Here is a 72,089-nt window from a genome sequence, read left to right as displayed (position 1 = left end):
ACAAAATGTAATGAAACTGGGGAAAAACACAGGTTGGTATCCCTTATCGACCACAATACAGTGCAATTGCGGAATGGATGAGCGGGACCTCAAAGACAATGTTAGGAAAATGAAACTGTTAGAATCCTTGTTTGCGCTGGATTTATCATCAACCGAGTTTGGTGGCATTGGAAAGGATAAATGCAAGCAACAGTTAATTGAATCTATCAAGTCGGCTCCTTATGTCGCCGCCCATAAAATGTGACGGAAGAAACAGCAGAAACAATCTTATTTCAAGGTGCAAACAAAACCGCGGGAGTTGGAAATCGGACAGAAGGTTATAATGTCTTTCCATCAGCCGAGCCACTTTACGGCTTCGCGATTTGTAGTGATATGTGATATCGCTGACAGAGCCGGTACATCAGTATATCGAATTCGGACTGTTCCAAACAAATTGGGTTGGTATCATATTAACCAATTCAAATCACTTTGAGATAGTCAATGTCCTCTAGTAGCTCGGTTCCAGAAACCATATTGGCAATGGGATGCTCTGGACCGAGATGAGATCATACTCTTAGATTCACGTTTCAGGCAATCGGCGGTAATGTGGATGAAGTGCAGTTGTCCACTCAGTGAGTTGGGCAACCACTTCCGGTTTGTACACTGAGTAGAAGGAGAGGTCACATTTTGCACTCGCCCGAATCAAAGCAGAGAAAATGGAAGACAGAATCAGATGGGACAATGAGATTATTACGTGGTCTTCTGCAACTGAAGTGGGAGTTAATGGATCTGGTGTAAATGCATTTTAATAAGGCTTTGTTTAGCCATGGTAGGACCATTCATAACGTCAGAAGGTTTGGTATCCAGGGAAAGTTGGCTGTTGTATTCAGAAATGACGCCCACAGAAGCAGAGGATAGTTGTGGATGGAGCGTTTTCACCCCGGATGTCGGTGACCAGTGGAGTCCTGCAGAGATCTGTTCTGAGAGCCCCGGAATTTTGTGTTTTTATGAACGATTTTCATGAAGAGGTGGAAGAGTGATTTATTGTATTTGCAATGATGTGGAGTTAGGTGGAATTATGGATAGCATAGAAGGTTGCGCTAGATTACAACAGGACAGTGACAGGATGCAGAGCAGCGCTGAGAAGTTACAGATGGAGTTCAACCCGGAACGTTACGAAGTGATTCACTTTGGAAGGGTGAATTTGAAGTCAGAGGTGATACTTTCTAGGATCAACCGAGGGCCGCACATTAGTACGAGTTCCAGAATCGGTTAATCTCCTTTTTCCCTGCTCTTTTCAAATTTTGTGTCATTTCCACCAATTTCAAAGGACTGTTCCTCAGACAGCTGGATTTTTGCAAAGCACCTCTAAAGCTTGACAGCAGACTAGCGAGTGAATCTTCGGTGGAGCAGAGTCAGAAACCAAAGAGTTGCCAGCTCCAATCATGGCTCAGGGGCTCCGGAAAGAGATGGGATCTGGAGGTTACGAGCAGGAGGAGGAAGAGGAACCAGACCAGCAGGATGTGGCTGTGAATGAAAGATGAGCAACATTTGGAAACTGGTTAATTGAAAAACAAAATGGTTAATTTCTACAAAACATTGCAGGTTATCAGCAGATCAGGCAGCAAATGTGGAGAGGAATAAATGGGCAGCATTTAATCCGAGCCCCTTCAGCCCCTACTCCTCTGCTTAGTTGCTGCCTGAACTGCAGAGCTCCTTCAGCATTGTGTGTGTGTGTGCGTCTCTGGTTTCCAGCGACTGCAGAATCTCTTTTGTTTCAGATCTGCATTTGTAAGAGGATTGTATGTTGGCATTAGATACACAAAATGCCTGTTGATTTTGAGTGTATCGTTTATGGGAGCCGCTTTCTGCGTTAAGAAATCTGCTGAGTTTTCTACACACAAAACAAACTGAAATATGGACATGGAACCGGTGCTTGTATATATTTTGAATGGCACCATGATTACCCATAAAATTTCGCTGTCGTTTGCAGCACCGATCAAATGCGCAGGCGCAGGGTTGCTGCCGTCTCCGATAACTACGCATGCGCGCAGTATACAAAATGTCGGGAGGATCGGAAAGGTAAGGGGTTTTTCGACTCTAATTGAGTGACAATTGCTGTGATAACCGGAGACTGTGGCCCTCAAACTCCGCACAGGCCAGGTCTTTTTCCTCTCTCTCAGCCCCACGATCCGTACACGGACCCCGGGGAGCTTCCGGCTGATCAGGGAACGGGAGCAGATAGATCACACAGACAGAGCTGAGCTCCAGCTATCTGAATGCAAGGATTAGGAATTCGGAAAAAGAGAACAAAATCTTTCTATCAGCTGTTGAGAAAATCATCTTTGTTCTGCCTCCAACCGCAGCAAGAGAAAACCTGCAGCTGCTGGAAATCCGGAGGAATTTCACACAAAATGCCGGAGGAACTCAGCATTAGTACTCTTTTCCATAGATGCTGCCCGGCCTGCTGAGTTCCTCCAGCATTTTGTGTGTGTTGCTTGTTCTACCTGCCCTTGTTCTGGACTTTTCTAGACGTGAGGATATGTTTTGACCTATTCTCTCTGGGTACATAATGATATCAAACAACTTTTTCCTGGGCAACAAGTAGCTTTCACATCACAAATGTGCCAGATTCCAATGAGTCAAACTACTGCCCTTCCCGGCATATTGATTGGCATTGCCATCACCGAGTTCATCACCGTCACTCACCTGAGGGAGGGTTCAGGGGAAATATTTATGTACAATACAGAAACTGGTGTTACCTGTGTGCATTGTGGTGATTCAAAATTTGCTGGAGAATTTGCAAGTGGGAAGAAGGGGAGTGATATTTGGAAGTCCGACTTTCTAAAGCACCATTTAGGAAGAAAATCACATACAGTATCATGCAAAAGTCTGGGCACCCCGGTCAAAATTTCTGTCCCTGTGAACAGCTAAGCGAGTAAAACAATGACCTGATTTCCAAAAGGCATAAAGTTAAAGATGACACATTCTTTAAGATTTTAAGCAAGATTAATCTTCTGTATCCATCATTAAAAAGGAAAATGTCTTGAAGCAAAAGATTGGGCACCCTGCATGGTCAGTACTTAGTAGCAAACCCTTTGGCAAGTATCACAGCTTCTAAATGCTTTCTGTAGCCAGCTAAGGGTCTTTCAATTCTTGTTTGGGGATTTTTGCCTATTCTTCCTTGCAAAAGGCTTCTAGTTCTGTGAGATTCCTGGGCCCTCTTGCACTCACTGCACTTTTGAGGTCCGTCCACAGATTTTCAATGATGTTTAGCTCGGGGGACTGTGAGGTCCATGGCAAAACGTTCATCTTGCACTTCCTGAGGTAGTCCATTGTGGATTTTGAGGTGCATTTATGATCATTATCCTGTTGTAGAAGCCATCCTCTTTTCATCTTCAGCATTTTTACAGATGATGTGATGTTTGCTTCCAGAATTTGCTGGTATTGAATGGAATTCATTTTTCCCTCTACTAGTAGAATGTTCCCTGTGCCACTGGCTGCAATGCAAGCCCAAATCATGATCAATTCACCCCCATGCTTAACAGTTGGAGAGGTGTTCCTTTCATGAAATTCTGCACCATTTTTTTCTCCTAACATACCTTTGCTCATTGCGGCCAAAAAGTTCTTCTTTAACTTCATCAGTCCAGAGGACTTGTTTCCAAAATGCATAAGGCTTGTTTAGATGTTCCTTTGCAAACATCTGATGCTGAATTTCATGGCAAGGGCACAGGAAAGGTTTTCTTCTGATGTTTCTTCCATGAAAATCATATTTGTGTAGGTGTACCTGCACAGTAGAACAGTGACCACCCCTTTAGAGTCTGCTAAATATTCCTGAAGGTCTTTTGCAGTCAAACAGGGGTTTTGATTTCCCTTTCTAGCAATCCTACGAGCAGTTCTCTCAGAAGAATTTCTTGGTCTTCCTGACCTCAACTTGACCTCACCGGTGCTGTTAACTGCCATTTCTTAATTACATTACGAGTGAAGGAAAGGGCTACCTGAAAATGCTTTGCTGTCTTCTCATAGCCATCTCCTGCTTTGTGGGTATCATGTATTTTAATTTTCAGAGTGCTAGGCAGGGGCTTAGAGGAGCCCATGGCTGCAGATTATTGGGGCGAGGTTTGGGGAGTCAGGGTATTTATAAAGCTTTAAAATTTGCAACACCTGGCTTTTCGTAATGAAGTCTGTGAACAAGCCATAGCCCTAACCGGTTAATTAAGGTCTGACACCTTGGTAAAAGGTACCTGAGAGCTGAAATCTCTTGGGGTTCCCAAACTTTTGCATGGTGTTCCTTTCCTTTTTTTTTCCCACTCTGAAATTGTAAAAACAAAAATAATACACTAATCTTGCTTAAAATGTTGAAAATAATGTTTCATCTTTAACTTCATGACTTTTGGAGATCAGTTCATCTTCTCAGGACTTTATTCCTTGGAATGTTGAAGATTGAGGGGAGATTTGATTGTGAAAGAGGGGCATAGATGGTGTAACTTCATTTTTCATACTTTTTTATTGATTTCCAAATAAAGAATATACAAATCGGAAGAGGAGTTTAACAAGTAGATATATAAAAGACATATAAACAGCAATAGTAAAAACAAAAAGTATATAATATCAAAATCAAATAAGTAAAATATTACGCTGTTATATATACAATGGCTAAAAAAAATTACAACTCCTCATAATAATCATTAAAAAAATTGGAAATTTTATTGATAAGGAAAAAAAACCCACTAACTAAACTAAAACCAAAAAAAAACAAAAAAAAAGAAAGAGAGAAAAGGGATAGAAAAAGAAAGTTTGGGCTGTCCAATTATGGATAAAATTAGAAAATACAGAGAGAGAAAAAAAAACACATCCTTCCAGTCATCACCGAAACTTCTTGGATAAGGTTTTTCCCTAAAGAGAATTTTTAAAAAATTAAATTATATCATGTGAAAATATTGAATAAAAGTTCACCAGACTTGTTCAAAATTAAAGGACGTATCAAATGTCCGGCTTCTAATTTTCTCCAAGCTTAGACATGACATAATCGTGGAGAAACAATAGGAAACAGTAGGTGGTTAGATTATTTCCAATGCAGCAAAATAGCTCTCCTAGCCAGTAGAGGTGAAAAAGCTATCACATGTTGGGCGGAAGCAGACACTTTGCTTGCTTCCTCTGGAATAATCCCAAAAATTGCTGTCAGTGGGTTAGGTTGAACATCCATATCTATAACTTTAGATAATATTCCAAACACATCCCTCCAAAAATTATTTAAACTTGCACATGACCAAAACATATGAGTTAAAGTAGCCATTTCTGTGTTACATCTGTCACAGATAGGGCTTATATTCGGAAAAATATGCGACAATTTATCTTTGGATTATATGGGGCCTGTGTACTATCTTAAACTGAATTAAGATATGGTGAGCACAGACAGATGAATTATTGACTAAATAATAAATTTTATTCCATTGATCATCTGAAAGTGAATGTTGAAGTTCTATTTCCCAGATATGTTGAAACCTATCATTAGGTGACATGCGAGCATTAATTAACTGTTTATAAATGATAGCTATTAATCGTTTTTGAAAAGGTTTAAACTGAAAAATAACATAAGCCAAATTTGAAGAGCAGGCCAAGGGGTAATTCAGTAAAAAATCATGTAAGAAATTCCTAACCTGTAAATACCTGAAAAATGTGTATTAGAGATATCATATTTATCCATTAACTGTGGGAAAGACATTAAACAATCTTGTAAAAACAAATCTAAGAAAGTATTTATTCCCTTAATTTTCCATGTTAATAAAGCCTTATCCAAAGTTGATGGTTTAAAAAAGAAATTAGGATAAATATTACTAGAAAATAAAAAATAATTAATTCAAAAAATCTACAAAATTGAAACCAAATTTTAAAAGTATGTTTAACAATAGTGTTAAGAGCTTGTCTACCTATTCTGGAGAATGGAAACGGAAGAGGAGCCATTTTTATAGCATTTATTTGACCGATCAATGACATCAACATAGGTGACCATTTAGAAAGCGCCTTTTGAGTATATTCAACTAAAGGGAAGGTGTAAATTCAAGCTGGCTTTTACCACTGATTGATGTGGGACTACAACCAGTGGCCGTGCATTAAGGGTGAAAGGTGAAATGTTAAGGGGAACATGAGGGGTAACTTCTTCACACAGATGGTCATCTGGGTTTGGAATGAGCAGCCATCATGAGTGGTGCATGTGGGCTCCATTTAAACATTTAAGAGGTTCGTGTAGGTACCTGGATTGTAGGGGTGTGGGAGTGGCAGTTTAAATAATTCAGCACAAACTAGATGGCCCAAAGGGCCTGTTTCTGTGTTGTAATTTTCTAGACAAAACTGAAATGCAGGAATTTTTTTATATGGCATTAAAATTGTGGCACGTTAAGTTAATAATACATAAGAGAAAATTACAGTTGCACGTCAAGAAAGACTATTTGTGTGATATTGTTTCAGTTACTGTGGGGCTAGGCACCCATACTGCTCAGCAGGAGCAGGGAATAATACCAATGGAGAGTCAAACTGAGCCAGATTGGAGACGGCAGAAATGCCCCATTCTTATAGAGACAGGAAGAGCATCTTATAGAGCATTCTTATAGAGACAGGAAGAACATCTTATAGAGCATTCTTATAGAGACAGGAAGAACATCTTATAGAGCATTCTTATAGAGACAGGAAGAACATCTTATGGAGCATTCTTATAGAGACAGGAATTGATGGTCATTCCGGATACCAGCTCGCTGCCCAGTCAGGAGAGTGTGATACCAGATCAATCCTTGGCAACTCATGTAATCTCATCTGAAATGTTGTCCTAAATCCATTGATGGATTTTGTAAATCTTTTTACAGGTTGAAAATGGGAAGGAATTTGTCTCCAGGAAACTCAAACACCGCACAACAGTTTTGTTATCTCTGTCTAGATATTTAAGAAGTGGAGCAAGGGATTCAATCAGCCATCCTTCCTGCTCAGACTGTGGAGAGGGATTCACTTGGTCATTTGACCAAATTGCAAGCCTGTCATTTTACACAGGAGAAAGGCCGTTCACCAGCTCAGACAGTGGGAATGGATTCACTCAGTCATTTCAACTGAAGGTACATCAGCAAGTTCACACTGGGCAAGGCCATTCATCTGTTCTGTGTGTGAGAAAGGATTCTGCCGGGCATCCCACCTGTGGACAAACCAGTCAGATCACACTGGGCAGAGGCTGGTCATCTGCTGAATTTCGGGGAGGGGATTCTCTCGGTTATCTGATCTAATGGCTCACCAGCGACTTCACACCAGGGGGCGGCCGTTCACCTGTTCAGAATGTGGAAAGGGATTCACTCAGTCATCCCACCTACTGAGCCATCAGCGAGTTCACACTGGGGAGAAGCCGTTCACTTGCTCAGTCTGTGGGAAGGGATTCACTGAGTCATCCAACCTACTGAGTCATCAGCGAGTTCACACTGGGGAGAGGCCATTCACCTGCTCAGTCTGTGATAGGAGATTCACTGTGTCATCCCACCTATTGGTACATCAGCGAGTTCACACCGGGGAGAAGCCGTTCACCTGCTCAGTCTGTGAGAAGAGATTCACTTGGTCATCCCAACTACTGGCACACCAGTTTGTTCACACTGGAGAGAAGCCGTTCACCTGCTCAGAATGTGGGAAGGGATTCACACTGTCATCCCGCTTACTGGTCCATCAGCGAGTTCACACTGGGGAGAAGCCATTCACCTGCTCTGTCTGTGGGAAGAGATTCACTGCATCATCCAACCTACTGGTACATCAGCGAGATCACACTGGGGAGAGGCCATTCATCTGCTCAGTCTGTGGGAGGGGATTCACTCAGTCATTCAGACTACAGAGTCATCAGAGAGTTCACACTGGGGAGAAGCCGTTCACCTGCTTAGTCTGTGGGAAGAGATTCACTGAGTCATCCAGCCTACAGAGACATCAGCGATTTCACACTGGGGAAAAGCCGTTCACCTGCTCAGTCTGTGGGAAGAGATTCACTGAGTCATCCAGCCTACAGAGTCACCAGCGAGTTCACACTGGGGAGAAGCCATTCACCTGCTCAGACTGCGGGAAGAGATTCACTGATTTATCCAACCTACAGAGACATCAGCGAGTTCACACTGGGGAGAAGCCATTCACCTGCTCATTCTGTGGGAAGGGGTTTAATGAGTCATCCTACCTACAGAGACATCAGCGAGTTCACACTGGGGAGAAGCCATTCAACTGCTCAGTCTGTGGGAAGGGATTCACTGAGTCATCCAACCTACAGAGACACCAGCGAGTTCACACTGGGGAGAAGCTGTTCATCTGCTCAGTCTGTGGGAAGAGATTCACTGAGTCATTTAACCTACAGAGACATCAGCGAATTCACACTGGGGAGAAGCCGTTTACCTGCTCAGTCTGTGGGAAGGGATTCACTCAGTCATCCCACCTACAGAGTCATCAGCAAGTTCACACTGGGGGGAAGTCGTTCACCTGCTCAGTCTGTGGGAAAGGTTTCACTCAGTCATCCCAACTACTGGCACACCAGTCAGATCACAACAGGGAGTGGCCGTTGTTATGAATCCCTAGGTTTCGTTTGCTGTGGACTGTCATTTTAAAAGAGAAAGTGTGAGGTTAAGAAGTCAAATCAGTCTGACTTGCAGCTTGTTTAGTTTTAATCGAGGACACGGACGCTCAGAGTCAGATTGAGACAGAGGAAAAATGGAAGGATTGAAACCAGGGAGCTGGTGGCCAAGGGTCATTTTTCAGAAATTTCCTATGCCCGCAAGGGTGGGTTAATTATCAATTCACCATACATCGAATGTGTGGTTGTCACCTCGTTTGATCCATAGGTTTGGATCGGATTTGGCGAATCCTGTGGCTACCACCTATGTGGTACCCTTTCCTGGGCGTGACGACGATATCACTGTGACAATTCGCTTTCGGTGATAATTCGTATGTGGATTTGGAACGACGGATAAATTCTACAGCGACTGATCTCTCATTTTACCACCGTGGAACCTGTGGAATTCGACAGAATTGCCTTCTCTCGACATTTACCCTGGATTACAACTATCGCTCTCATCACCTATCCTGTGGATGACCTGAACTATACCATTGCAAGACACCAAGCATTGTTTCCCCCCAAGCTCAGTAGTTTGGGAGTTATATTTACACACATTTATACACATAACACTAAACTTTTTTTTCAAATTGTTTGTTACAATTTTATAAGTAGTTACGAATAAAGACAGTGGTTTTAACATCAAAACTGGACTCCAGGTGTAGTCTATTGCTGCTGGTTTGTGTCTAAAGCATTATGGTTCATAACAAAATTGGGGCCTGCGTCTGGGATATGAACAAATTTGCAGGGCTTATTGATCAAATAATTATCAATCTGATTGGGGAAAATCCCTTTTGATTTATTTGTGTGTGGAAATCAGCAGCAATGGATATTTATATATGTCTGGAAGCGCCAACCCCTGAGGCATTAGGAAAAGCTAAAAAGAATGAATTGCTGACTATTGCTAATGGGCTGAACCCTAACGAGGTAAGAATGTGTGAAGGACCAGGGGAAGCATAAAACTGGGAGAGCAGGTACAGGTGAAAAAAAATAGGGGTTTTATTACCCAAAATGTTTATAAACTCAACAGAACTGTTCTACAGTGCAAAATTGAATCAGCTAAACAGAACAAAACTGGGTTACAACAACATAGCGAAATACTCCTCAGACCAAGAGACACCACTCAGCTCCTGGCTGTGGGCGTATATTGGATGCCGGCCATTCAATAGTAAGTTGCATGGGAGAGAAAATATTCCTCTCCTTAAAAAGATATGGCATAAATGAAATAGCTCCAGAGAACACCCCTCTGTCTGTAGTAGAATGGCACAATCCAATTATCCAGCCCCATCTACTTAGCTTGGTGTAACGCAACAGCTCAGTCATTTACCAGATTATCAGGAGGATGGGCGGCTACAGGACACTTTAATATGACCGGTTGATGGTGCGGCTGGGAATTGCAGACGCCACGGGGGGGGGGGGGGGGGGTTATGACAACCCCAGAAATTCAGATGAAACTAGTAGAGCACTGTATATCTATGAAGGTGTATGATAAGGAGGTGTTACAGAGGTTTTCTGTGAGTAAAGAGGAGATCCAGTTATGACTGCAACAATTGAAGATTGATGTACTTAAATTAGAGGCTGAAGAGAACGAGAGAAAGAGGGAGTTTGATGCTCGAGAGGCATACAAACAGACAGAAGAAGCATAAAAAAAGGTCGAAGCTGAGGAAGCAGAAATACAGAGGGATGAGGAGAAAGACAGAGGCAGTTTGTGATAGAGAGGTTAAGGCTCGAGAAAAAAGTTGCTGTCTCAAAGGAGTTGGTTGTACCGTTTATTGCCAGCCAGGCGGTTAAATTGGCCCCTCCATTTGATGAGACTGAGGTTGGTAAATACTTCCAACATTTTGATAAAGTGGCCGAAAGGAAGCTGGACTCTTTAGTTACAAAATATAATTAAGGGTAAGGCTCAACAAGCTCATTCTACCCTATCAATTGAAAATGCAGCTAATTATGACGTAGTGAAACAGGCTGTGCTCAAAGCTTATGAGTTGGTCCCAGAATCATACAGGCAAAAGTTTAGAAATTTAAGGAAATCTGTGAATCAGACTTATATGGAATTTGCTTATGATACGTTTGTGTGTTTTGACCGCTGGTGCACATATACAAATATAAATGATGATTTTAACAGCTTGAAAGAGTTGGTTTTAATTGAAAAATTCTAAAGATGCGTCTATGATGACATAAAGACATATTTAGATGAAAAGAATGCTGCCATTTTACGGAAGTCTGCTAGATCAGCAGATTAGTTTGCTTTAACTCATAAGGTTAAGTTTACTCCAAATAAGAGCTTCCAAAAGAGTAGCAGGGATCAGCAGGGTAAACCAGAAATTAAAGCTGGGACTAGTGACAAGAGTAAGGATGAAGGGAAGCAGTTGAAGGAGAAATATTCTAGTCTTACTTGTTTCTATTGTAAGAAAGCTGGTCATATGCTGGCTATTTGTTCCATCCTGAAGAAGAGAAAGGAAAAGGAGGCAGTCCCAAATGCCTGTGTTCACAATGTTGAAACACTTATAAACGCACAGGGTTCTGAACATTCTGTTGAGGCTCAGTTAAGGACTGAGAGGTCTGACCGAGTTAAGAAGGGGCTCAATCATTTTATGTCAGATGTGTTTGAATTAGTAAAGGAAGTTTCAACCCCGTTACCAGTGAAAATCCTTCGAGATACTGGGGCTTCTCAGTCACTTTTATTAGACAGCGTTCTAAAGTTTGGTGGTGAGACTGACACTTGTGAGCTAAATCTTATTAAAGGCATTGGGGGTGGCATGGATTCTGTGCCATTGCACAAGGTAACTTTACAGTCAAGGTTGGTTTCGGGACCTGTTAAAATCGGATTATGCTCCAGTTTACCGGTGAAAGATTGGGAATTGGGATTGGGATTGTTAGGGAATGACCTGGCAGATAATAAAGTTGTTCCTGCAGTGCTGTTGACAACTAACCCAACCACTGACGACCCACAGATGGATTTTAACATTTATCCTTCCTGCACAGTAACTCGAAGTATGGCTAAAAAGTCTGCCGACGCAGACGGTTATGTGCATGATAATATACCCATGATAGCCAAAATCGGGATTCAGGTTATGATGATTTGTCAGGGACTTTTCTGCCTTCATTGTTTCAACAGGATTCAGGTAGTAAGTCTGATGAGAAAGATTTATCCCTGTCTAGGAAGGAGTTTATAGCAGAACAGAACCGAGACCCTGAGTTTGAAGCTTTAAAAGAAACAGCAGTCTCAGATGATGAGACTAAGAAAGTGCCAGTAGGGTATTATCTCAAGGATGGAGTGTTAATGAGGAAGTGGAGGCCACCTGCTATACCAGCGAGTGAGGAATGGGCAATTGTTCACCAAGTTGTAGTTCCTAAAGTTTATAGGGCTGAATTTTTAATTTTGGCCCACAGTATGCCCTTAGGTCGACATTTTGGAGTGAATAAAACTAAACAGGATTATGTAAAAATTTTACTGGCCTAAGTTCAGGAAAGATGTTGTGACCTTTTGCAGAACCTGTCACACTTGTCAAGTTGTTGGTAAACCTAATCAGGTCATCCCAGTGGTCCCACCGTGGTCTATACCTGCATTCGGTGAACCCTTTTCTAAAGTTATCGTGGATTGAGTTCGCCCATTGCCAAAGACTAAAGCTGGCCATCAGTATTTGCTAACTATTATGTGTACTGCATCCAGATTCCCAGAGGCAATACCTCTCAGAAATATTAATGTTAAAACTGTGGCGAAGGCTGTTACCAAGTTTTTTTACTTTATTTGGTTTGCCTAAAGAAATCCAGTCTGATCAAGGAAGTAATTTTACATCTGTATTATTCCAGCAGGTAGTTTATGAACTGGGAGCTAAACAAATTAAATTATCCGCGTACCATCCTGAATTACAATGGGCTCTAGAAAGATTTCATATTCTACCCTCAAAACAATGATTCAGACATACTGTGTACCACACAATCTTTCTCACTCGCTCCATGCCTTGTAAAGGCTTGATAAAGACATCATTGATGCACGCACGCACACGCCAACAAAAGTCATACTGTGTTGAAAATGGAAAAGACTAGGATGAAGGAATATATTTGCTTTTGATCGCAGTAAGAGAGTCGGTACAGGAATCACTGGGCTTTAGTCCATTTGAACTTGTATTTGGTCATAGAGTGAGGGGACTTTTGACCTTGGTAAAGGGACAGTGGATTGATGGGGATGTACATGTTAACTTGTTAGACTATGTTTTGAAGTTCAAAAATAAACTACACCACACCTGTACTCTAGCAAGACTAAACTTAAAGATTTCTCAAAACAAAATTATGTGTTGGTTTGATAAGCGGGCTTGCGAAAGAAAATACCAGGTGGGGAATAAGGTGCTTGCCTATTTCCAATGTTGACGAATCCACCTCAGGCGAAATTCAACAGACTGTATGAAATAGTCTCTCAAATTAATAATGTGAATTATGTTATCAAAACAACCGACTGATGTAAACTAACACAGGTTGTACACATAAATATGATAAAGCCTTATTTTGACAAACAGGCACCGTCCGTGAGTATTGTTGTCAAAACTTATGAATCTGGCAACCCTGAGAATGAAACAATTGACTCGTCTGAGATTTTCACAAGCCAAACGTGGTCCCAGTTAGGCTAAAGAACTCGCTTGTTCTAGAAAACATTGATAACAAGTTGGCTCATCTGCAGCCAAAGCAACAACAACAGCTGAAGGAATTAATTCTGAAGTTTAAAGATTTATTTCCTGATGTTCCCAAGCAAACCACGGTCGCAGGACATGATGTAGATATTGGTCAAGCCAAACCGATTACACAACACCCATATCGCATGAACGTAGACAATGTAAATTGGGTGAGCAAATGTGGTAAGTGGGGAAACAGATTCGGTAGGTCTCAAAGGCAAGGAGTTTGGACACAGTCTTGGTAGTAAAGTATTTTATTTACAGAAGGCAAGCAGGGGAAAATGGCAACTGAAGCAACATGCACACAATTCACAACAGTCGTGGGGAAAGGCGGATCGGCAATAAAACACACATGGTCAATTACTAATGAACGTGGGAAAATCGCCTGGGAACAAAGTACACGCACACACACCCACAACCAAGGGAAAAATCAATACGATACTCTCCACCACTTGTCTCTGTGCAGGCTCGGCTCTATGTTATCAGGGACAGTAATCAACGCTCTCCATAGTCTTCAATACACAGCTCACCAACAATTCCTCCAGCTCCGTTCCACGGTTCTCAGCCTGGGGTGAAGCAGGGTGGTCCCTCGGAGTTGGCAAAGGGAAAGGGTCCAGCACGCGTGACACCCTTTATAGTGCAGCAGGGCTGGAGGGTCCCGCCCTGGTCATTCACAGTGGGGCAATGGCTGGGTTCCAGCAGGGTTAAGCCTATTACAAAGGCCAATTGCTCGAGGCCAAGTACAAGGAAGGCTAATTAAAGGGACCAATAGTGAGGTGTGCATTGATGGGCGAGGAGGGGTCAAACCTTGACTGGCAGGTGGCGTACCTTCCGACCAGGTAGTGGGCAGTTCCGTCACGTGACAGTCACGACCCCTCCAATACAGTCCACCCTTCGGATCCACGCCAAAATCTGTGAGACCGACATCCCACAGCCTGGAGATGAGAGAGAGGGAGGGTGAAGGACACAGAGAGACAGGAGACAATGCAAATTCCCAGTGTTTATCAGTAACACAATTACTGATTACATTAATGTTCAGTGTCAGACACCCAGTGACTGTAAACACAATCTCCCACAGTCTGGTACTTACTCCAGTTTCTGTATTTTGCACTCCGGGTTCCTCAGAGCCGCAGACACCAGTTTCACTCCTGAATCTCCCAGTTCATTCCATGTAACAGAGTGAGAAGGAAAGTAATATATCTTAATGGAAGTCTTACACTTAACTATTTCTGAAGAAAGGCAGACGTGCTCTGAATATTTTGACCAGCACAGCATAATATACACACAGAATGATAACGAGATTGAGTGCAATCGATCAGTGAATGACAGTTGCCCACCACCCCACTAAGGACCCAAACGGCCACCAGTTTCCCCATGAGGTGTCGTGTTGGAGGAGCTGGACCGTCGATTTTTGAATTTTAGCCACCGAGTCCCGAATGTGAGCAGCCAAGTGGGTGATGTTAGTCGACTCGTCAGGGATATACGTGCAGCGCCCCTTACCAATGACTGCACAGGTCCCACCATCAGCCGCCAGTAGGTAATCCGGGGCCAGTCGATTCTGCAGGGCGACCATCCTGACAGCCGCCAGCTCTGCCGCCGTTCGGGTGAGGGCATCTTCGGTGTGTTGCAGTGCCACTGCCGTTCCGTCAGCCGGCGACTCGAGCACACTGGTCATCCGGATCACGTCACGGGGCAATCGGGCCGTGCCCTGTCTGGGAGAGGCTGTCATCCAGAACCTCTCCGCATCCTTGATGGCCCTCTTGTCCCGGTAGCTACTGTGTGCCGGGGGCTCACCCAGATCACCCCGCCCCTCAGGGCATACACGTTGATGAAATGCAGAGGTTCACCATCCAGGCGCACAGCCAGATGGAGCAGGCGGCCGGGCACGACATCGTGAGCTTTTACCATTTCCGTCCGGAAGGTCAAGGCTAACAGGATCACCACCTCGCTAGAGTTGGAGCTAAGGTGGCTCATGTAGACCCCGCCCCGCCACTCTCGAAGCCAAACAGACTCATCCCCTGGGGTGGTATGGATTCCCTACAGGTCATTCACCGCATATCTCCCATGCCTGAGGACTGCGAGATTGTTTTATCTGCGGAGGGAACCCCTGCTACCATTAAACTTTAGACTAGCTACAGTGAGCTTCATGTCGGGAGTACACTAGGCCTCAGCAACAGTACCCTTCCCGGTGAGAACGGAGGGGCCCTCAACCACACTATCCAGAAAAAAAAACAAAAATGCTGTTTGCTTTCCGGCCCGAGTGGTGCCAACGCCACCCTGTGACCCACCGTCTCCCGAAGGAGCGAGGCTGCTTCCCACTCTGATGTCCCCTACCAGGTCATCCAGGAAGGATTTCGGCTGTCGTCTGTCATTCCCCGACACAGTATTCCTCTTCCCCTTCCCCTTCCATCCAAGGATGACTCGCAGGGACTTCACCAGCCTCGGCATGTTAGGCCAGCGAAGCGAAGCGAGTTTAGGCCGATGCTTGGCACCCACAGAGGAGTGAGTGAACTCTCTGATCTCCTCCACAGGTATCAATGGGGATTTCTCAGGACGGGTGAGGATGTCCATTTTCTCGCTAAGAAAAGAATCTCCCTCCAACCCCTCACTGCAGTCAGATCCCCCATGTTCCTCCTCATGTGTTCTAATAGGTGGCTGCACATGTGAACCACACTGCGCAGCGGGTACGTCACTCAAACCTTACCGCTCCACCGTCGCATCAGTCTTATCCACAGTTCCGACGATGGAAGGATAATCCCCAGAGACTCCCTGCAGGCCATTAGTTGATGGGGTCGGCATGCAGATTACATCACCCTCCCCAGGAGACAGGCATGAAGGGGACCCCAGCAGCTCTGATCCAAGGGATTCACCGGCAGCCTAAAGCTGACAGTGAGAGAGTTTGTTCTCCTCTCCGCTCATACTGTTTAATACATTTGCCTCCAGGGAGGCGCTTACTGCCAAGTCCTGGGTGGAGGGCTCCAGGTCTGTTTAAGTTGTGCAAACAGGCCTAGCACTAGCTTCCTGCACAATCACACCACCTACCACAGGACTGGTGGCTACATCTGGGGATTCAGGGTTAGACACAACTTCCACCCGGATTCCCACCCCTTTCTGGGACTCCCCCTCATCTACATTCTCTGCCCACGGGGGGGGGGAACATTCCTTTCTCCTCTTCAAGCCGGAGGATCACACAGGTGCGGGATTCACCGATGGAGCGTTACTCTCCGCTTCCATCACCCCGTCCAACTGTGCACATCCCCGAGCCTCCCGCTCCACTTCAGGGCAAAAGGGCTTGAGCTCTGCTTTCTCGGCGGCAGACTTCTTAGAGTGTTTGGTCTTCTTATTCGCTTTCTTTCTCAGTGGTCAAAACACCATCTCTCCCCAACAAGTCCTCCATAGCCTCCGCGCAATCTTCCAGAGTAGTTCCAGTTCGTAAAATACATTGCGCCTCGCGTTCCACTTTCACCGTCCGAAACAGGGCGTTGTCCGAGGCTGGAGAGGCAGCCGCCTTTGCATAAGTCCCCGAAGGCCTGCGACTCCCTGTAGACCGGTCCAGCATGTTGCTTCTCCGTCCGAATCGAGAATAAAACGGTTATAAAGTCCTGGAGTGAGTTGAGTAACTGGCTGGAAAAGTTTCTACTCGACGGTACCCTGCTGGCTCAGTAACAAATTCCAACGCCAGGGAAGGCTCCGTTAGTCCCGCAGAACGTCCAGGCCGTGAGAGGTCGAGACGTCTCAAACGATGTTTCGGCTCCTACACCGAACGAGACTCCCGACGACAGAGATGGAAGGAGGTTGTCCCGATGTCACTCGGGGGAACAACAGCGTTTGTCTCCTGTTTTTGGAGAGACCCGGCTTCCTGGCTAGTTGCCAGTGGCCACAGCAGGGAGCTACGCAGTTCGCAGCCGTCAACAACCCCTTCCAAACTGGCAGAAAAACTCCAAACGAAACTTTCACACTAAACCACCCGCTCACTTAGATGTTCAAGAGACGTTTCAAACCAATTCCAAGTAACTCACGACCTTCATAAAACAGTTTTTCTTCGATTTCTCCCAGTGCAACCAGAACAGTTCCACTCTGTGTCTGACCCCGGGAGTGTGTGATTGGACGGTGTGGAGGGAGATTCACTCTGTGTCTGACCCCGGGAGTGTGTGATGGGACGGTGTGGAGGGAGATTCACTCTGTGTCTGACCCCAGGAGTCTGTGATGGGACAGTGTGGAGGGAAATTCACTCTGTGTCTGACCCCGGAAGTGTGTGATGGGACAGTATGGAGGGAGCTTCACTCTGTGTCTGACCCCGGGAGTGTGTGATGGGGCGGTGTGGAGGGAGCTTCACTCTGTGTCTGACCCCGGGAGCGTGTGGAGAGAGAATCACTCTGTGTTTAACGCCAGTGTTCCATACCCCATCCCTCTCGTACTACGGCTGATATTACAGTCGAGTTTAACTGTCTGCGGGGGCAGGAGGAGATCAGTCAGCCACGATGTGGGTTGGGTGGAGCTGTGATCCTGGGTTCCCAGACTCTGCCAGTCCGACCTCCCTCAGCCTGGAGCTGAGATGCTACTGTGTCAGTGTGAGGAGCTTCGACCCACTGTTGCGGTGCACAGGGTGCGGGGGCAACAGAAGCCTCAAGTAAAACTCGAGTCCGACACCAGCGGTTTACAGCGGTTTACTGATTTCATCATAACAAATGTAAATTAAAGAATGTGTGAGCTGCCAACGTGCAGGAATAAATAAGTTGCCTCCGATTCACTCACAGTCACACACAATTAACTGACCGGCGACAACATGTGACCGGTTGAATAATCAGTCCCGTTTCTCACCGTCACTCTGCATCAGGGAACCGATGATTATAAAATCACACTTCAGGGCCGTGACCGAGATCGCCGCAGATCCAACATCACGGCTGAGGGATTTGTCAATTTAAGATCATTATATCGGCCAAACCGCCGAATGCACCGTCCTCTGCAAAGGGAGCAAAAACCTTCTCTCCGGAAAAATGCAAACCCCGGGACACTGGTGTCCCAGACTGAGGTACGCCCTGCACACCTCCCACCCCCCCCCCCCCCCCGGGTCTTCGCGTCCGTGTAATTCCCCGAGGTCCCAGGTGGTGGAATCTCGAACCTGCACATCAGGTAAATGCAGCATCCCCGGACAGGACGCGGAAATGCTGGCTACTAGATTGGAGAATGTATTGCCTGTAAGTATCTCTGTCGATCAGACCAGATTTATTAAAAACCGCTATTTGTCCTTTAATATTAGGAGATTGATGAATATTGTTTATACTCCCTCATCTAGAATTCCAGAATGAGTCAACTCATTGGGTGCCGAGAATGCATTTGATAGAGTTGAACGGCCATACTTAATTACCACGCTTGAGAAATTTAATTTTATTTCCTAATTTATATCTTGGGTTAAATTGATATATTATGCCCCTACGGCTTCGGTACTTACCAATAATATAAGATCTCCTTTTTCTCGGTTATTTCGCGGCACTAGGCAAGGTTATCCTCTCAGCCCATTGCTATTTGACATGGCCCTGGAATCTTTAGCTATTGCTATTCGTGACTCTCCTCAAGTTAACATTATATGCAAATGATTTGTTATTATATATTCCGAATCCTGACAAATCCAATCCTCCTGTTATATCCTGCTCACTCAGTTTAGTAACTTTACTGGTTACAAAATGAATCTTAATAAGAGTGAACTTTTCCCTTTAAATTTGTCAGTTCCAATCGTTTGACATTTAGCATTTAGATTAGTTACGAATTATTTTACTTATCTAGGTGTTAAAATTACTAAAAAAAAACACAAGGATTTATTTAATGTTAATCTTTTACCTTTAATTGATCAGGTCAAACAGTTGCTTACTAGCTGGTCCTTATTGTCTATGTCATTGATTGGCCAAATTAATGCAAAAAAAATGATTATTTTACCTAAGATTTTATATCTTTTCCCAGCAGTACCAATCATTGTACTTAAATCCTTTTTTGATACTATTGACTCTAAAAGTTCATCTAAAAAATGGCAGAACAAAAATCCTAGGCTAAGTAAAAAATATTTGCAGAAATCCAAAAAGAATGGTGGCTTGGCAGCGCCAAATTTAAGATTTTATTACTGGGCAATTAATATTCAATACTTAATATTCTGTACATAAGTAGTGGATTTGAATGTTGGTCTTCATTGGGTTAATCTTGAACGCAATTCGGCACAAGGATTTCATTGGCTTCCATCTTAGGGAGCTCACTTCCCTTGTTTCTCTCTAAATTGAATAAACAAATGGTAAACCAGATAATTAAACATACATTCTGAATATGGTTTCAGTTTCAGTTCCGTAAATTCCTTGGCTTGAATTAATTTATATTATCAAATCCTATTATATCTAATTATTTCTTTTAACCCTCTGTCATGGATCAAACCTTTATGGCTTGGAAAATGAAGGGTATAATATTTTTTCGTGATTTAATTTTGGATAACTGTTTCATGTCTTTTGAGCAGTAGTCTAATAAATATAATTTGCCGATATCTAAAAAATATTGGATTTGGGCAAATTATATTTATGATTATGAAAATACAGCCAGATATATCCGATAAAATTAAAAATGAATGGGGGAAGGACATTCAACTCTCTGTACCTACAAAGAAATGGGGAAAACATTTTTGCAATTAATTAGGTTTTCTTCTATTTGTGCCAAACAGATGTTGATTCAATTTAAAGTGGTACATAGGGCACATATATCTGAGGATAAATTAGCACAATTTTATTCTTATATAAATCAGATCTGGGATAGATGTCGTTCTGAGGTAGCTTCTCTAACTCGTATGTTTTGGCCTTGCTCTGTATTGGAACAATTATGAAAAAATATTGTTGATATATTCTCTACAATTTTACACGTAGATTTACAACCTCATCCTATTACTGCAATTTTTGGATTGATTTGTCCTCTGCAGCTTGGCGGATGATTGCATTTGCTATCTTAATGGCTAGAAGACCTACTTTATTGAACTGGAAAGAGACAAATCCTCCAATTACAGCTCAGTGGTTTTCTCAAACAATATCTTGTTTAAATTTAGAAAAAAAATAGAAGTGGTACATTTGACCCCTCGGTTAAATTTGAAGAAACTTGGAGGCCTTTTATTCAACACTTCCATAGAATGTCATTTGATTTCTTCTGATTCCTTTACTTTATCCATTGATTTGAGTAGAGGAGCGGAGTTGACGACATTAATGATTTTATTTGACATAATTGACTAGACCAGCTTAGTTTAGTTTCAGTTTGGTTCAGTTTAGTTTTTGTTTGATTTCAATTTGTTTTTTTTTCCTTTTTTTTCTATTTTGGTTATATTAGGGGTATGGGAAGTCAATTATATTGGTGCTATTTATATATTTTTTAACATATGTTAATTGCCAACAATGTAATCCCACTCCCTTTGTACCACTAAGAACATTATGAATTGCTTTTGAAAAACTTAATAAAAAGATTGACAAAGAAAGAAAACTAAACAAGCTGCAAGTCAGACTGATACGCCTTATAATCAATCCCTCTCACTTAAAATGACAGTCCACAACAAACAAAACTTAGGGATTCATAACAACGGCTCCTCCCCATTGTGAACTGACTGGTGTGCCAGTAGTTCGGATGACTGAGTGTATCCTTTCCCACATTCTGAGCAGCTGAATGGCTTCTCCCCAGTGTGAACTCGCTGATGTCTCTGTAGAGTGGATGACTGAGTGAATCTCTTCCCACATTCTGAGCAGGTGAATGGCTTCTCCCCAGTGTGAACTCGCTGATGACTCTGTAGGGTGGATGACCGAGTGAAACCCTTCCCACAGACTGAGCAAGTGAATGGCCTCTCCCCAGTGTGAACTCGCTGATGAATCTGTAAGCTGGATAAATGAGTGAGTCTCTTCCCACAGACCAAGCAGGTGAACGGCTTCTCTCCACTGTGGACTCGCTGATGTATCTGCAGGTGGGATAAATAAATGAATCTCTTCCCACAGACTGAGCAGGTGGATGGCTTCTCCCCAGTGTGAACTCGCTCATGTCTCTGCAAATGAGATGACTGAGTGAATCTCTTCCCACAGACTGAGCAGGTGAACGGCTTCTCCCCAGTATGAACTCGCTGATGTCTCTGTAGGTGAGATGACTGAGTGAATCTTTTCCCACAGACTGAGCAGGTGAATGGCTTCTCCCCAGTGTGAACTCGCTGATGACTCTGTAGGTTGGATAACTGAGTGAATCCCTTCCCACAGTCTGAGCAGGTGAATGGCCTCTCCCCAGTGTGAACTCGCAGGTGTTCAAGTAGGTAGAATGACCGAGTGAATCGTTTCCCACATTCTGAGCAGGTGAATGGCTTCTTCCCAGTGTGAACTCGCTGATGACTCTGAAGGTGGGATGACTGAGTGAATCGTTTCCCACATTCTGAGCAGGTGAACGGCTTCTCCCCAGTGTGAACTCGCAGGTGTTCAAGTAGGTAGAATGACCGAGTGAATCATTTCCCACATTCTGAGCAGGTGAATGGCTTCTTCCCAGTGTGAACTCGCTGATGACTCTGAAGGTGGGATGACTGAGTGAATCGTTTCCCACATTCTGAGCAGGTGAACGGCTTCTCCCCGGTATGAATTCGCTGATGTTTCTGTCGGCTGGATGAGTCAATGAATCTCTTCCCACAGACTGCGCAGGGGAACGGCTTCTCCCCATTGTGAATTCGCTGGTGTTTCCATAGGGTTGAAGAGTTACTGAATCTCTTCTCACAGATGGAGCAGGTGAACAGCCGCTCCTTGGTGTGAACTCGCTGGTGAGCCATTAGGTCAGATGACCGAGTGAATATTTTCCCATAAATTCAGCAGATGAACAGCATCTGCTCGGTGTGGTGTGAACTGACTGGTGTGTCCACAGGTGGGAAAACCAACTGAATTCTTTATTACACACAAAACAGGAAAATGGCCTTGTCCAGTGTGAACTTGCTGATGTACCTTCAGTTGAGATGACTGAGTGAATCCATTCCCACTGTCTGTGCAGGTGAATGTCCTTTCTCCTGTGTAAAATGACAGGTTTGCTATTTGGTCAAATAACCAAGTGAATTCCTCCCCACAGTCTGAGCAGGAAGGATGATTGATGGTATCCCTTGCTCCACTTCTAAAATATCTAGACAGAAAGAACAAAACTTGTTTGTGATTCCCGGAGACAAATTCCTTCTCATTTTTAACCTGTGAAAAGATTTACAAAATCCATCAATGGGTGTAGGACAACATTTCAGATGAGATTACTTGAGTTGTCAAGGTTTGATCTGGTATCACACTGTTACAATGAGGTTGAAGCAAAGTTGGACAGAGAAATCATCTTCTGACTGGGCAGAGTGCTGGTATCTGGAATGACCCTGATGCTCTTCCTGTCTCTATAAGAATGGGGCATTTCTACCATCTCCAATCTGTACCTTGGCTCAGTTTGACTCTCTTCATTGGTATTATTCCCTGTTCCTGCAGAGCTGCATGGGTGCCTGGCCCCACAGTAACTGAAACACTCTCACTCTTTTATGTATAATTATGTTAAAGTGCCACAATTTTTAATGCCATATAAAAAATTCCTGCTGAGGTGAATTGTTGTTCCGCAGCTGTTAAAAGGACAGTGAATTTTTGTAATATTTCAGGTTCTTGTAGAAAAGTACAACACAGAAACAGGTCCTTTGGGCCATCTGGTTTGTGCTGAACTATTTAAATTGCCCACTCCCATACCTCTACCATCCAGGTACCTATACGAACCTCTTAAATGTTGAGATCGAGCTCGCATGCACCACTTGTGTTGGCCACTCATTCCACACCCAGACAACCGTCTGTGTGAAGAAGTTTCCCTCGTGTTCCCCTTAACATTTCACCTTTCACCTTAACCCCTGGCCACTGGTTGTAGTCCCACCCCCATCTCAGTGGAGAAAGGCAGCTTGCATTAACTCTATCAATGCCTCTCTATCACAATCAAATCTCCCTCAATCTTCTACATTCCAACGAATAATGTCCTGACCCATTCAATCTTTCCTTATAACTCAAGTCCTCCAGACATGGCAACATCCTTGTGAATTTTCTCTAAAATCTCTGAACCTCTTTTAAATCTTTCCTGTAGGTAGGTGACCAAAACTGCACGCAATACTCCAAATTAGGCCTCACCAATGTCTTCTACAAGTGAACATAAAATCCATCTATTGTCACTATTTGGTTCGTGAAGACCAATGGGCTAAAATATTTTTTTCCGTCACTATCTAACTGTCATATCACTTTCCATGAATTAATGACTTGTATTCCTAGGTCCCTTTCCTCTACAACACTCCTCCGTGCCCGACCAGTCACTGTGAAAGACCTCCCTTGGTAGGTCAGACCAAAGTGCAACAACTCACACTGGTCTGCATTAAATTCCATTTTCCATTTCTAAAACCATTTTCCCAGTGGGTTCAGATTGCACTGCAAACCATGATAGTCTTCCTTGCTGTCCGTTACAACACCAGTCTTGGTGTCATCCACAAATTTGCTGATCCAGTTAACCACACTATCATCCAGATTACTGAGATAGATGACAAACAACAACAGATCCAGCACTGATCCCTGTGGCTCACCACTAGTCACATGCCCCCAGTCAGAAAGGCAACCATCAGCTACCACACTCTGGCTTCTCCCAAAGACAGAGTCTCATCCAATTTACTATCTCATCTTGAATGCTGAGTGACTAAACCTTCTTGACCAACTTCTGATATGAGACTTTGTCAAGTGCCTTGCTAAAGTCCACGTAGACAACATCCACTGCCTTGTCTTCAACCACTTTCCTGATAACTTCCTCGAGAGACTCTATAAGATTGGTTAGACATGACCTACTATGCTCAAAGCCATGCTGTCTATCCTTAATCAGTCCACATCTATCCAAATACTTATATATCCGGTTCCTACACATATGTCACAATGACTTTTCCACTACTGTTGTCAAGCTCACCAATATAAAATTTCCTAGCTTAATTTTAGAGTCTTTCTTGAACAGCTGAACAACATTGGCGTCCTCCAATCCTCCAGTACCTCAGCTGTCACTAAGGATGAGTTAAATATCTGTGCTTGGACCCCGACAATTTCTGCACTTGTCTTCCGCAGGGTCCTAGTGAACAACCTGCCAAGCCCTGGGGATTTATCCACGCTAATTTGCCTTAAGACAGCAAAAACCTCCACCTCTGTAATCTGTACAGGGTTCATGAAGTTGATGCTGCTTTGCCTCACTTCTACAGACTCTGTGTCCATCTCCTGAGTCAATACGGATGCTAAACTACTATTTAAAACCTCCCCCATCTATTTTGTCTCCCGTACAGATTACCATTCTGATCGTCCAGAGTGGGCATGTTTCTGTTCTGACCTTCTCCATGTTTCTGTGACAGAGAAGCTGGCCACACTTGACTGGAAGGGGAATCTGGTAGGAGTGACGATGGAGCAGCAATGGCTGGAGTTTCTGGGAGCAACGCGGGAGCTGAGTGATAGACACATCCCAAAGAATTGGAAGCATTGGAAAGGCAGGAGGACACAACCGTGGCTGAAATGAGAAGCCAAAGCCAACATAAAAGCCAAAGAGAGGGAAAACAAAAGAGCAGAAACTATTGGGAAGCTTTTAGAAACCAAGAGAAGACAACTGAAAACATTGTCGGATGAGCTCACGGTGTGGAATGATGATATTGTAGCACCCAACAGTCTGAGGCATTGAGAGGAACAAAATACCCTTGGCCTCGATATCTCTTGAAAACCAAGGTTCCCTGTACCAGTTATCTTTCAACTTTCAGTTTTGCAGGCACGTACAAACTCTTCATCATCAAAATTTCACTTCTGAAGTGCTCCCACTCACCAACTAATTATGCTAATTATCATAAATTATCAAATTAGTAAAATTATAAATTAGCAAATTATCATAATTTGCCACGAAACAGCCTGTTCCAATCCACACTTGTCAGATCTTTTCTGACACCTTCAAAGTTGACCTTTCTCCAATTTAGAATCTCAACCCATGGTCCAGACCTCTCTTTTTCCATATTTACTTTCAATCTCTTGGCATTATGATAACTAATTTCTGTCAACAGCCCCGGATCATTTCCTAACAGCTTATTGCATACTTCTACATTGGGAATTCTACTTCCCAATTAAGGACACATTTGACTAGTCTTTTTACGGATGGGAGTCTCAGACAATATATGGAAAATTAAAATCACTTAACATATCACCCTTTGTTTGTTAGCATGGTCTGTGATCACTGGAGAAAGATTTGTTCCTCTGTATCCCTCGGACTGTTGGCTGGAACCATGTCCCAGCAATGGCTACAATATCATAATACATGGTCCATACATGCTGGTTGTATGGTGGAAAAAAACACAACAGTGCCTCTTTCACCTCAGAGCATTGAGAAGTTTGAAATGGGGACCTAAATCCTAAGAACTTTCTGCAGGGTCACAATTAAGAACATTGTGACTGGCTGTGTCACTGCCTGGTATGGGGACTGTACTTCCCTATATCGCAGGACTCTGCAGAGAGTGGTGCGGAGAGCCCAGCGCGTCTGTAGATGTGAACTTCTCACTCTTCAGGGCTGTAAAGAGGACCTGAAGGGTCATTGTGGATCCCAGTCAACCCAACCACTAACTGCTCCATCTGCTACCATCTGGGAAATGGTACCGCAGCATAAAAGCCAGGACCAACAGGCTCTGGGACAGCTTCTTCCACCAAGCCATCAGACTGATTAATTCATGCTGATACAACTGTATTTCTATGTTATGTTGACTGTCCTGTTGTACATAATGTTTATTATAAATTACCATAAATTGCATATTGCACATTTAGACAGACACATAATGTAAATATTTCTACTCCTCATGTATATGAAGGATATAAGTAATAAAGACAATTCAATTCAATTTTGCACCTCCATTATCTGTTCTGTCATTCTGGCTCCCACCCTGCCTGCAACTTTAGTTCAACTCCCCCACCAGCACTTGCAAGCCTTACCACTGGGACGTTAGTCCCCTTCTAGTTATGTTCCCCTAACTATTGAACCCCCTAACACACCTTTGTCTTCCCTCTGCCAGATAATCCCTCCCCCAACAGTTTCTAAAGTGGCCCAACTGTTGTTGTGTGGGATGGCCTCAAGAGTACTCTGTGATGGCTATTTAACCTCATTCCACTTCCTGACTCTCACCCAGTTTCCTGTGTCCTGCATCTCGGTGTAAAACACCTCTCTTTCTGTCATATTTTTCACCTTCTCCGACTCCCGGCTGAACCAGAATTTATCCATTTCAAGTTCCAACTCCTCAAAGTGCAGCGTTACAAGCTGTAGCTGGATGCACATCTTGTAGGTGAGGGCATCAGGGACACTGGAGGTCTCCCCACCTTCCCACCAATGTCCCCTCCAATTTGTAATCACCAGTGTGCACAAAAACCTTGTGCTGTGCAAATTTTTGCCCAGTGACAACAATATGTGCACAGTGAATTTTATATAGAGAGATATTCATTTCTACAGCTATCAAGTCACTGTCAACAAGCACTTTGATCTCCTCTGGGTTTCACTGACTTCATCCGCACTCTCACACAACCAATGTAACAGGCCTGTAGCAGTACTGAAGGATTTTCTCGCCAGTGCTTTTGCACACCATATATACATTGGCAGGCAATAGTTTGGGCACCCCAGTCAAAATTTCTGTTATTCTGAATAGTTAACTGAGTGGAAGATGAACTGATCTCCAAAAGTCATAAAGTTAAAGATGAAACATTATTTTCAAAATTTTATGCAAGATTGGTGAATTATTTTTGTTTTTAAAATTTCAGAGTGGAAAAAATATGAAAGGAACACCATGCAAAAGTTTGGGAACCCCAAGAGATATGAGATTTGTCAAATAACCTTTAGCAATGTCTCAGACCTTAATCAGCTTGTCAGGGCTATGGCTTGTTCACAAACTTCGTTAGGAAAAGCCAGGTGTTGCAACTTTCAATGCTTAAGAAGTACCCTGACTCCACAAACCTTGTCCCAACAATCGTAGCCATGGGCTCCTCTAAACCCCTGCCTAGCACTCTGAAAATTAAAATACATGATGCCCACAAAGAAGGAGAAGACTATAAGAAGGTAGCAAAGTTTTTTCAGGAAGCCATTTCCTCAATTCGTAATGTACTTAAGAAATGGCAGTTAACAGTAACGGTGGAGGTCCAAAAGACCAAGAAATCCTTCCGAGAGAACTGCTCGTAGGACTGCTAGAAAGGGAAATCAAAACCCCCATTTTTCTGCAAAAGACCTTCAGGAATATTTAGCAGACTCTGGAGTGGTGGTGCACTGTTCTACTACACAATGACACCTGCACAAATATGACATTCATGGAAGAGTCATCAGAAGAAAACCTTTCCTGCATCTTCACCACAAAATACAGCGTCAGTAATTTGCAAAGGAACATCTAAACAAGCCTTTTGCATTTTGCAAACAAGTCCCGATGAAGTTAAAAAAGAACTTTTTGGCCACAATGAGCAAAGGTATGTTTGGAGAAAAAAGTTTTATTTTGAAACTGTAAATGATGGATTTAAGAGAGTAATCTTGCTTAAAATATTAAAGAATGTGTCATCTTTAACTTTATGCCTTTTGGAAATCAGGTCATTGTTTTACTCGCTTAGCTATTTACAGGAATAGAAATTTTGACCGGAGGGCCCAGACTTTTGCATGTCACTGTATGCAATTTTCTTCCTAAATGATGCTTTAAAAAGTCGGACTTCCAAATATCACTCCACTTCCAACCACTTACAAATTATCCAGCAACTTTTGCATCACCACAATACACACAGGTACAACCAGTTTCTGTATTTTACATAAATATTTCTCCTGAACCCTCCCTCAAGAGACGGACGGTGATGAACTCGGTGATGACAATGCCAATGAATATGAAGGGAAGGACAGTAGTCTGTCTCATTGGAATCTGGCACATTTGTGATGTGAAAGCTGCTTGTTTCCCAGGGCACAGTTGTTTGATATCATTATGTACCCAGAGAGAATGGGTAAAAACATATCCTCACGGGTAGAAAACTCCACAACAAGAGCAGGCAGAACAAGCAACACACACAAAATGCTGGAGGAACTCAGCAGGCCGGGCAGCATCTATGGGAAAGAGTACTAATGCTGAGTTCCTCCGGCATTCTGTGTGTGTTGCTTGGATTTACAGCAGCTGCAGATTTTCTCTTGCTGCGGTTGGAGATAGAGCAAAGGTGATTTTCTCAGCAGCTGATAGAAAGATTTTGTTCTCTTTTTCCGAGTACCTAATCCTTGCATTCAGATAGTTGGAGCTCAGCTCTGTCTGTGAGATCTATCTGCTCCCATTCCCTGATTAGCCGGAAGCTCCCCGGGGCCAGTGTACGGATCGTGGGGCTGAGAGAGAGGAAAAAGACCTGCCTGTGCCGAGTTTGCGGGCCACAGTCTCCAGTTCTCACAGCAATTGTCACTCAATTAAAGTCGAAAAAGTCCTTACCTTTCCGCTCCTCCCGACATTTTGTATACGGCGCGCATGCGTAGTTATCGGAGACGACAGCAACCCTGCGCCTGCGCATTTGATCGGTGCTTCAAACGACAGCGAAATTTTAAATGCGCGGCTTCATGGGTAATCATGGTGCCATTAAAAATTTCTGCCAGCACCTGTTCCATGTCCATATCTCAGGTATTTTATGTGTGTAGAAAACTCTGCGACTTTCTTAACGCAGAAAACCGCTCCCATAAACGATACACTCAATATCAACAGGCATTTCGTGTATCTCATACCAAAGTCCAATCCTCTTACAAATGCAGATCTGAAACAAAAGAGATTCTGCATTTGCTGGAAATACAAAGACGTACACAAAATGCTGAAGGAGCTGTGCAGTTCAGGCAGCAACTAAGCAGAGGAGTAGGGGCTAAAGGGGCTCGGATTAAATGCTGCCCATTTATTCCTCTCCACATTTGCTGCCTGATCTGCTGATAACCTGCAAAGTTTTGTAGAAATTAACCATTTTGTTTTTCAATTAACCAGTTTCCAAATGTTTCTTATCTTTCATTCATAGCCACATCCTGCTGGTCTGGCTCCTCTTCCTCCTCCTGCTCGTAACCTCCAGACCCCATCTCTTTCCAGAGCCCCTGAGCCATGATTGGAGCTGGTAACTCTTTGGTTTCTGACTCTGCTCCATCGAAGGTTCACTCCCTAGTCTGCTGTCAGGCTTAAGAGGTGCATTGTAACAACCCAGCTGTCTGAAGCACAGTCCTCTGAAATTGGTGAAAATGACACAAAATTTGAAAAGAGCAGGGAAAAGGGAGTTTAACCACCTTAGTCCAGAGCCCTGGGGAAGGTCAAATACTCAGCGATTTCATCGAGATATTTAGCCTGGGAAAAATCATGCAGGAAATTCATGCAGTTGTATAAGGTGATGAGAGGCATTGATTGTGTGAAAAGTCAGAGGCTTTTTTCCCCCCAGGGCTGAGATGGCTAACACGTGGAGGACATAGTTACGTACACAACGCTGGAAGAACTCATCAGGTCAGGCAGTATCCTTGAGAAAGGTGTAGCCAACGTTTCGGGCCGAGACCCTTCATCAGGAATGGGGGGGGGGGGAAGAGAGGGCCGAAGCCCAGTAATAGAGATGGGGAGGGGGGTGGGCTAGAGGTGCCAGTGGAAAACCAATCAGAGGAAAGATAAAGGGGGAGGGGATAAGCATGAAAAGGGGGGATGGCATAGTTAAGGTGCTTGGAAGTAGTTCAAGGGAGATGTCAGTGATATATTTTTTATACAGATAACGGTGGGTGTGTGGACTGCCCTACCAGCGACGGCGGTAGAGACGGGTACAATAGAGTCTTTTAAGAGACTCTTAGAGAGGTACATGGAGCTTAGGAAAATAGAGGGTTCTGTGATAGGGTAATTCCAGGCATTTTCTAGAGTAGGTTTCATGGTCGGAACAGCATTGTGGGCCGAAGGGCCTGTAATTTGCTGCAGATTTCTCTGATTCTAAGAAACTTAAGGGAAATCTCTTCTCCCACGGAGCGGTGACAAGTTGCAACAGGGAGAGTGAGAGATAAATTTTAAAATACTGATATGGAACAGAAAACTGGGCAGGGAGCAGATGGACCGAGTGGCCTCTCTAGTGTACATTGTGAGTTTGGCAGTGACAATAAGTACCTGCGACACGGGATTTGATACAGAACTGATTTATCTTTCACAGATCCACAATATTAAACACCAGTCTAGTTTAAGGCTAACATCAGCAGAACAGACTCCTCCAATGCTCAGTGACCAGGGTTCAGTCCTGGGTGCGATGAGCAGCCGCAAGAACTGCAGAATCTGACAGTAACAGTCCCTCATGAACCTGCAGCTGCCTTCAGTCACCGTGATGGTTAAACATTTAACACGGAGCTGATTTGAACTTCCTCCCTGATGTGAAGTTGCTGGTGTTGCCGCAGCTGGGATGATTGAGTAAAACTCTTTGCTCACTCCGGACAGAAATGTGGCCTCTATTTACACGGAGGCGGCCCAGCCTGCTGAGTTCCTCCAGCGTCTTGTACGTGTTGCTTTCCCCACAGCACCTGCAGTCTACTTTGTGTCCATGCTCTGGTGAACTGAGAGATACAGCAGATCTAACGTGCTGTTGTGTTTGTGATTCCCATACACAAATCCTTTTAATTTTCTACACTGTTAAAGGTTTACAAAGCACGTCAGTGGGTGAAGGACAACATTTCAACTGAAATTATTTTAGTCTCCATGGTGCCTTCTGATTAAAACACTGTCACAGCTCAAAACAATTTAGAGGAACAAGATTTCATCTTCTAACTGGCCACAGTTCCGGCATCAGGCACAATATCAAACTCTCTGCTTCCCTCTCTGTATCAAAATGGATCACATCTCCCCTTCATCAGTCTGTGATTTGGCTCAGTTTGTCTGTCTCCTTCGCTTTCTGAGCATGCGCCACACCCCTACTGAGATCACAATTTATTTACACGGCTGTGACTAGAGACTTTCTGATTATTATGATCTTCCCGGCATTTGACGGTGGTAAACTCAGAGTCAGCAATGGTATTGAACATCGGGAGTAAGTGATTAGGCTTTTTCGTTGGAGATGATAAACTGCCGGTAGTGTGTGTCTGGATGAGTGGGTCGTTTTCAGACTGGAAGGAGGTAGCGTTTGGAGTTCCCCAGAGATCAGTCCCTGACCACAGTTGTTCACACTTTAATGTCCTGGCGGAGGCAGCGAGATGTGAGATGTCCCAGTCTGCTGGTGACGCAGAAAGAGTGTTGGGGGAGGGGAGGCTATTCACATGCAATTTCGTAGCTTTGCAATCTGTTCATAATGCACTGTGGGGCTGCAGTGGCGGGTTCCAATCTGCTAATTAATCAATGTTGACTACACTACTTCGATCGGCCGAATCCCAAACAATAACGAAACAGCCTACAGAGAAGAAGTCTTCACCCAGACACAGTGGTGTCAAGAAAACAACCTCATTGTGACAAACAAAGGAGCTGGTTGTGGATTATAGGAGGAATGGAGACAGGGAGCAAATTCAACATTTATAAGTCTGTTATTGACACAAAATGCACATTTTAATATTGATCATGACAGTGTATTTTAAATATTGTTAATGACATAAAACATATTTTTATAGATTGTTACGGACAGAGAATCGTATAATTTGTGTTCCGTGTGTTATCTGAATGTACTCACTTGCCTGGGATGCTGTCACAAGTACTGTGATGCGGTACCTGTACCTTCCCGTACTTGTGCATTTGGCAATAAATTCAACAGGACCTGAGAAATCTCAGTGAGATTTGATTAGTGATGATCATCTTGGCAGCTCGGTAGATCGAATGTATGAGACAATACACTGTTAAATGCAAAACTCTGAACAGTGTTGATGATCAGAGGGATTTGAGACTCCAAGTTCATCGCTCCCTGAAAGAGACTGCACAGATTGATCAGGTGGTTCAGAAGGCAAATGGCGTGGTTGTCTTTATTAGTTGAAGCACTGAGTTCAAAAGTCGGGAAGTTGTGTTGCGGCTGTTACGAGCCTGCGGTCGGACTGTGACTGTTTCTTTAAGAGCGCCGGCGTGAGGAGGCGGGGCTATGACGTCAGTCACAGGCTGACAGCGCTGACTGTGGACTGAACCATAAGAGAGAGAGAGAGCGATCTGCAGACAGGCAGTCGGCCAGTCTAAAGAGAGAGAGATCTGCAGACAGGCAGTCGACCAATCTAAAGAGAGAGAGGGAGACTGGTAAAGCTGATTTCTTCAGTTAGTCGCAGCTGAGGCTTGGAACTCTCCTGTGCCCACAAGAGTGGGTTGATCATCGGTACAGGGAACCACAAAGAATGTCTGTGGCTGCCACTTCGTGTAATCCATAGAAGCGGAGTTTGGAATATCTTGTATTAACCCTTCCCTGGGTATGTTGTGTGGTAACCCCTGGAAGACGGTATTCCTGTGACAGGTCACTTTCGCTGATAACTCGTATGTGGACGGATTCAGCGGATAAGAACTTCGACGGAGTTATTTTGAAGTAACGGCATTTTCTCTACGTTTCACCCTGGATTACAAATATCTCTCTCCCATAATTTTTTCCGTGGATTACTGAATTTTCCTGCTTTACCATCTCAAGACTCTAAGCTTTGTTCCCTCGGTCTCGATAGTCTGGGAGTTATAATTACGCATATATACACATAACACTGTTAACTTTCCTTTATTTCGTGAAATTACAATATTATAAGTAGATACTAATAAAGGGAGTGTTTTTAACATCAAAACCAGACTGCAGTGTGAACTCTATTGCTGCTGGTTCGTTTCTAAAACGTTTCAGTTCGTAACACAGTTTCATAAAACTAGTTAGACCAGGTCTGGAGTGTTTCATACAGTTCTGGTCGCCCTGATTCTCGGAAGGATGTCAGGGCTTTGGAGAGGGCGCAGAAGAGGTTTACCAGGATATTGCCTGGATTAGAGGGCATGAGCTATAACGAGAGGCTGGACAAACTTGTGTTGTTTTCTCCAGAGCGGAGCAGGCAGGGGTGAGACTGGATGGGCGTTTATAAGATTACGAGAGGAATAGATAGAGTGGACAGACGATATATTTTTCCTGGTAGTTGAAATGTCTAACACATTTAAGGTGAGAGGAGATGTGAGCAGCAAGTTTGCTTCTTTTCACAGAGTAGTGGGTAGCTGGAGATCTGTCTGGGAGTGGGAGACAAAACCGGTCACGTGATCCCGATTCCTGTTCACGTTTTTCTGCCGATCTGCAGCATCTGCGGGTCACTGCTCTACGTGTCCGTGTAGCTTCATCTTTCACCCGTTCAGACAAGGCAGTGAGATCCGGATCGGTCACGTCGTCCCGTTGTGGTGGACAATATGTTTTTTTCTCGGCACTATTTGTGTCCATGGCCTGCTTTTCCGAGTGAGTGGAAGTGTAGGAAGAGTCCAAGGAGTGGAGGCTTGTTTCTCTGATGTTCTCTGCTCTCCAAAGTTCTCTGCCGTTCCTTGCAGTCATGGGCAGAGCAGCAGCCATACAAAGGCATGAAGTATCGACAAGGAGCTCAGAGACCTCGGTTTTCACCCTGCCTTGTGTAGCTGGATCCTGGACTTCCTGTCAGATCACCGGCAGGTGGTAAGAGTGGGCATCCTCACCTCTGTCTCTCTGACCCTCAGGACACATAACCCACAGGAATGTCTCTTTGGCCCCCTCTTTACTTTCTGTGCACCCATGACTTGTGTTGCCACACTCAGCTCCAATCTGCTGACAGCAGTACATTGATTGGCCTAATCTCAAATAATAACTTTCAATCAAATTCCTCCTGTCATGGCTCGGTCCAAACAAACTAATCTCCTTCTCCAGGAGATTGGTCAGAGGAAGAGCGATAGCAGCGAAGTTCTTACAGAACTTACGATAATATGCATCCTTTCCCAGAAACCTTCTAAGAGCCTTCTTAGCAGTCAGAATAGGAACTTGAGAAATTGCCTGGACTTTTGCCCCAACAGGAGCCAACTTGCTTTGTCCTACAACATAGCCAAGACAGGTCACAGTGGCATGGCCAAATTCACTCATAGCTAAGTTAACTGTAAGGCTGGCCTGGGAAAACCTGTCAAACAGTTTTTCTACTGCAGAGATATGCTCTTCCCAGGTGTCACTCCCTGTGACTAAGTCATCAATATAGGCATCTGTGTGTTCTAATCCTCGAATTACAAAATCAATCATTCCCTGGAATGTTCCTGGAGCATTTTTCCTTCCAAAAGGCAAAACATTGTATTCATACAACCCAGATGGTGTCGCAAATGCAGAAATTTCTCTACCTCTGTCCATCAATGGAACACACCAATATACTTTCAACAGATCAATCTTTGTAAGAAATTATCTATTCCAACCTTATCGATGCAATCATCTACCCTAGGGATAGGATAGGCATCTGTTTTTGTTACTGAATTTACCTTCCTATAATCAGTGCAAAATCTAACTCTACCGTCAGGTTTGGGCACAATAACGCAGGGTGATCTCCAATCTGATGCTGAAGGACTAATAATACTATTTTTCAGCATATATTCAATTCCTTGCTCAGCCAATTTACACTTTTCTACGTTCATGCAATATGGGTGTTTAATCGGTTTGGCTTGACCAATATCTACATTCTGTACTGCAACCGTGGTTTGCTTGGGAACATCGGGAAATCAATCTTTAAACTTCAGAATTAATTCCTTCAGCTGTTGTTGTTGCTTTGCTGCAGCTGAGCCAACTTGTTATGAATGTTTTCTGGAACAACTGAGTTCATTAGCCTAACTGGGACCACGTTTGTCTTTTGAAAATTCCCAGACGAGTCGATTGTTTCATTCTCAGGGTTACCAGATTCATATGTTTTGACAACAACACTCACAGATGGTGCCTGCTTGTCAAAATAAGGCTTTATCATATCTATGTGTACTACCTGTGTTAGTTTACGTCGGTCGGGTGTTTTAATAACATAATTCACATCATTATTTTGAGAGACTATTTCATACGGTCTATTGAATTTCGCCTGAATGCAGGTATAAACCACAGTGGGGCCACAGTTTACCCACAGCTTGACAAATGTGACAGGTTCTGCAAAAGGTCACAACATCTTTCCTCAAATTAGGCCAGTAGAATTATTTCATAATCCTGTTTGCAGTTTTATTCACTCCAAAATGTTGATCTAAGGGCATACTGTGGGCCACAATAAAACTTCAGTCCTATAAACTTTAGGAACAACAACTTAGTGAACAATTGTCTACTCCTAACTCGCTGGAATAGCAGGAGGCCCTCACATCCTCATTAACACTCCGTCCTTGAGATAATACCCTCCTGGCACTTTCTTAATCTCATCATCTGACAGAGTGGTTTCTTTTAAAGCTTCAGCCTAAGGTTCTCAGTTCTGTTCTGCTATAAACTCCTTCCTAGGCTGGCATAAATCTTCCTCATTCGACTTACTACCTGAATCCTGTTGAAACAATGAAAACAGAAAAGTCCCTGACAAGTCATCATAACCTGAATCCCGATTTTGGCTATCATGGGCATCAGAATCATGCTGCACAGAACCATCTGCGTCAGCAGACTTTTTAGCCATACTGCGAGTTCCTGCGCAGGAAGGATAAATGTTAAAATCCATCTGTGGGTCGTCAGTGGTCGGCTTAGTTGTCAATTGCACTGCAGGAACAACTTTACCATCTGCCAGGTCATTCCCTAACAGCAAAGTAACATCTTCCATCGGTAAACTGGAGCAAAATCCGATCTCAACAGGTCCCGAAACCAACCCTGACTGTAAAGTTACCTTGAGCAACGGCACAGAAACCACACCGTTCCCAATGCCTTTAATAAGATTTACCTCACTAGTGTCAGACTCATCACCAAACTTTAGAACGCTGTCTAATATAAGTGACTTAGAAGCCCCAGTAACTCGAAGAATTTTCACTGGTACCAGGGTTGACCCTTCCTTTACTAATACAAACCCATCAGACATAAAATGATCGAACACCTTCTTAACTCGGTCAGACCTTTCAGTCCGTAACTGAGCCTCAACAGAATGTTCAGAACCCTGTGGGTTTAAAGGTGCTTCAACATACTGAACACAGGCATTTGGGACCTCCTCCTTTTCCTTTTTCTTCCCCAGGAAGGAACAATTAGCCATCAAATGACCAGCTTTCTTACAATAGTAACAAGGAAGACCAGAATATGTCTCCTTCAACTGTTTCCCTTCATCATTACTCTTTTCACTAGTTCCAGCTTTAATTTCTGGTTTGCCCTGGTTCTCCCTGCTACTCTTTTGGAAGCTCGTACTCTGGGTGAATTTGACCTTGTGGGTTAAAGCAAACATCTACTAATCCGGCAGACTCCTGCAAAGTGGCAGCATCGTTTTCATCTGAATACGCTGTATGTCATCAGGGACGCAGCCTTAGAATTCATCAATTAAAACCAACTCTTTCAAGCTGTTAAAATCATCATTTATATTTTTTACATGTGCACCAGCGGGTAATACACACAAACTTCTCATAAGCATATTCCATATACGTCCGGTTCCCAGATTTCCTCAAATTTCTGAACTTCTGCCTGTATTATTCTGGGACCAACTCGTAAGCTTTGAGCACAGCCTGTTTCACTATGTCATAATCAGCTGCTTCATCAACTATCAAAGCAGAATAGGTTTGCTGAGCCTTCCCCTTAATTACACGTTGGAAGAGAATAGGCCAACCCTCTTTTGACCACTTTAAATTCTGAGCAACCTTCTCAAAATGCTGCAAGTATTTATCAACATTTGCCTTGTCAAATGGAGGTACCAATTTAACTTCCCAACTGGCCTCAAACTTATCACTAGAGTCTAACGCTAGACCCCTTTGCTGCAATCTCTCTATCTTTTCCAGCTCGAACAGCCTCTGTCTTTCTGCTTCCTCCCTCTGTTTTTCTGCCTCTCCAGCCTTAAATTGCCTCTGCCTTTCCGCAGCCTCCATCTTTAATTTTTCTCACTTGTACTGGAGCTCACGATGTTTACTTTCAGGAAATACCTCCAACTCTTCCACTTTAAACACACCCTCAGATACATAATGTTCAGCTATTATCCTCTGCATCTGTGCCCTCCTCATTGTCAATTTCTCCTTAGAAAGTTTTAACCTTCTAGCAAGACTCAACAACTCAATCGTTCTGGCGTCCACCAATGCCTCAGAGGTTGGCGCTTCCACAAGCCTATCAGCATCCGCTGCTGATTTTCCACAAGCAAATAAATCAAAAGGGATTTCCCCAAGTAAATCGATAATAAATCAATCAAAACGCCCCAAATTTGTTCATATTTCGGATGCAGGCCCCAATTTTATTAGGAACCATAAAACTTTAGAAACAAACCAGCAGCAATAGAGTTCACACTGGAGTCTGTTTTTTTTATGTAAAAACCACTCTCTTTATTAGTATGTACTTATTATATAGAAACTTGAGCAAGATAAACAAAAGTTCACAGAGTAATGTGTATATATGTGTGTAAATGTAACTCCCAAACTATTGAGATTAGGGGAATCGAGACTGGGAGTCCTGAGATGGTAAAGTATGAAAGTTCAGTTCATTCACGGAATAGGTGATGTGAGAGAGATGTTTGTAATCCAGGCTAAATGTCGAGAGAAGGCAATTATGTTCCACAGGTTCCACGGTGGTAAAGCGAGAGAACAGTTGCTGTAGATTTTATCCGTCGTTCCAAATCCACATACAAATTATCTTCGAAAATGACTTGTCAAAAGGGGTACTGTCTTCAAGTGAATTACCACAACACACCCAGGCAAGGGTTAACACATCAGTGGTCTTCACAGGATATCCCAATCAGATCCACTCCTATGGATCAAACGAGGTGACAACCCCACATTCGATGTACATTATGTTGAATCAATAATTAACCCACCCTTGTGGGCATAGGAAAGTCACAAATAGTGACCCTTGGCCACTAGTTCCTTTGTGTTGACTGTTCCATTTCTCCTCCTTCGTTTCTGTCTGGCTCTGAGTGTCTGTGTCCTCGGTTAATATTAAACAAGCTGCGAGTCAGTCTCAGTCTCTCTCTCTCTCTCTCTCTCTCTCTCTCTCTCTCTCTCTCTCTCTCTCTCTCTCTCTCTCTCTCTCTCTCTCTCTCTCTCTTCTCTCTTCTCTCTCTCTCTCATATAAAATAACAGTCCACAGCAAACGATACCTAGGGATACTTAACAACAACCACTCCCCATTGTGAACTGACTGATCTGCCAGTAGTTGGGATGACTGAATGTATCCGTTCGCACATTCTTAGCAGCTGAACGGCCTCTCCCCTGTGTGAACTCGCTGATGACTATGAAGGCTGGATGACTGAATGAATCCCTTCCCACATTCCGAGCAGGTGAATGGCCTCTCCCCAGTGTGAACTCGCTGATGTCTCTGTAAGTGGGACGTCTGAGTGAATCTCTTCCCACATTCTGAGCAGGTGAACGGCTTCTCCCCAGTGTGAACACGTTGATGATTCTGTAGGTGGGATGACTCCCTGAATCTCTTCCCACATTCTGAGCAGGTGAATGGCCTCAACCCAGTGTGAACTCGCTGATGTCTCTGTAGGCTGGATGACTGAGTGAATCCCTTCCCACAGTCCGAGCAAGTGAATGGCTTCTCCCCAGTGTGAACTCGCTGATGTCTCTGCAGGTGGGATGACTGAGTGAATTCCTTCCAACATTCTGAGCAGGTGAACGGCTTCTCCCCAGTGTGAACTCGCTGATGACTCTGTAGGTGAGATGACTCAGTGAATCTCTTCCCACATTCTGAGCAGGTGAACGGCTTCTCCCCAGTGTGAACTCGCTGATGTACCAGTAAGTTGAATGACTTAGAGAATCTCTTACCACAGACGGAGCAGGTGAAGGGCTTATCCCTAGTGTGAATTCGCTGATGTCTCTGTAGGTGGGATGACTGAGTAAATCTCTTCCCACATTCTGAGCAGGTGAATGGCTTCTCCCCAGTGTGAACTCGCTGATGACTCTGTAGGCGGGATGACTCAGTGAATCTCTTCCCACAGACTGAGCAGGTGAATGGCTTCTCCCCAATGTGAACTCGCTGATGATTCTGTAGGCGGGATGACTCAGTGAATCTCTTCCCACAGAATGAGCAGGTGAACGGCTTCTCACCAGTGTGAGCTCGATGATGTACCAGTAAGTTGGATGACTTACTGAATCTCTTCCCACAGACGGAGCAGGTGAATGGCTTCTCGCCTGTGTGAACTCGCTGATGTGTCTGCAGGTTACATGACAGAGTGAATCTCTTCCCACATTCTGAGCAGGTGAACGGCCTCTCTCCAGTGTGAACACGCTGATGAATCTTTAGGGTGGATGACCGATTGAATCCCTTCCCACAGACGGAGCAGGTGAACGGCTTCTCCCCAGTGTGAACTCGCTGGTGTCTCTGTAAATGGGATGTGTGAGTGAATCCCTTTCCACATTCTGAGCAGGTGAATGACCTCTCCCCAGTGTGAACTCGCTGGTGTCTCTGTAAATGGGATGTGTGAGTGAATCTCTTCCCACAGACTGAGCAGGTGAACGGCTTCTCCCCAGTGTGAACTCGTTGATGACTCTGCAGTTTGTATGAAACAATGAATCTCTTCCCACAGTCTGAGCAGATGAACGGCCTCTCTCCGGAGTGAACTCGCTGATGTCTCTGTAGGTTGGATGACTGAGTGAATCCCTTCCCACAAGTCGAGCAGGTGAATGGCCTCTCCCCAGTGTGAACTCGCTGATGACTCACTAGGGTGGATGAGTGAGTGAATCCCTTCCCACAGTCCGAGCAGGTGAACGGCTTCTCCCCAGTGTGAACTCGCTGATGACTTTCTAGTTTGGATGACTGAGTGAATCCCTTCCCACAGACTGAGCAGATGAACGGCTTCTCCCCAGTGTGAACTGGCTGGTGTGTCAGTAGGTGAGATGTCAAAGTCAATCCTTTCCCACAGTCTAAGCAGGTGAATGGCCGCTCGCCAGCGTCAGTTGACTGATGTCTCGGTAGGGGAATTGGTTTAGTGAATCCCTTCCCACAGTCCGAGCAGGTGAACGGCTGCTCCCCAGTGTGAACTCGCTGGAGCGCCATTAGGTGAGATGACCGAGTAAATCCTTCCCCAAAAATTCAGCAGATGACCATCCTCTGCCCAATGGAAACTGACTGGTGTGTCCACAGGTGGAATGACCGACTGAATCCCTTCTCACACACAGAGCAGTTGAATGTTCTTTCCCAGTGTGAAATTGCTGATGTAGCTTCAATTGAGGTGACCGAGTGAATCCATTCCCACTGAGTGAGCAGGTGAACGGTCTTTCTCCTGTCGAAAATGACGGGCGTGCCAGTTGGTCAGATGACCTAGTTGATCCCTCCCCTCAGTCTGAGCAGGAAGGACGGTCGACTCCACTATATAAATATCTGGATAGAGACAGCAAAACTGGCGTATCGTGTTTGAGATTCCTGGAGTCAAATTCCTTTTCGTTTTTAACCTGTAAAAAGATTTACAAAGTCAATCAATGGGCGTAGGAAAACATTTCATATGAGATCACTTCAGTTGCCAAGGTGTGATCTGACATCACACTGTTACATTGAGGTTCAACCCAAGATGGACAGAGAAATCATCTCCTGACTGGGCACAGTGCTGGTATCTGGAATGACCATCAGACTGTCTGATGTCCTTCCTTTCTCTATAAGAATGGGGCATTTCTGCCATCTCCAATTCGTGACGTGGCTCAGTTTGACTCTCTCCATGGGTATTATCCCCATTTCCCACTGAGCTGCATGGGTTCCTGGCGCCACAGTAACTGAAACACTCTCCCGGAATTAGACTTTGTTGACGTGCAGCTGGGATTTTCTTTTACCTGCTGTCAATTTAAAGTTCCAACAGTTTTAAAGCTTTCTGAAGATTTCCTGTCCGGATGAATGGTTGGTCTGCACAGCTGATAAAATGAACTATATGAATAATAGTATTATTTCATGTTCTTGTCACAGAATCAAGAAAGGTACAACACAGAAGCAGGCCCTTTGTTCCATCTAGTTTGTGTTGTTCTATTTAAGCAGTCTGTTCCCATACCCCGACCATCCAGGAACCAATACAATCCTCTTATATGTTGAAGTTGAGCACGCATGCACCAGTTAGGTTGTCTGCTCATTCCACACCTGGATGATCGTCTGTTTCAAGAAGTATCCCCTCATGTTCACCTTAATGTTTCACCTTTCACCCTTAATCCATGGCCTCTGGTTGTATTTCCCCCCAATCTCAGTGGGAAAACCCATTTTTGAAAAGTGAAAAAGCTTCCATTTACCCCATGTATACCTCTCATAATTTTGGTACAGCTTCATCAAATCTTCTCTCAATTCTTCTACATTGCAAGTAATAAAGTCGTGTCCTGTTCAATGTTTCCTAATAACCCAAGTCTTCTAGACCTGGCAACATCCTTGTGAATTTTCTCTGAACTCTTTCAACCGCTTTTATATCTTTCATGTAGGTTCGTGAACAAAACTACACACAATACTCCAAAATGGGCCTCACCAGTGTCTTCGACAAGTCAAGAAAACATCCGTTTATTGTTTTCATTACTTTGGTTCATGAAGACCAATGGGCTGAATTTTTTCCCCATCACTATCTAACTATGATACCAGTTTCAGTGAATTAAGTACATATATTCCCAGGTCCCTTTCTTCTACAAAACTCCTCCGTGCCTGACCATTCACTTTGAGAGACCTCCATTGGTAGATAATACCAAAGTGCAACACCTCACACTTGTCTGCATTAAATACATTTTTCCATTTCTTAACCCATTTTCCCAGCGGGTCCAGATCGCACTGCAAGCCATGATAGTCTAACTCACTGTCCACTACACGACCAGTCTTGGTGTGATCTACAAATCTGCTGATCCGGTTAAACACACCATTATCCAGATTTTTGATATTACTGACAAACAACATCAGATCCAGCACTGATCCCTATGGCTCACCACTAGTCCCTGGCCTCTGGTCAGAGAGGCAACCATCTGCGACCACACTCTGGCTTCTCCCAAAGCCGGTGTCTCATCCAATTTACTATCTCGTCTTGAATGCTGAGTGACTGAACAGCTGAACAACATTGGTGTCCTCCAATCCTCCAGTATCTCACCTGCCACTAAGGATGATTTAACAATCTGTGGTAAGGCCCCAATAATTTCTGCACTTGTCTTCCGCAGGGTCCCATGGAACAACTTGTCAGGCCCTGGGGATTGATCCACACTAATTTGCCTCAAACCCCTCTGTAATCTGTACAGGGTCCATGAAGTTGATGCAGCTTTGCCTCAATTCTATAGACTCTGTGTCCATCTCCTGAGTAAATACGGATGCAGAAAAAAAATCTTCCACATCTATTTTGTCTCCTCATATGGATTACCATTCAGATCTTCCAGAGGAATAATTTTTCCCTTGCAATCTTTTTGCTCATAACATATCTGCAGAATCCATGAGGATTCTCCTTCACCTTGTCTGCTTAGGCAACTTCATGTCTTCTTTTATTTCTTTCATAAGAGTTCACTTCAACTTCATGTAATTCATAAGTGCCCCATTTATTCCTCTCTGCCTGTAAATGGTCTGAACATCCTATTTATTGATCAGGGAGAGGAAAGCCAAAGGGGTGATAGAGTTGCATGCTGGGAGGTGGAGATAGGTCGGAGTAAAGTAAAGGTGCAGGGGCAATGGGAGTCTGACTAACAGAACAGAGAGTGGACAGGTTGTGGAGGCAGTTGTTGTTCAGTCCTCAGACAAAGTCAGGAATGAAAACGTTGAGCATGGTGCAGTGAATATGCTGAGCCCTGTATATTTCTATACAAGGAGCAGCGTAGGAAAGGCGGATGTGTTCAGGGCATGGATCAACACCTGGAATCAACACTAGGACCTGGCAACTGTGGACTGTGACAGGCTGCTTTATGGCAAAAGTGCGCTTGGTAAATGGGAGGCCTTCAAAGTGAAATCTTGAAAGTACAAAGCGGGTATGCGCTTGTCAGAATAAAAGGTAAAATAGAAACTGTAGGGAAACTGGGATTTCAAGAGATATTGAGCTCCTGGTGAAGCACAAAGTGAATGGAGTTGCATAACAGGGATAGGCAGGCAGTTTCTTATGGAGCATAGGAAAAGCAAGAGAACACATAAGAAGTAAATCAGGATGTCTAAAATGTGTGGGAGTCCCACACATTGATTGGGGCTTCCATACTGTTAAAGGTCTAGATGGGTTAGAGTTTGTGAAATGTGTTCAGAAAAGTTTTCTAAATCAATATATAGATATACCAACTAGGGAGGATGTAATATTAGATCTCCTATTAGGAAATGAGCTAGGGGAGGTGGACGGAATTGTGTGTAGGGGAACACTTTGTTTCCATTGTTCATAACGTCATTAGTTTCAACTTGATCATGGACAAAGATAGATCTGGTCCTCGGGATGAAGTTATAAACTGGAAAAAAAGCCAGATTTGAAGAAATGAGAAAGGATCTAAAACGCGTAGATTGGGACAAGTTGTTCTCTGGCACGAATGTGATTGGTAAGTGGGAGGCCTTCAACGAAGAAATTTTGAGAGTGCAGTTTTTTTTTGTTCTTGTTAGGGGTATAGGCAAAACGAATAACTATAAGGAACCTTGGTTCTCGAGGGATATTGGAACTCTGATAAAGAAAAAGACTTATATGTATAACATGTATAGGCAACAGGGAGGAAATAAGATGCTAGAGGAGTACAAAAAGAGTAAGAAAATATTTGAGAAAGAAATCAGGAGGGTTAAAAAAGACATGAGATTGCTTTGGCAGTCAGGGTGAAGGATAATCCTAAGAGCTTCTACAGGTATGTTAAGAGCAAAGGGATAGATAAATCCCTTGGACCTGACAGGGTATTCACTCGGACTTTGAAGGAGACTGGTGTTGAAATTGCAGGGGCCCTGAGTGAAATACTTATAATGTCGATATCCACCGGTCAGGTGCCGGAGGATAGCTCTTGTAGTTCCGTTGTTTAAAAGTGGGTCAAAAAGTAAGCCGGGAAATTATAGGCCGGTAAGTTTGACATCTGTAGTAGGTACATTATTGGAAGGGGTACTAGGAGATAGGGTGATAGACAGGGACTTAACAGGAAAGTGGATGAAGGGAAGGCAGTGGATGTTGTATACATGGACTTCAGTAAGGCTTCTGACAAGGTCCCGCATGGGAGGTTATTTAGGTTGATTCAGTCGCTAGGTATACATGGAGAGGTAGTAAATTGGATTAGACATTGGCTCAATGGAAGAAGCCAGAGAGTGGTAGTGGAGAATTGCTACGCTGAATGGAGGCCTGTGACTAGTGGTGTGCCACAGGGATCAGTGCTGGGTCCACTGTTCTTTGTCATCTATATCAATGATCTGGATGATAATGTGGCATTAGCAAATTTGCTGATGATACAAAGATTGGAGGTGCAGTTGACAGTGAGGAAGGCTTTCAAAGCTTTCAGAGGGTTGCAGGAATGGGCTGCAAAAATGGCAGATGGAGTTTAATGCGGACAAGTGTGAGGTATTGTACTTCGGAAGGTCAAACCAAGGTAGAACATACCAGGTAAATGGTCGGACAATGAGGAGTGCAGTAGAGCAAAGGGATCGGGAAGTACAGATTCATAATTCCCTAAAAGTTGCGTCACAAGTAGATAGTGTTGTAAAGAGAGCTTCTGGTACTTTGGGCTTTATGAATCAAAGTGTTGAGCATAAGAGTTGGAATGTAATGTTGAGGTTGTTTAAGACATTGGTGAGACAGAAATTGGTGAGACAGATTGTGTGCAGTTTTGGTCACCTAATTACAGGAAGGATATAAATAAGTTTGAAAGAGCGGAGAGAACGTTTACAAGGATGTTGCCAGGACTTGAGAAACTGAGTTACAGAGCAAGGTTGAATAGGTTAGGACTTTATTCCCTGGAGCGTAGGAGAATGAGGTGTGATTGGATAGAGGTGTATAAAATTATGGTGGGTACAGATAGAGTGAATGCAAGCAGACCTTTTCCACTGACGCCAGGGGAGAAAGCAAAAGAGAGGTTATGGTTAAAGGGTGAACGGGGAAAAGTTTAAAGGGAACATGGCGGGGGGCTTCTTCACACAGAGACTGTTGGGAGTGTGGAAAGAGTTGCCAGATGAAGTGGTGAATGAAGGTTCACTTTTAACAGTTAAGAAAAACTTGGACAGGTATATGGATGAGAGGAGTATGGAGGGATATGGTCCAGTTGCAGGTCCGTGGGACTAGGCAGAAAAATGATTTGGCACAGCCAAGAAAGGCCAAAAGGCCTGTTTCTGTGCTGTAGTTTCCTTTGGTTCTACGGATCTAGCCCTCCAGGAGTATCTTAAAAAGACCGTATCGTTTCCAACTCCATCAGCACCATTGACAGCCCATTCCACGCACACCATTTGCGTAGAAGAAACTACCCCTGACATCTCCTCTGTACCTACTTACAAGCTCCTTAAAAGTATGCCCTCTCGTGCTATCCATTTCAGCCCTGCGAAAAAGCCTCTGACTATCCACACGATCAATGCCTCTCATTATCTTGTATATCTCTATCAGGTCACCTCTCCTCCCAGGTCGCTCCAAGGAGAAAAGACGGAGTTCACTCAACCATTTCTCATAACGCCTGCTCTTCAAATGCTGGCATCATCCTTGTAAATCTCCTCTGCACCATTTCTATGGTTTCCACATCCTTCTTGTAGTGAGGCGACCAGAATTGAAAACAGTGCTCCAAGTGGGGTCTGACCAGGGTCCTATATAGCTGCAACATTACCTCTCAGCTCTTAAACTCAATCCCATGACTGATGAAGGCCCATGCACTGTATGTCTTCTTAACCACAGAGTCAACCTGCGTAACTGCTCTGAGTGCCTTATGGACACGGAGCTGATCCTCATATACAAAGACCATTACCGAGGATCTGGAACCCAGAAAGATCCCAGTTACAAACGGCACTTGGCATTTCAGTACTGTTGATGTATGTACAGTATGGGATGAGGTGGAGAGCGCTGGGTGTGACGAGAAGGAGGGAGAGAGAGGCAGAGAGGGAAGGAGGGAGGAGAGGGTTGGGTTGAGAGAGAGTGAGAGAGAGCGAAGGGGGGAAAGCTTAGGATGAGCGGTGCATTTAGAGGGTGAGAGAGAGAGGAAGACAGTGTGGGATACGGGTGCCAACAGTGAGATTACATGGGAGAGCGAGGGGGAGAGGGTAAGACATTGGGAGAGAGATTGAGAGGAAGAGGGTTAGAAATGGAGGAGCTTACAGAGAGGCAGAGGTGAGAGAGACGAGTTTGAGTGAGGTGACAGGGTGCATGAGAGAGGAAGAGGGAGAGGGGAAGACAGAGGGTGACTGAGATTGGGAGTGGGATAGCAGGTGATGGGGTAGGGACAGGGATTGTGGGATGGGAGAGAGAATGGAAGAGTAAGAGAAACAGATGGACAGAGGGGAGAGAGTGTGAGAAATGAAAAGAGGCATGAGAGAGTGAAGAGATGAAGAGAGACGAGAGAGGAGTACGATTTGTTAATAGAGGAGTAGAGGCAGTGGTGAGAATAGAAAGCGAGGAAAGGGGTGATAGACAGTGGGAGACTGGTCGAATAGGGGTCTAACAGAGGGGTAGAGAAGGGGGGAGAGGGAGAAAGGCGATGAGGAAGCAAGGATGATTGAGAGGGGTGGTGATAAGGAAGGGGTGAGGGAGAGGCGAGATGATGAGGGCGAGAGGGAGAATGAAGTAAGGGCTGGGGTAGAGGGCCGGGTAATGAAGAGGGACGCGGAGGAGGGAGTGATGAGGGAGCCAGTGTAAGTAGCCTGGAGTGAGGGGGAAAGGCGAACAGATGGTGTGCCTGATAAGAATTGTTTGACTATCTTTTTTTTCAGTACTCACTTGCGCGATCGTAAATCATGTATGTTCACAAATCACCGAACAAATCCACCGTGAGATTACGTTTCCACGCCGGGAGTTTGACCACGTACGGTTCCGGTCTCCATTTCTGACAGCGGGGAGTTTGACCGCATACTGTTCGGGTCTCCATTTCGGACATCGGGGAGTTTGACCGCATACTGTTCGGGTCTCCATTTCTGACAGCGTGGAGTTTGACCGCATAAGGGGACCTACTGCAGGTCACAGCACGATGCCAACCGCAGCTAATGCCGGGATGTTTCCGTTTCAGATGACGTGAGGAAGGGGTTGATCTCGGGTTTGTGTCAGTCGAGGGCTGGTTGCAGTGGGAAAGGGCCGGGACCAAGCCGGACAGCAAACAGATAATTGGTAGGAAGCAGAGGGTGAGAGGCTGTTTCTTGAACTACATTCCCGAGCTTAGTGACGTTCCCTGGGGTTACGCCCATTGTTACTTGTCATCTAGGTCAATAATTTGGTTAAGAAAGTACAGGGTATGGGTGGAGAGTTTGCAGCAAGTTCAAACAATTACTCTTTTTGAAAGACAGTCAGCGTAAATACTCCCCTCTCTTTCCCTCTCCCTACGCAGAACTGACCTGAAGCTACTTCAGGAGATGCAAGATCTTGAACTGAGTAAACTCTGTGAGTGAGATGGACTGGTTTTCAACGGTTGTGCTGTTCGGAGCTTATTACCAGGAGTGATTTTGACTGGGTCTGACAGAGACATAATTGGTTCTTCTGGGCACATTCAGTCTCACTCCAACTATTTCCTACCTTCCTTTGTACAGGTATGTAATGTCTAAAGTGTTTGAGTAAATGAGACTCACCGAACTTTCTCCTGACTGAATCTTGGAATCTCCGATTCGGAAGAGTCCTCTCCAGTTGATGCTCTCAGTCCTCGGGCTGGTTCACTTGTTGCTGTTCCCTCGTCTTCAGTCGTGGTTTGCTTCCGGTTGGGGTTCTTCTTCAAATAAATCTCTCACCGCAGGTCTAACTTTAGCATAAAAGATAATGAAGCACGTTATCAATAAAAAAGGAGGACCAAGCTTGTCTACTAAATGTTACTAAGAACAAAACTGACTGATATTTAAATTTTGAAGGCAGATATAATGATCTCAGTGAACAACCTTTTATTGACCCTCACACATCACAAAATGATATCGGATAAGAAGGAGCCATCATTCAGTCATGGTAAAACATAAGATACAGGAACACAATTAGGTGATTCCATCCAACTGTTCTGCCCCACCGCTCAACCATGGCTGAGAATTATTCCAACAGCATATTCCTGACTTCCTTCTGTAACCCTGACGTGACTTAGCAATCATGAATATATTAATCTATGTCATAAATACACTCATTGGCAGCCTCAACCTACCCCTGCGGCAACAAATTCTACAGATCAGACAGCTTTTGGCCATTGTTGTTCTTATCTCAGTTTTAAACGGAAGCATTTTTATTCTGAGATTGTGCTGTAAGATTACAGACTCTCCGTCTGACGGAAACGTCCTCTCCATGTCCACTGTATCCAGTCTTTTCAGCATTCGGCAGGTTTACTTAACAATATATTGCCCCCACCACCCCCACCGTCACTCTGAAATTCATTGAGAACCATCAAATGCTCCTCATACATAAAGCCGATCATTCCTGAGATTATTTTTGTAATCCTTCTTAGCAATAACCGTACTGAACACATTTCCAGGAGAAACAGACAAATAGGTACCAGGATAATTTACAAGGAAAAGTTCTGCTTTCCTCACTGTTCTACTATCACAGAACGAGTCATTTCCATTTGCTTGATTTCCACCGAGTGACAGACAGGTGACAGTGAGGGGGGGGGGGTGTGGTTTCCAAACACAGTTTGGACACCAAAGCTCACGAGTCTATTTCTACTGTTGTAAAGACGGATCAGCATATTTACTCATAGCCTCTCCCTGTGAGGATGGACTGGTAACCCATCTTCTCCTCAGTAGCAGTCTTTGCTTCCAAAGGAACTCCAGGAAAAAAAAAACAATAGATCCCAGACCAGGAATACTCTCTCAACACCTCATAAGTCCAAGCAGCTCGATCGCCGGGTCCTTTTTACCTGGATCAAAAACTGTGATATCCAGTTCCCAACCTCACAGGGTCAAACAGCTGAACCTCATTTAACAACCCTGAGAGTCTCACACATCGTCCCCCCCACATCTCACACTGGGTAGTGAAATCCCTGATTTCCCCACAACCAATGTCCAGCTGCTCGAAATTTCAGCTTTATTGCAGTAGGACGGCCATCCAGCTCCATCTGTAGAAGCACTAACCAAAGTCAGAGCCAAAACACCGACAGGTCCATATGCCTGGAATGCCGATCACAGGATTATAGCCCAAGCACCAACTCTCCCAGTACGCATTGCTGCCAGTAAAATGCTGCAGTGTGTCAGCCAGTCACAGTTCAATTACCAGCACCTCCACACTAATGCATTCCAGAAAACAAAGAACGATTCTGGAAATGACTCAACGAGGCCAAAGGTACAAAAGAACACTTCACAATGAAGACAACTGTTGCAGGAAAAATTGCTGATGGATAATATTGAGGTGTGGGATACAGGGTGGACAGAAGTTGACCGAGATGGTTGATGTATACCACTGAAGCGTGCGGGGGGTGGGGGTTAGGAGACTTGGCAGAGGTTGAACGAGATGGGCCGGGATGAGCAGATGGAACCAGATGGGAGAAGGGATCAAGGACAATCACTGATGGTCCTCCAGTAACACACAGATACTGAATTAATAGTATATACTGCATAAAAGATTCTAAAATGACAAAGTTAGAGCAACCAATAAGAACTTTGCCATATATACTTTGATGCTCACCTATTTTTACATCAACACACCATAGAAGTTTTTTTTTTTGAAGAAGTTACGAGGAACGTTGACGAGGGTAAGGCAGTGGATGTAGTCTATATGGACTTCAGCAAGGCCTTTTGACAAAGTTCCACATGGAAGGTTAGTTAAGAAGGTTCAGTCGTTAGGTATTAATGCTGGAGTAATAAAATGGATTGAACAGTGGCTAGATGTGAGATGCCAGAGAGTAGTGGTGGATAATTGTTTATCGGGATGGAGGCCGGTGACTAGCGGTGTGCCTCAGGGATCTCTTTTGGGCCCAATGTTGTTTGTAATATACATAAATGATCTGGATGATGGGGTGGGAAATTGGATTAGTAAGTATGCCGATGATACTAAGGTAGGAGGTGTTGTGGATAATGAGGTGGGTTTTCAAAGCTTGCAGGGAGATTTATGCCGGTTAGAAGAATGGTCTGAACGTTGGCAGATGGAGTATAATGCTGAGAAATGTGAGGTTCTACATTTTGGCAGGAATAATCCAAATAGAACATACAGGGTAAATGGTAGGGCATTGAGGAATGCAGTGGAACAGAGATCTAGGAATAACAGTTCATAGTTCCCTGAAGATAGAGTCTCATGTAGATAGGGTGGGGAAGAAGGCTTTTGGAATGCTGCCCTTTATAAATCAGAGCATTGAGTACAGAAGTTGGGATGTAATGTTAAAATTGTACAAGGCATTGCTAAGGCCAAATTTGGAATATTGTGTACTGTTCTGTTCACCGAATTATAGGAAAGATATCAATAAATTAGAGAGAGTGCAGGGACGATTTACTAGGATGTTACCTGGGTTTCAGCACTTGTTACAGAGAAAGGTTGAACAGGTTAGGTCTCTATTCATTGGAGCGTAGAAGGTTGAGGGGGGATTTGATCGAGGAATTTAAAATTTTGAGAGGGATAGATAGAGTTGACGTGAACAGGCTGTTTCCATTGAGAGTAGGGGAGATTCAAACGAGAGCACATGATTTGAGAGTTAGGGGGCAAAAGTTGAAGGGAAACACGAGTGGTTATTTCTTTACTCAGAGAGTGATAGCTGTGTGGAATGAGTTTCCTGTAGAAGCAGTAGAGGCCAGTTCAGTTGTCTCATTTAAGGTAAAATTGGATAGGTACATGGACAGGAAAGGATTGGATGGTTATGGGCTGAGTGCGGGAAGGTGGGATTAGGTGAGATTAAGAGTTCGGCACGGACTAGGAGAGCCGAGATGGCCTGTTTCCGTGCTGTGATTGTTATATGGTTATAGAAAATTCCCCATCCAGATACTTCACGCCTTTGTACGGTAACAGCTCCGCCCGTGACTGTGAGGAACCGCGGAGACCTTTGGATACAGATCAGCACATCACAGAAACCATCCACCCCCCTAGACTTCACAGTCGCTCGGTAAAGCAGCCAATGAAATCAAAGATGCCCACAACATGGGACGTTCTCCTTTCTCACCCACCCCAGTCCGGGAGAAGACACAACAGCCAAAAATCTCCAGGTCAAATGCAAGGAGCCTCAGGAAGCGAGGCGAGTTGGGGGAAGTTAACGGGACTCAGGGGCCAACATCAGATTTCCCCAGCACAATAAGAAGGAAGTATCACCACCCATCCGGGAACTTTCAACACACCACGTGATCTTGCATCACAAAGCAAGATCTGCGGCACCCAGCCTCACGTGAGCTGTTGGCGGGAGTTCCATTTCAATTTTACGAAAATAGACAGCCTGGGCTCCTGGTTTGGATCATTCAATGTAGATTAAGTGAAGTCGACACATTATTGACGAGGCCATATAACTGGGTACTAAATGAATTATTGGCTTTCAGTTCGGTGCTCACGACCAACATCAGATCTCCTCGCTCGGGATCGGTCTCAATACTACCGATGGGAAAGTGATGTCTCTGGCCTGCAGGTAGTGATCCCGAACCCGGCTCCTCGACCCAGGAGTCGAGGGACCTTTCCCTATACCGCAGACTGATCGCTTCAGCACTCAGCGGAACCGAAAACACAGTCACCCGGAGACAGTTAGCATGCGCGCAGTGATTGTTGCATCATACGGAGGGCGGGGCCTCGGAAACAGACGCATTTCAGGGAGTGATGAACATGGACTCCAATATCCTTCTGATCATCGACACTGTTCAGGGTTTTGCATTTAAGGGTATCTCTTTGCATTTAACAGTGTATACTGTCTCTCTGAATTCGACCGAACAAGCTGCCGAGATGATCATCACTTATCAAATCTAACAGAATTCGCTCAGGTCTCTCAGGTATTACCAAGTACACAAGAACGGGAAGGTACAGGAACAGAGAAGGACTGACTTGTAGCAGCAACACAAGCATGTTCACTCAGATAACACACAGAAAATAAATTATACTATTCTGTCAGTAAGAATATAGAAATGTTTTATGTTATTAATAATATATAAAATACATTGTGTCATGATCAATATACAAATGTACATTTTGTGTCAGTAACAGTCTTGGAAATGTTGAATTTGGTTCCTCAGTCAAATAGTTGACTCAGTTTGGGAACAACTGGGCTCCTAGCTCCGGCTCTTGCAACACCCACAGGGACATTCCTCAGTGAACAAATCTGTAATTGCCCCTCACACGTAATAAAACTTGATATGGAAAGGGTCATCGTTCAGTCATGGGAAGACACACGGCAGGATTAAGGCCAAGCAGCGACAGTTTCTCCACTAGTCTCTGCGGGATGATGGTATTGAACGCTGAACTGAAATCAATGTACCGGATTCTGGCATAAGTGTCCAAGTGAGAGAGAACTGTGTGCAGTGTGGTGGATATTGCGTCCTCCGTACAGCGATTTTGACGATAAGCAGACTGTAAAGGATCCAGCGATGAGGGGAGGCTGGCTGTGATTTGAGGCTTGACAAGCCGTTCGAAACATTTCATCACAATGTGGGTCAGGCCAACGGGACGGTCATCATTCAGACAGGCTACAACTGATTTCTTTGCCACAGGGTTGATTGTGGAGGTCTTGAAGCATCCGGGGACAATGGCTTGACTAAGGGAGATGTTGAAAATGTCGGACAGGACATCTGCTAATACATCAGCACATTCCTTGAGCACACGTTCTCTCATCGCTGGATCCTCTACAGCTTGCTTATCGTCCAAATCGCTCTACGGAGGACGCAATATCCACCACACTGCACACAGTTCTCTCTCACTTGGACAACAAAGACCCTTATGCCAGAATCCGGTACATTGATTTCAGTTCAGCGTTCAATACCATCATCCCGCAGAGAAACTGTCGCTGCTTGGCCTTAACTCTGCCATGTGTCGCTGGATTCTGGATTTCTTGACAGCGAAACCACAGTCAGTCCGTTTTGGCAGGAACATCTCTGACTCCATCACACTGAGCACTGGATCCCCACAAGGCTGAGTGCTTAGCGCATTGCTGTTTACACTGCTAACACATGAGTGCAGCCAGATTCAAGGAGAACCTTACGATTAAATTTGCTGATGTTACCACAGTGGTGGGGCTCATCAGCAAAAAAAATGAAACAATGTACAGGGAGGAGGTCAAACACCTGGCGAGCTGGTGCAGTGACAACAACTTGATGCATCATGTCACCAAAACCAAGGAGATGATTGTCGATTTCAGACGGTCTCAGTCTGAGCACACGCCCCTCAGCATCGGCGGCTCCACAGTGGAGAGAGTGGAAAACATCAAGTTCCTAGGGGTGCAGATGTCGGACAATTTCACCTGGTCCAGGAACAACACTGGGATTGTAAAACGAGCCCAGCAGAGATTGCACTTTCTGAGGAAGCTAAAACAAGCATCACTCCCCACTAACATCTTAACTACATTCTACAGAGGAGTGGTTGAGAGTATGCTGACCTTTTGCATCACAACCTGGTACTCCAGCTGCAGTGCTGCCGACAAGAAAAGCCCTGCAGCGGGTGGTTAGGGGAGCAGAGAAGGTTATTGGGGTCTCCCTACCTTCTGTCCAAGACCTCTTTCAGAGTCGATGCCTCCAGAAGACACGGTACATCATTAAAGGCCCCTCACACCCTCTCCATGAAGTGTTTGTTCTTCTGCCATCAGGCAAACGTTACAGGAACATCAAAACTAAAACCACAAGGCTACTAAACAGCTTCCTCCCACAGGCAGTCAGACTGCTAAATAGCTGCTCCACCTGACTCTGCTGTGGACACTTTTAACTTCAACTGGACACTTATAACTTGATTTTAACTGACATGCGGCTGTTGTGTTTTACTATTTATTGCTGTGTTTATTATTTAGTGTTGCGTTTGTTATGTTATGATTGCACAGTTCCTGGGAAAAGCTGTCTCATCCTGCCCTGGTGTACGGTTAGAATGACAATAAAGTTTCTGAATCTGAATCATGGACAGAAGATGGATGTGAACTTCCCAGTTCCCCGGGAGGACGTGAGAGATCTGGATCTCACTGTCCTGTCTGAATGGGGAAAGATGAATTTCTGATACACGTGGAGGAGCGTCCCGAGGGTTCGATTACTCTGTTTAGCCCTCTCTGTCTGCAAGAACACAACAGGCCGAACGGCCGCTTCCAGTAGGCTGGAAATTTGTAAAACATTTATCGACCCCAGGAGTCGATCCAGGTGAAGTTTGGATCCGGTACCGGGCCGGGTGATGGAGGTAAAGTTCACCAGGTACATCTTAATGGATGGGTTCAGTCTCGGCATCACCACCTCATCCCGCTCCTGGGACCAGAACACCGGGGACTGAGCGGCGGCTCATCTCAGGCGGTTCGGTGTGACGGGCCCATAACTCGGACCGACCACGACAGGTTGTGTCCAGGAAGCGGGACGAGGCCGCCAGTTCGAGGAGGTTGACGGGACTCTGCCCAACAACAGGGTCCCCTCCCCCGGGATCGGCTTCAGTACTCACCGATGGGAAATTGTCGGTCGCGTTCACCCCTAGTGACCGGCCTCAATACTCACCGATGAGAACTTGATCAATTGTTCCCGCAGAAAGCGATCGGTCCTCCGGCTCCCAGCAGACGATCCGCTTCAACACAGAACGGAAAGAAAACCCCGCCCATCCGGAGACTGTGAGAGTGGGGGCGGGGCCTCGGAAACGGAAACATGAGATACTGCAGATCTGCGTTTGAAATGGGAGCGAAAGCCTGGATCACGGGACGGGTGGAGGGTCTCCCGTCTGAACCAGTGACTCTGCTCCTCGCCCCTCACACGCTGCCTGACCTACCTGCCGCATTTTACAACAAGTATATTTTTAATTTTTCCTGCTGTATCTTCCCGTCCACATCTTTCCACCTCCCGGTTCTCAGAGTTACGGGTTCGATTCATATCCCGGTCCGATCCACAATTCCCACACCTGGAGAAATGCAGGTTTCATTGAAGTCGCTTCTATATTTATAAACACTCATTTCTATTCACATTCCTCCGGAGCCTCACTGGACAGGAAAACTGAAACATCAAGTGAGAAACAGGAAGAGGAGGACATTCAGCCCCCAAACCATCAACAAAAAGGCGGCTGCTCTCCCATCTCAGCCAGATGTTTCTGCCCGATCGTCATTTTCTCGATCCCTTCCGTCTCCACACATCCGTCGGCCTCTGTCACTAATCCCACCTTCCCAACTCCCCTTCAACTGGATCCACCTCTTACTCCCCATCTCATGCCCCATCCCCACCCCTCACCTCTTTTCTCAGAAATTTTCCTGTCCACTCTCACTCCAGAGGGAGAGTCTCGGCACGAAATGTTGACGGTTCATTTCCCTCCCCAGATGCTGTCCGACCCATTGAGTTCCTCCGGCAGTTTGTTCTTTGATCTGTATAACCCGTGTTAGTATGGGGAGCGGAATTTTACACCAAATGCTCTGCAGATGCCGGGGTCAACGAAACACGCACAACACGCTGGAGAAACTCAGCAGGTTGGGCAGCATCCGTGAAAACGAATAGTCAATGTTTCGGGCCGAGACCGTTCGGCAGGACTGAGAGGGAGGGGGCAGGGGCCTTATAAAGAAGGTGTGGGGGAGGGTGGCAAAGAGATGGCTGGTAGGTGCCAGGTGAAAAAACGGTAAGGGGAATGATCAAGGGGTGGGGGAGGGGAAGCAGAGAGGGGATAGGCAGGAAAGGTAAAGAAGGAATGTGAGGGTAAAGCACTATGTGTATCAGAAGAAGGCAGAATGATGACAGAGGTGATAGGCAGCCAGAGGAGGAGGCAGAGTGAAACTGGGATGGGGCCACATGCAAAAATGCTATTCCCTATTCCGATTTCCTCGGTCTCCGCTGCATCTGCTCCCAGGATTCGGCTTTCCGTTCCAAGACATGTCAAATACCCTCTTTCTTTAAGGATCGTGGTTTCCCTTCTGCCGTCATCAATGAGGCCCTCACACGAATCTCCTCCATTTCCCGCACTTCGGCGCTAAACTCATCCTCCCGTCACCACAGCATGGACCGAGTCCTCTTGTCCTGACGTACCACCCCCCAGACTCCGGATCCAGTATATGTTCCCACGCAACTTGCGCCACCTTCAACAGGACCCCATCACCAAGCACATCTTTACCTCTCTACCCCTCTCTGCATTTTGCAGGGATCGTTCCCTCCGCGAATGCCTGTTCCACACGTCCTTCCCCACAGATCTCTCACCGGGTACTTATCCCTGCAAGCGTAAGTGCTACACCTGTCCCTACACCTCCTCTCTTACCACCATTCAGGCTCCCAAACAGTCCTTCCAGGTGAGCCGACACTTCACTGGTGAGTCTGTTAGGGTAATCTATTGCACCCGGTGCTCCCGGTGCGGCTCCTCCACATCGGCGAGACCCGACTCAGATTGGGGCACCGCTTCGTCGAGACAGGATCTCCCGGTTCCCATTCACTTCAACTCCGCTTCACGTTCCCATTCGGACATGTCGATACATGGCCTCTTCTAACGCCATGGTTAGGTCAAACTCAGGCTGGAGGAGCAACACCTCATACACCTCATAGGGTAGTCTCCTGCCCCTTGGCATGAACGTTGAATCCAAAGCAACGCGCACAAAATGCAGGAGAATCTCAGCACAACAGGCGGTATGTATGGAAAAGAGTAAACAGTCGACATTTTGGACCCAGCCTTTTTCATTGCTGAGGAGGAGGGGAAGTGATCTGAATGAAAAGGTCGGGATGGAGAAAGAGGGGAGGTGGAAGGTGATTGGTGAAGTCAAGTGGTGGGAAGATTAAGGGCTGGAGAATAAAGAATCGGAGAGTTGTCAATAGGAGAAAGGGAAGGAGGGGACCCGGGGGGAAGTAATAGGCCGGTCAGAAGAAATGGAAGTTCAGAGTGGGGAATAGAGGAATGGGTGGGGGTCGGAATTTGTTTACTGGAAGGAGAATTCAATATTTAGACAATCAGGTTGGAGGGTACCCAGATGGAATACAAAGTGTTGTTTCTCCACCCTCAATAGGAGGCCATTGATCGACACCTCGGAATGGGAATCAGAATTAAAATGTTTGGCAGCAGCCATGTTCACCTTGTGGCAGTTGATACAGAGATGCTGGACAAAACAGTCTCCCAATTTATGTCGGGTCTCACCAGTGTAAATGTGGCCGCAGTGGGAGCACCGGACACAATAGATGACCCCAGCCGATTTGCAGGTGAAGTGTTGTCTCACCTGGAAGGACTGTTTTGTGTCTGAATGGAGCTGAGGGAGGGGATGTACGGGTAGGTGTAGCACTTAGGCCGTATGCAGGGTTAAGTATCTGGAGGAAGATTAGTGAGGAGGGATGAATGAACAAGGGGTGTGTGGAGGGAGTGATCCCTGTTCACCCCTGTTTGTGACATCCTAAGCAGATTTGCATAAATGCAATCCCTACATTCATTAGCTATCTCTTTACTGCAACATATACATCACATATTCCATACAGTGAATTCTGAATGCATGCGGGGCTCCACACCAGTTCCTGAAGCCACTGAGGGGCAGTGACCAGAGAGCGATAAACATATTCAACACTCTGCAGCTCTGTTGGGCTGTTACCCTGGTGATGGAGGAAGTGGCTCAGCAGAACTAAGTAAAAATAGGAAATAAGGAACAACCTCGCATACTTTGAGTTTCATTGTGACAAAGATGAATACTGAGCTCTCAGCCATTTTGCAATGGGGAAGCTAACATTCTAATGGCAGTTTAAACCCTGTCTCGAGGTGCCTCCAGTAAATCTATTAGTAGTTTCATCTCTACAGAACATCCAGCAGTACCGAGGCTGTTCCAAAATCAAAACACAATTTTGGATGTTCCAAATGTCAGCTATAGGATATTTAAAAAGGACATCACACAATGTATTGTATTGATTATCGCTAAATGTCCTTTTTTGTTCAATTGTGGTTAAAAAAAAAACATTAAACTCTTGTGTCTGCGAATAACCTATTACTACGATCAATCTCCGGCATTGATAGAGGTGATATTCAGATCCTGCTACCGGACAGAAGGATGGAATAGAAAGTCCCCAGATACAACTGAATAAATTGAGATTGTGATCTCAGACCCTAGATTCCGCTCCTGTTGAAAACATCGTGTCCCTATCACTCTATCCAGTCCTCAGGGTATCGTTGACATTTCTGGTTGCAGAGTCACCACCCCTCCATTGAGAACAGCCTCAGAGATCCCAACCTTCTCTCATACATGCAACCTTTCATTCCAGAATCACCCTTGTGAAATTTGTAAACAACAACTGTAACGAGCACATGTCCACGCATAACAGACAAGTTGGCGGCAGGATAATTTACTGCGAGAAACTGTGCTTTCTCTGCACAGATACTCTGCAGTTTAATGTGAAAAAGACTAAGGAGCTGCTGGTGGACCTGAGGAGGGCTAAGGCACCGGTGACCCCTGTTTCCATCCAAGGGGTCAGTGTGGACATGGTGGGAGATTACAAATACCTGGGGATACGAATTGACAATAAACTGGACTGTTCAAAGAACACTCAGGCTGTTTACAAGAAGGGTTAGAGCCGTCTCTACTTCCTGAGGAGACTGAGGTCCTTTGACATCTACCAGATGAAGCTGACGATGTTCGACAAGTCTGTGGTGGCCAGTGCTATCATGTTTGCTGTTGTGTGCTGGGGCAGCAGGCTGAGGGTAGCAGACACCAACAGAATCTACAAACTCATTCGTAAGGCCAGTGATGTTGTGAGAGTGGAACTAGACTTTCTGACGGTGGGGTCTGAAAAGAGGATGCTGTCCAAGTTGCATGCCATCTTGGACAATGACTCCCATCCACTCCATAATGTATTGGGTAGGCACAGGAGTAAATTCAGTCAGAGACTCATTCCACCGAGATGTAACACTGAGCGTTATAGGAAGTCATTCCTATCTGTGGCCATCAAACTTTAGAACTCCTCCCTCGGAGTGTCAGACACCCTGAGCCAATAGGCTTGTGATGGACTTATTTCCACTTGGCAGGATTAACGTATTATTATTAAATTATTTATGTTTTTTTTTATTGCTATATTTCTACATTATTCTTGGTTGGTGCGGCTGTAACGAAGCCCAATTTCCCTCGGGATCAATAAAGTATATATGCCTGTCTGTCTGTCTGTCTGTCTGTCTGTCTGTCTGTCTGTCTGTCTGTCTGTTTCCTTACTGCCCTGTTAACAGTCACAAAATATCTCCCGGTGTTCAATGTGCCTATCTATGCATGGAGTCGAAAGAGATGGGAGAGATTTTCAACAAATTCTCTGTGCCTGTGTTTCCTTGGGAGACAGGAAGAGACAGTAGAAATGACGATAGCCAGTCAAGTCGTGGATTGAGCACGGATTACACAACAGGTGTTTGCTGTCTTGAGGTGAATTAGAATGGATAAATCCCCAGGAACAGGGTAGAGACAGCAGGAGCCCTCGGGGACACGAATGTTGCTGGTATTTAAGGCGTAGAGTCACAGGGTTAGGTTGAACAGGTTCGAAATTGTTTCCCTGAAGCGTAGGAGAATGTGGGGAGGTGTAAGCAGGGGTTCCCAAGCTATTATTTGTCATAGACACCTGCCATTGACGGGAGGGTCTGTGGACTCTGGTTTGGAAAACCTGCTAGAGGTATACAAAACTAAGATGGTAGAAATAGGATGAATGCCGGTAGGCTTTTGCCCTTTATGTTCGGTGTGGTCATGGGTTTGGGGCAAAAAGTGAAATATTTAAGGGGAGTCGGAATTATTTCACTCAGAGGGTGGCACGAATGCGGATGCGGGTTTCAAATGCAGTATATAGGAGAAGTTTTTATGGATGAGGGAGGTCTTGGGGGATATGGTCTGGGTGCATGTGGATGGGTCCAGGCAGAGAATGGCACAGACTAGATGGGCCGAAATGCCTGTTTCTGTGCTTTGAGAATGGATTACATTGTGCGTTCTACGCAAGTCTATTTCCTAGGAGCCTTAAATCATTTCAACATAATGTTCGAAAACGCTGCAAACACAAGAATACATGAAGAATATCTGTGGAGAGGAGCAAAGTTAATGCTTCAGCTCCAACCCCCTGTGTCGGAATGGCTTCAAGCAATTTCTGACCTGATTTCAGGTCTCCAATAACTCGAGTGTTCCTTTAATTTCCAGCTGCTCACAAACAGGCGACAGGTGAGAATACTGAACCCGGGGTAGATAACCAACGAAGCAATCAGTACACAGCTCGTTCCAGGTACTCACTAGCTCTGTGTATTGAGATTTCATCAGCCCTCCTGAAGATGAAGAGAATTCCTGATGAAGGGTTTCGGCTCGAAACGTCGTCACTACCTCCTCCCATAGATGCTGTCTGGCCTGCTGAGTTCTGCCAGCATTTTGTGTTTTTACGTAATTTACGATGGTTCGATGTAGTCTCACCAACAATTTATATAACTATAATATAATTTCCATAATCGAGAACTCAATGCCCTAACTGATGAAGGCCGGCATGATTAAAGACTTCTTTTTTCACCCTGTGTACTGCCCATCCACTTTCAGTGAGCTCTACACTTGTGCTCCCAGATCGCTCTGTTCCGCCACACTCAATGACCTCCCAGATCGCTCTGTTCCGCCACACTCAATGACCTCCCAGATCGCTCTGTTCCGCCACACTCAATGACCTCCCATTCACTATACCAGTCCCACCCTGGTTTGACTGCCAAAAATCACCATCTCTCACTTGTCCAAGTTGAAACCATTTGCCATTTCTCAGCCTATCTCTATAACTGACTCAAGGGCCCATTGAAATTATTTGTAACCTGTTGCAATATGAAAAATGACTCGCAAATTTTGTATCAAACTTGCTAACGGTGCCAGGTACATTCATGCCAAATCAATGGCAAGAATGATGAAATATAGAGGTCTCAATACTGACACGCACATCCCACTCGTCACAGGCCTCCATTCGCTAAATCCAATTTCAGTCATCATCCTCTGCTTCCTGTCATTGAACCCGGCGTGAATCCACCTCGCAAGCTCCCCGCGAATCCCACGTGACCCAACCTTCCTGATGAGCTGCCACGCAGGATCTCGTCAGAGGCTTCACCAAAGTCCGCTTAGACAAAATCTCTGCCCTACTTCATCTATCTCCATCATTACCTTTTCGGACATCTCCAGAATATTTGAGAGTCATGATGTCCAACTGGGAATCGCAGTCGGTGATTTCCCCATAACCAATGTCTAATCACCCGAGACCTCAGCTTCACTGCAGACTGATGAAATTCCAGTCCGTGCTGTAGAATTACCAGTCCGAATTGAAGTCCATATACTGTGAGTTGCATGTTCTGAGAAACTCCATCCCTACATTATAACCCAGTCACAGTTGCTTTGTTGCCGGCGATTTGCCGTGGTGTTCCTGCCATTTTCCATTCACAAACTAAGGTGAGAGGGGATCCTAAGGACCTTCTGCCTGCGCTGTTGTTCCGGCTGGTTTACCAGGCTGTAGATTGTGAGATGATACGGATACACTTCATCTTGTCTCCAGCGGCTAAACTATCTTTGATCACTGTCTTCTTGCACTGTGGGATCTTGCCCAGCACAGTTGGCTGCGATGTTTCCCACAGGGTGGCAGAAACACAATGTAAAATTATAAAATAGAAAATGCTGGGACCTCAGAGCCTTGCTTCAGAGTTTGGTAAATTGATCGGAAAGATCCTGAGAGGCAGGATTTATGGAGATTTGGATAGGAATAATATGGTAAGGAATAGTCGGCATTGGGTTATCAAAGGGAGGTCGTGCCTTTCGAACCTGATTAATTTTTTTGAGGATGTGACTAAACACATTGATGAAGGAAGAGCAGTAGATGTAGTGTACATGCATTTCAGCAAGGCATTTGATAAGGTACCCCATGCAAGGCTTATTAAGCAAGTAAGGAGGCATGGGATCTAATGGGAAATTGCTTTGCGGATCCAGAACTGGCTTGCCAATAGAAGGCAAAGAGTGGTTATAGATGGGTCACATTCAGCATGGAGGACGGTGACCAGTGCTGTGCTTCAAGGATCTGTTCTGGCACCACTTCTCTTCGTAATTGTAATAAATGACCTGGATGAGGAAGTGAAGGGATGGGTTAGTAAATTTGCTGATGACACAAAGTTTGGTGTGTTGTGGATAGTGTGGAGGGCTGTCACAGTTTACAGCGGGACATTGATAGGATTCAAAACTGGGCTGAGCATTGACAGATGGAGTTCAACCAAGATAATTGTGAGGTGGTTCACATTGTTAGGTCAAATATAATGGAAGAATATAGTATTACTGGCAAGACTCTTGGAAGTGCGGTGGAGCAGAGGGATCTTGGGATCCGAGTGCATAGGACACTCAAAGCTGCTGTGCAGGTTGACTCTGTGGTTCAGAAGGCACGTGGTGCGTTGACCTTCATCAATCGTGGGATTGAGTTCAAGACTCAAGAGGTAATGTTACAGCGATATAGGATCCTACTGAACTGTGCTCACTTCTGGTCGCCTCAGATGTGGGAAAACATAGAAAGGGTGCAAAAGAGATTTACAAGGATTTTTCTGGATTGGGAGCAACCCTTAGGTTGGGTGAACTTACTCTTGTGTTCTTGAAATGGAGGATGAGAGGTGACCTGAGAGAGGTGTATTAGATGATGAGAAGGATTGATCGTGTGGATTGTCAGAGCTTTTTTCTCAGGGCACAGCTTTAAAATGCTTGGAAGTAGGTACAGAGGTGATGTCAGGGCTCAGTTTCTATTACGCAGACAGTGGTGAGTGCGAGGAATGGGCTGCCGCCGGCGGTGGTGGAGGCGGATACAGTACGGTCTTTTAAGAGACTTTTGGATAGTAATGTGAAGCTTAGAAGAATAGATGGCTGATGGGTAACCCTAGGAAGTCTCTAAAGTAAGTTCATGTTTGGGACAGCACTGTAGGCCGAACGGTCTGTGCACTTTGCTCTAGGTTCTCTATGTTTCTATGCTTCTCTGTTCTCAGTTCATTCCATACAGTCAATACTCACAGCATCCTTTCCTCCCACTATCACTCTGTTGTATTTACTCCCGAGGCCACTCTCCCTGCCCTGAGCGGCGGTAACCACAGAGCGATAAAAATGTGGAACTCTTCTTGCAGCTCTGGTGGGCCGTTACCCTGGAAACGGAGGAAGTGGCTCACCAAAAATAACCGAAAAGGGAATTAACAAACTCAACATCGTATGCTGTGAGTTTAGTTATGACAAAGTTTTACACTGCAGCCATTTTGAAAGGAAGAAACTAAAAATTGTGAAGTCCGCCTTTAACGTGCTGCATTCAATTAATCGTCTAGTAGCTCTGGCTAACAAAAATTATCAATACTTAGTGATCAATAATATATTAACCACTGCCGTGAACATACCCAGTAACAGCCTCAATCACCATCTGTTGCAACAAACTCCACATATCGACGAATAAATGGGAACATAAATCATTGTTGCTCTGGATCTCATGCAGGAACAAAAATCACAAAGAAATAAATATCAGCATTATATAAAAACATCTCATAGCTTAAAACATTGGTGATATGTCCATAAACTGACGTTAGGCACAGGAGTATCTATGCATATGGTGAATGCCAGGAAATGTTAAACTGGTGGTAATGAGGGCGTGGTGGGGTGAGTTTGTGGGTTGAGGTGTACCCGGCCTTGAGCCCTTCTCTCTCTATGTCATCTCATTGATATGTGATGGACTCCACCACTGCTGTGTCTCTGGCGAACTTGACAATGTGATTCCCCGGACGTTTGGCCGTGTGTGAACAGGGTGTACAGCAATCGGCTCAGCACACAGCCCGTGTTGAGGATGACTGGGAGTGAGGAGCAGTTGTACATCCTGACTTTCTGAAGCCGGTTGTTTCAGTAGTCCAACACCCAGTTAAACAGAGCTGTATTTGCATGGTACTGCCAATCTGTATTTTTATTGATGCATTGCTGCACGCTAAAGTGTTCGGTGGGGGTCCCAGATGTTTTCTTTTTTGGTGGGGGAGGTTGTTGCTTTGGTTATTCGCAGACACAAGAATATAATGGAATTTTTAACCACTTAATTGAACAAAGATGGAAACTTAACGATAATCACCACCATGTATTGTGTGATGTCCTTTGTAAATATCCTACAGTTGACATTTGAAACAGAAAGGCCGCATCCAACGATGTGTTTTGATTTTGGAACAGCTTCTGCACTGCTGGAAGTTCTGTAGAGATGAAACTGCCGACAGGTTTACTGGAGGCACCTCAAGACAGGGTTAAAACTGCCATTAGATTTTCAGCTTCCACATTACAAAATGGCTGAGAGCTCAGTATTCATCTTTGTCATAACGAAACTCAAAGTATGTGAAGTTGTTCCTTATTTTCTATTTTTAGTTAGTTCTGCTCAGCAACTTCCTCCATCACCAGGGTAACAGCCCACCAGATCTACCGAGTGTTGAAAATTGTTACCGCTCTCTGGTCACTGCCCCTCAGTGGCCTCAGGAACCGGTGTGGAGGCACGGATGTGTTGAGCATTCACTGTATGGAATATATGATGTTTATGTTGCAATAAAGAGATAACTAATGAATGTAGGGATTGCATTTATGTAAATCTCACAAAGAGGGGTCAACAGGGATCACCCCTTCCACAATTCCCTTGTTCATTCATCCTTCCTCACGAATCTTCCTCCAGATACTTATCCCTGCATACGTCCTAAGTGCTACACCTACCCGTACACCTCCTCCCTCACCTCCATTCAGACAGAAAACAGTCCTTCCAGGTGAGGCAACACTTCACCTGCGAATCCGCTGGGGTCATCTACTGTGTCCGGTGCTCCCTAAGCGGCCTCTTTCACAGTGGTGAGACCCGCAATAAATTGGGAGGTCGTTTTGTCCAGCATCTCTGTATCATCTGCCACAAGGGGAACTTTGCAGTGGCCAAAATTGTTAATTCTTATTCCCATTCCGACTATTGATCTATGGCCTCCTCTTGTGTCAAGAAGAAACCGGCCTCAGGGTGGAGGAACAACACTTTGTATTCCATCTGGGTACCCTCCAACCTGATTGTATGAATATTGAATTCTCCTTTCAGTAAACAAATTCCGACCCCCACCCACTTCTCTATTCCCCACTCTGAATTTCCATTTCTGCTGACCAGCCTGTTAATTCCCCTGGGTCCCCTCCTTCACTTTCTCCTCTTGACCACTCTCAGATTCTTTATTCTCCAGCCCTTATTCTTCCCATCACTTGACTTCAACAATCACCTTCCACCTCCCCTCTTTCTCCATCCCGACCTTTTTATTCAGATCACTTCCCCTCCTCCTCAGGAATGAAAAAGGCTGGTGGTACAAAATGTCGACTGTTTACTCTTTTCCATACACTCTGCCTGTTGTGCTGAGATCCTCCAGCATTTTGTGTGTGTTGCTTTGGATTCAATGTTCATACCAAGGGGCTGAACATACCAGTCGGTATATGAGGTGTTGCTCCTCCAGCCTGTTTGGGCTCATCATGGCGATAGAAGAAGCCATGTATGGACATGTCCGAATGGGAATGTGTAGCAGAGTTGAAGTGAGTGGGAACCGGGAGGTCCTGTCTCGAAGAAGCGGTCCCGAATCTGCGTCGGGTCTCGCCGATGTGGAGGAGGCCGCACCGGGAGCACCGGGTGCAATAGATGACTCCAACAGACTCACCAGTGAATTTTTTGCCTCACCTGGAAGGACGGTTTGGGGCCCTGAATGGAGGTAAGAGAGGAGGTGTATGGACAGGTGTAGCACTTATGCTTGCAAGGATAAGTACTAAGTGGGAGATCTGTGGGGAGGGATGTGTGGACCAAGCAGTCGCGGAGGGAACGATCCCTGCGAAAAGCAGAGAGGAGTAGGGAGGGAGAGATGTGCTTAGTGGTGGGGTCCTGTTGAAAGTGGCGAAAGTTGAGGAGGATAATATACTGGATCCGGAGGCTGGTGGGGTGGTAGGTCAGGAAAGGGGAACTCGGTCCCTGTTGTGGCGAAGGGAGGATGGGGTGAGGGCCGATGTGCGGGAAATGGAGGTGATGCGGGTGAGAGCATCATTGATGACGGCAGAAGGAAACCACGATTCTTAAATAAAGAGGACATTTGAGATGTCCTGGAACGGAAAGCCTCATCCTGGGAGCAGAGGCAGCGGAAACTGAGGAGCTGGGAATAGGGAATAACATTTTTGCATGTGGCTCCATCCCAGTTTCACTCTGCCTCCTCCTCTAGCTGCCTATCACCTCTCTCATCGTTCTGCCTTCTTCTACTACACATAGTGCTTTACCTTCTTTACCTTTCCTGCCTATCACCTCTCTGCTTCCCCATCTCCACCCCTTAATCTTTCCCTTTACTACTTTTTCACCTGGCACCTACCAGCCTTCTCCTTCCCACCCTACCCCCACCTTCTTTATAGGGCCCCTGCCCCCTCCTTCTCAGTCCTGCCGAAGGGTCTCGGCCCGAAACGTTGACTGCTCGTTTCCACGGATGCTGCCCGACCTGCTGAGTTCCTTCAGCGTGTTGTGCGTGTTTCTTTGACCCCAGCACCTGCAGAGTATTTGGTGTAATATCCCGCTCCCCATACTAACACGGATTATACAGACCAAAGAACAAACTGCCGGAGGAACTCAGTGGGTCGGGCATCATCTGTGGAGGGAAATGGACCGTCAACGTTTCGGGCCGAGATCATCCCTCTGGACTCAGGATGGACGGGAAATAGTCAGAGAAAGGAGGTGAGGGGTGGGGACGGTGCGGGAACTGGGGAGTGAGAGGTGGATCCACGTGAGGGGGAGGTGGGAAGGTGGAAATAGTGACAGAGATACGAGGAGACCGAACGGGATCGAGGATTGGATAGAAAGACGTGGCTGGGATGGGAGAGCAGCTGCTATCTTGCTGACGGTTTGGGTGCTGCTGTTTCTCACTTGATGTTTCCGTGTTCCTGTCCATTGGGGCTCCGGAGGAATTTGAGTAGAAATTAGTGATTATAAACATAGAAGCGACTTCAATGAAACCTGCACAAATCGGCTGGGAAGTGTGGATCGGACCGGGATATGAATCGAACCTGTAACTCTGAGAACCGGGTGGTGGAGAGATGGGGATGGGAAGATACAGCAGGAGAAATCAAAAATGCAATTGGTGTAAAATGCGGCAGGTAGGTTGGACAGTGTGTGAGGCGAGGAGCTGGATCACCGGTTCAGGTGGGAGACCCTCCACCCGTCACGTGATCCAGGTTCTCGAACGCAGATCTGCAGCATCTCAGGTTTTCGCTTCCGAGGCCCCGCCCCCGCTCTCACAGACTCCGGATGGGCGGGGTTTTCGTTCAGTTCTCTGATGAAGCGGATCGTCTGCTGGGAGCGAGTGGTCCGATCGCTCTCTCCGGGACAAATTGATCACGTTCTCATCGGTCAGTATTGAGGCCGGTCACTAGGGGTGAACGCGACCGACAATTTCCCATCGGTGAGTACTGAAGCCGATCCCGGGGGAGGGGAACCTCATGTTGGGCAGAGAGTCCCGTCAACATCCTCGAACTGGCGGCCTCGTCCCGCTTCCTGGACACAACCTGTCGTGGTCGGTCCGGGTTATGGGACCTTCACACCGAACCGCCTGAGGTGAGCCGCCGCTCAGCCCCCGGTGTTCTGGTCCCAGGAGCGGGATGAGGTGGTGATGCCGAGACTGAACCCATCCATTAAGATGTACCTGGCGAAATTTACCTCCATCACCCGGCCCGGTATCGGATCCGAACTTCACCTGGATCGACGGCTGAAGTCGATAATTGTTTTACATATTTCCAGCACACTGGAAGCGGCCGTTCGGCCTGTTGTGTTCTTGCAGACTCGCGGGTTAAACAGAGTAATCGCACCCTCGGGACACTGCTCCACGTGCATGAGAAATTCTTCTTTCCCCCGTTCAGACAGGACAGTGAGATCCAGATCGCTCACGTCCTCCCGGGGGGCTGGAAAGTTTATTTCCATCTTCTTTCCATGACTACGACTTGTCAAAACGCTGACAGCGTTTCCCGATATCTGGCCCTATTAATGCGAGAATTAAGTATTTTTTTTCATTTGTCTGAGTTTCTCTGAAATGTGTACACTCCCATTTGTGGAGTGTAGTGCAGTGCAGTTAGATATGTGGTGCAAGGTCACATCGATTTAGACTGTGAGGTCAGGAGTCCACTCATCACGCTGTTCGCTTCTAACAGCAGAATGGACACCGTCCTTGAGCCCGGTGGAATGCTTCTGTTTTGTTTTATCTTCGCCCCTATGGGGCATTAGAAATGAGAAAGGGTTATACGGATCTTTGATTATGGTGTTTGCTTTACAGAGGCAGTGGGAAGTGTAAACAGAGTCCATGGAGGGGAGGTTGGTTTCTATGATGTGCTCAGCTGTGTCCGCTATTTCATTCAGCTAAAGGAAGGGCAGTAGCCGTATGAAGATGTGAATTATCGGGATGGGATACTTTCTGCGGTGCATTGATAAAGTGTGTAGAGTAGAAAAGGGCACATACCAAAGTTGTTATTGTTTGTTCTGGTTTTCCTATATTAGAATCTGTTATCTACTAGTGCGTACCATTATTTCAGGGTCTGTGTATTGCGGGAGGAACATCAGAGATCGTCCTTCATCCCATTCTCCCATCTGACTCCATTTCCTCATCCCCTGCCGATCTGGGTCAACCTCTGTCCAGCCTCTGTCCCACCACCTCAATGAGAAATATTAACCATCTTGTTCAATCTCTGTCCAGCCTGTATTCCACCACCTCAATGATATATATCAACCATCTTGTACAACCTCTGTCCAGTCTGTATCTCACCTATGATTATTCATCAACAATCTTTCTCCTACCGTTGTCTTCATTGTGAAGTATTTTGCCTTACTCAGCTATTTCTGAAATCTTTTGTTGTTACCAGGAAATACCAGAGAATTTGTTGAATGCAGCACAAGAAATGGTAAAGGCAGCCATTACAATCTTAGCTTAAACTTTACGAAATGGAAAAGGTGGGAATATGGTGTTGAAATAAATATCAGTCATGTTTGAGTGGTGTAGCCGACTCGATGGACCGAATTTCCTAATTCGGTTCCTCGGTCTTGTGTCTTTCCATGACTGGATGATGACTCTTTCCAGATCAGGTTTTATTACGTGTGAGGGACAATTGCAGATTTGTTCACTAAGGGATGTCCCATTGGGTGTTGTAGAGACCGGTGCTTGGAGCCCAGTTGTCCCCAAATTCAGTCAACTATTTGATTGAGGAACCAAATTCAACATTCCCAAGAGCAAACACGAGGTAATCTGCAGATGATGGAAATTCAAACAATACACACAAAATGCTGGTGGAACACAGCAGGCCAGGTAACATCTATAAGGAGAAGCACTGTCGACGTTTCGGGCAGAGAGTCTTCATCAAGACTAATTGAAAGGAGGGATACTAATAGATTTGAAAGTAGTGAGGGGAGGCAGGAATGCGAAACGATAGAAGGCCGGAGGGGATGGGATGAAGCCAAGAGCTGGAAAGGTGATTGGCGAAAGTGATACAAAGCTGGAGAAGGGAAAGGATCATGGGACGGGAGGGCTCAGGAGAAATAAAGGGGGAGGGGGAGGACCAGAAGGAGATGGGGAACAGGCAGGGCGATGGGCAGAGAGAGAATAAAAGAACAAACAACTAAGTATGTCAGTGATGTGGTAAGAAGGGGAGGAGGGGCATTAACGGAAGCTAGAGAAATCAATGTTCATGCCATCAGGTTGGTGGCTACCCAGCCGGTATATAAGGTGTTGTTCCTCCAACCTGAGTGTGGATTCATCTGTACAGCAGAGGAGGCCATAGACAGACATATCAGAATGGGAATGGGACATGGAATTAAAATGTGTAGCCATTGGGAGGAGCCGGGGTCGGGATCACTCTCTGCGGGCCGAAGATATCACTTTCCCATCGGTGAGTATTGAGACCGATCCCGAGCGGGGAGATCTGATGTTGGCCGTGAGCCCCGAACTGAGGGCCAATTACTCATTTAGTACCCAGTTATATGGGCTCGTCAAAAATGTGTCGATTCCACTTAATCTGCATTGAATGATCCAAACCAAGAGCCCAGGCTGTCTATTTCCGCAGAATTGAAATGGTACTCCCGCCAACAGGTCACGTGAGGCTGTGTGCCGCAGGCTCCTCGCGTTTGTCCTTGTGCTTTATGGCTGTTGTGCCTTCTCCCGGACCTGGGGTGGCTGAGAAAAGAGAACGTCCCAGGTTGTGGGGATCTTTGATTTCACTGCCTGCTTTACCGAGGGACTGGGAAGTCTAGGGGGGGGGGGGGTGGGGGAGAATGGTTTCTGATATATGCTGATCTGTATCTAAAAGTCTCTGCAGTTCCTCACAGTCACGGGCAGATGAGTTATCATGCAAAGTCGTGATGTATCTGGATGGGGAATTTTCTATGGTGTGTTGATATAAAAAATGTTCAGCGTCAAAGTATATCTGACAAAGTTCTTATTGTTTGTTCTAACTTTGTCATTTTAGAATATTTTATCCAGTAGTATATACTATTAATTCAGTATCTGTGTATTGCTGGAGGACCATCAGTGATCGCCCTTGATTCCTTCACCCACCTGGTTCCATCTGCTCATCCCTGCCCATCTTGTTCAACCTCTGTCCAGTCTCCTAACCTACACCCCGCCCGCTTCAGTGATATACATCAACCATCTGGGTCAACTTCTGTCCACCCTGTATCCCACACCTCAATATTATACATCAGCAATCTTTCCTCCAACCCTTGTCTTCATTGTGTAGTGTTCTTTAGCACCTTTGGCCTCAATGAGTCATTTCCAGAGTCGGTTATTGTTCGCTGGAATGCCGGAGGGCCATCGGGTACCAGTCCTGTTGTGCATTGGTATGGAGGTGCTGGTATTTGAACTGTGCCTGGCTGACACACTGACGCATTTTACTGGCAGAAAAGAGTACTGGGAGAGTTGGTGCTTGGGCTATAATCCCGTGATCAGCATTCCAGGCAAATGGAACTGTTGATGATTTAGCTTTGACGTTGGATTGTGCTTCTACAAATGGGGCTGGATGATCGTCCTTCTGCAATAAAGCAGAAATTTCGAACAGCTGGACATTGGTTGTGGGGAAATCCTGGATTGTCAGATGGGAGGGGGGTTCGATGTGTGAGACTCTCAGGGTTGTTAAATGAGGTTCAGCTGTTTGACCCTGTGAGGTTGGGAACTGGATATCACAGTTTTTGATCCAGGTAAAAAGGACCCGGGAATCGAGCTGCTTGGACTTATGAGGTGTTGAGAAAGTATTCCTGGTCTGGGATCAGATGTTTTTTTCTGGAGTTCCTTTGGAAGCAAAGACTGCTGCTGAGGAAATGATGGGTTCCCAGTCCATCCTCACAGGGAGAGGCTATGAGTGAATGTGCTGATCCGTGTTTACAACAATAGAAATAGACTCGTGAGTTTTGGTGTTCAAACTGTGTTTGGAAATCCCCCCCCCCCCTCACTGTCACCTGTCTGTCCTCGGTGGAGATCAGGCAGAATTTCGCGTTGCTGGAGATCTTAACTAAAAACTGTAAATGTTTGAAGTCATTCTGATGAAACGTTATTACCTGAATGGTAAAGTTTGTTCCTCTCCCCACAGTTGTTCCTTACCTGCTGAGCGTTTCAGGTAATTCCAGCTTCTTTTTATTACATTCATTCTGGACTGGTTTATATTTTCCGAAATGGACCTGATTTAACCT

General features: G+C 45.2%; 1 protein-coding gene and 1 pseudogene across 1 annotated transcript; one reads left to right on the top strand and one right to left on the bottom strand.

Moving 5' to 3' along the window:
- The first annotated feature begins 2,038 nt into the window (after positions 1 to 2,038).
- LOC132388414 (zinc finger protein 135-like) lies at positions 2,039 to 8,783 on the top strand. Its single transcript, XM_059960766.1, has 2 exons — positions 2,039 to 2,061; positions 6,840 to 8,783. Exon 2 carries the CDS (start codon positions 7,247 to 7,249, stop codon positions 8,549 to 8,551), a length of 1,305 nt encoding a protein of 434 aa, XP_059816749.1. The 5' UTR covers positions 2,039 to 2,061; positions 6,840 to 7,246; the 3' UTR covers positions 8,552 to 8,783.
- A 10,562-nt stretch (positions 8,784 to 19,345) lies between these two features.
- LOC132388417 (zinc finger protein 850-like) lies at positions 19,346 to 68,345 on the bottom strand (annotated as a pseudogene).
- Between the last annotated feature and the right edge of the window lie 3,744 nt (positions 68,346 to 72,089).

The sequence above is a fragment of the Hypanus sabinus genome, unplaced genomic scaffold, assembly GCF_030144855.1.
Source record: "Hypanus sabinus isolate sHypSab1 unplaced genomic scaffold, sHypSab1.hap1 scaffold_322, whole genome shotgun sequence".
NCBI lineage: Eukaryota > Metazoa > Chordata > Chondrichthyes > Myliobatiformes > Dasyatidae > Hypanus > Hypanus sabinus.
The sequence above is the reverse complement of the archived record's forward strand: the minus strand, read 5'-3'. Positions and strand labels throughout refer to the sequence as shown.

Bases quoted from the DNA above. Each gene is read 5' to 3' on its own strand.
- LOC132388414 (XM_059960766.1), top strand. From the start codon at position 7,247: ATGGCTCACCAGCGACTTCACACCAGGGGGCGGCCGTTCACCTGTTCA.